This window comes from Dermacentor andersoni, chromosome 7 (assembly GCF_023375885.2).
Source record: "Dermacentor andersoni chromosome 7, qqDerAnde1_hic_scaffold, whole genome shotgun sequence".
Lineage (NCBI taxonomy): Eukaryota > Metazoa > Arthropoda > Arachnida > Ixodida > Ixodidae > Dermacentor > Dermacentor andersoni.
The window spans coordinates 101789500-101850272 of NC_092820.1; the positions used below are offsets into that span (position 1 = coordinate 101789500).

General features: G+C 44.8%; 2 protein-coding genes across 3 annotated transcripts; one reads left to right on the top strand and one right to left on the bottom strand.

Moving 5' to 3' along the window:
* Nucleotides 1–4214: 4214 nt before the first annotated feature.
* LOC126534025 (kunitz-type serine protease inhibitor 6-like) lies at nucleotides 4215–10602 on the top strand. The gene is made up of 4 exons (XM_050181237.3): nucleotides 4215–4319; nucleotides 7807–7995; nucleotides 8920–9009; nucleotides 10314–10602. Exons 1-4 carry the CDS (start codon nucleotides 4277–4279, stop codon nucleotides 10514–10516), a joined length of 525 nt encoding a protein of 174 aa, XP_050037194.1. The 5' UTR covers nucleotides 4215–4276; the 3' UTR covers nucleotides 10517–10602.
* A 5823-nt stretch (nucleotides 10603–16425) lies between these two features.
* Nucleotides 16426–52399, bottom strand: LOC126534024 (uncharacterized). Of its 2 annotated transcripts, none has more exons than XM_050181236.2 (5): nucleotides 52303–52399; nucleotides 38213–38342; nucleotides 22629–22774; nucleotides 20626–20758; nucleotides 16426–16914 (listed from the first exon to the last, which is right to left on the bottom strand). In XM_050181236.2, exons 1-5 carry the CDS (start codon nucleotides 52355–52357, stop codon nucleotides 16656–16658), a joined length of 723 nt encoding a protein of 240 aa, XP_050037193.1. In that variant the 5' UTR covers nucleotides 52358–52399; the 3' UTR covers nucleotides 16426–16655. The 2 variants fall into 2 exon arrangements, with proteins under 2 accessions (XP_050037193.1, XP_054928030.1); XM_055072055.2 differs by lacking the exon at nucleotides 52303–52399 and adding an exon at nucleotides 50807–51181.
* Between the last annotated feature and the right edge of the window lie 8374 nt (nucleotides 52400–60773).

The window sequence follows — 60773 nt, forward strand, 5'->3', positions numbered from 1 at the left end:
TGTGGGCCATTCCTGCTGATAGTGCAGAAAGGGTCCAAGCTCAATGGCAGATGCCCTTGTGGGCTCCGGAACCAGTAACGCGCCCTTCGAAATCTTCGGGATGGGCCCACGTATGGGGAGTGCTTAATGGCTGCTTCACTTCCGCCGTGGGTCGGCCCGTCATTGCACTACCGCCGGGATCGGTCAACGTATGGGGAGGGCCTAATACCATCTTCACCTCTGCCGCAGGGCGGCCCGGCATTGCACTAACTTCGCGCCGACCCGCGGCGGAGGTGAAGCTCTTTGCTTTTCGTTAGAGAGCTTTGACTGTCGTCAGCTCGTCTTCACGGAGTGGAACGGTTGTCAATTTTTTCACTCTTCTTAGATGTCGGAAGTTATCGGCATGTCCTCGGGTGTGAAACCTAATTTTCTCATTGATTCGGTGCCCGCACGATTGTTTCGGGATGAGTTCAGTTGTCTCCGTCTATTCAACCATCACGCGCATCCCTGTTGCTTCGTTAATTCGACTTTATCTGTTTAGACTGATCCAGGGACCAGGGAAAAGATTCTGTTCGTAGTCAGCTGGTCTGTATGCTCGTGGAGCGACTTGCGGCCGGAGAAAATGCCAGTTGCGTTTAACTTTTCCTTTTGTTTCATTATTCCCTCGAGTGACGGCTCGCCGCGACGGTGGCAGACCCTCGGAACCATATACCCGCGATATGGGTTAAATAAGGTGCAACATAAAGTAATGCGAAACAGCGTCCATCATCAGACCCTGCAATAATTAAACCCATAGGCAGTACGACTCTCACCCGTTACCTCGTCTGGCTTTTCCCTAATTGTACAACACTTTTCGCGAAAAATTTGCAGCTGTAAGGAAGAGTCGCAAGGAGTTGATAAATTAAGCGATCTACTAAGAGAGAGAGCCAAGGCAACAGCCAAACAGGCAGGAAAAGCGAAAATAAACAAATTTAACGGAAGTCCGTGAAAATATTTATGGATCAAGATCTTTTGATTTAAAAAGGAAATTAGAAAATGCTGCCGGAATTGAAGACCAATTACGGCGTTATTAGTCGAGCCGCCTGATGACGCTCTGAGGACTTCTCTGCTGTGCTAATGGGGGTGTTTTTCTAACCTTCCGCGGAGGGCGCAGTACGTCTAGAACAACAGCGTCCTGCGCTCTGCGCGGTTTTACGCGACTGGTGACCGCGCATCGTTACGCAACTTCCCTAACAACATCACGAGTCGGTTTTGACAGTTAACTTGCCAGAGCAGCAAACGAGGGATCCAAACGAACTGTGATTGTTCCGCAAAACCGCATATATATATATACACACACATAATATTTACATACCGCTACTAGAAATCTTTATTTTACCTTTTGACTTGCTTGCTTCTTCTTGGGAGTGTTCTTCCTGCGCTTCTGCCGTGCGCGAGTCCATTTGACGTGGTTCCTTGTTTGCCAAGTAAAGGAGAAGTGTATCTCACAGGCGTACCTGTCAGGTACACCTTATTTCATTTCTCTTTTGCGGTTTTACGAGTCTTTATTGCGAATGGTTGGCAGTATTCACATTTGTACTAGCAAAGAAACCTCCCCCCCCCTCATTTGCATAGAAAAGTTACCTTGGGTCGCCTCATCCCCCGCCAAATAATCCTGGGTACGTGCCTGGACGGCGGCAACGTATGAAGGTCAAACTACACGTAAGCTTACCGGTGCGTGGAAAGCTCGTGTCCGCGCTCCTTGCGTTTGCCGCGCCCCACGAGGAATGGTGGTTTAGACCTACAGGTGTGGCCACTTGGCTCCCATTTTCGCCTTGGTAGACATCGTTTCGTACTTTTATGAGGCAGCCAAAGCACAGATACTTGTCTGTAAAATATATCTGGGCGCGCACCGCGCTTCGACGCGTACGATCTTTCCCGCACCAATTGCGCATGCGGGAGGGGCGTGGGCCCGACCTCTCACGCGCCGGCCCGCGTGGGTGAAGCTTGGCCATAAGATGCAATGCGCTTCAGCTAGCTATCGGCCGACTACTGGGACATCCCCCCCAGAATATGAGGTGGAGTTCGCCTGAAAATTCGATGAAGAAATGTAGTTTCAACAGCATGGTGCCGCTAGAAAAAGTGCAGTCGTCGCTCGGCAAAGTGGTGTCCTCGTGCTGAAAACTGGTGTAATCGAGAAAGAGCACTCAACGCAATGTGGAACTCTACTTTCGTGGGAACTCCGCTCATAAACGTAAGCAGAGAGATGGCAATATAGCCTGTGTGTCGTCTTACGTGGTTGGGACCTCATCAGCAGGAACATAACACTCGGAAACGTAAGAGAGCAGCACTAACATCAACAAGATTTCTTCGTCACTCCAACCTCACAAGACATAACTCAGCGACACACTCAGCGAGAAGTAATGCTTTCGCATTTACACATCATAAGAATTGCTTAGGTGCACCCACAAGTTTCGTTTCAATATCACTGCATTTCTTACTCTTCAAAATGTTGGTGACATTTTACATTAGAAATGACTTCTCGATCAGTTCAAATGTTCGGAGTTCCTTAGTAACTCTGAGTTGATAACTTATGAACCCTACATGTTAGCCTTTTAGAACGCCAGAATTCTTTTTTTTTCTTTAATGCCTACAACAACATGCATGACAAGTTTTTCATTGTAAAGCTCCCGTATTAGTTTTGAGGAATACCTCGGTCAATACTTTCAGGTGCAGTTAGCAAAAAGTCGGAATTTTAGAGTTCTGATTGCTCTCTTTTCTGACTGTCCAAAACATTTGATTATTCGGCTGAAGTACTTTTACACGTAGAGGCAAATGCTGCAGGAGAGGTTGAATGATCGCACCATGCAGGGTTCTTTTAAACTTGCTATAAATGTGTTTACGTGTCGTTTATAGTGCCCCTACTATCCTAGATAATTCCTTATTAACGAGATAGCGCTTAGCGCCCGTGTCGCTTAAGGTTTGATGTTGGTGTCGGACGCCGCTTGGCGAAAAATGATTCCGACCCACAACCACGCAGGCTCTCCGCGAGGCGCAGAGGCTTTAATGAACTAATTGAGTTCCTGAAAGTAAAATACGTCCGAAAAATCGCAATGTACGACCTAAACACAACATACAGGCATGATAGCGCCGGAGTTTAATTTGGTATACCAGAAAACATAATTCTGCTACGCGGAAACTCAAACGCAGACCCTTTTCCAAGCGTCGCAGCCCGCTCGGTTCCTTGGAAGAACACCTCCGCGCATCCTCAAGAAAGCTGCGGTTCCCCAGAGGTGTGACAAGCAGTCAGGGTTCTGTGAAATCTATCGTGTTCCACTCTTAAAGGTGAAGCTTAAGCGTGCTCCAAATTTTGACTTGATGCTCAAGTTTGTAACAGGCGAAGTTGTACGGAAAACCAGCGGTTGCTCGTAAACTGAATGGACTCACTTATAACCCAAAGATTAAAATTGTCTGGAAAAGTGTTTCATGTTCTAGATACTTTACACAGTTTTAGCAGGACATTCCTTACGCTCCGCTTTGCTTAGATTTCACGCACACCAGTGAATGCACGAGCTCCATAGATTTCACTTACTTAACAATTTCGTGTCCCACAGACGCCAGCAACGCGGTATCAGCTTGGCTGATAAACGACAAAGAAAACAAGCTGGCGCACCCTTACGCGCTGCGCATTCGGCTTCGTAGCGGAACGTGGGGAGCGTTTGACGTTCTACTGCCCGTACGAACGTTGTGGTCACGTGCGTTAGTGTTCGCACTAGTTTGAAGCTGAGTCTGCAAATTAGACAGCTTTAGGAGAGCGTTTGGGGTTCACTCCGCTCCGACCGGGGTATAGCAACAATTTAGAGCGAAGCCGACCGCAAACGCTCTGCGAAAACTGCGTATTACGCAGTTGGTTTTATCTGCACAAATTTGGCGATCCGATCTCAATTGGGGACTTCGGCTTTGTTCTGCTCACCTAATTATTGCTCTACTGTGGCCTCTCATTTTATGCCGCAATAAAATAAAAGTTTGTCTAAACATGTCTAAACATGTTTGTCTTTCCCTCCATGATGAATCTAGTAACAGCGCAGGTAAACGTCCTGCTCAGAACATATGTGACGTCAGAGCACGATAAAGACTCGTCTCTTTGTCGGCAGAATCCTAGAGATGAAAGAACCCCGCCGTCAATCTACAAAACCTTCAAGTGCTCCGAAGAGTGTGCCTAGGTCACGTTATCGGTCTCTCGCCTAGCCGTCCTCTCAATGTCAATGTCTCGGTCGGGACACCCCACTAGTGTACACGTGCAGTGGATTGACAGACTATGAAGTTGACGCTCTCTTTCATGCTACTATTTGCTTCGGCTGGTAAGTAATCTAAGCAATGTTTTCATTCAATACGCGATCTGTTTTCGTCAGTACAATATTTCAAGGCGTTTCTTTTTCCTTGTAAGTGTATCACAAGTTGAAACATTTCCTGCGGTAGTGTCGCAATCCTTGACAACGTTAACGTAAAAGTTTGCATGCCACCGAGGAGCAGTTCTCAGGAGCATCTGCCTAGAAAAGTGTAACAGCAACTATTGCTTACTGCCCGGAGCCCCATTTTAATACGAGAGATGTAAAAAACTGGGCGTACTTACATGTAGTTAGCTTGCCGGCTGGCAGTAAGAAATTGTAAGTAAGCAAGCAGAAATTGTTCCAATATACCTAGTGCTTGCAATGTGCGGAAAACGGAACGTCGAGTTTGCTCCTGCAGTTGTATGGAATTCTACATTCAACAATATTACAGCTTCGCGCAGCAGTTTGCTGCAGTATCTGAAGAAACTTGTCTTTTAAGTTTGTGGTTTTTGGACATTGGTAAGTGTTTGTTGTCTCTTAAAACTGCTAATAATAAACGAAGTAACACGAAGAGAAAGATGGGGGGGGGGGGGGGAGCGCTTTAATCGATCCTGAAGAGACTTGGCTGGCTGTGTAGCATAATTCCCCACATGGATAGGTTCGAAAAAAAAACGATGTGCACAGTTCACAATGACATCAACAACAAGCAAACTCCACAAAACACTATTGTTCACTAGGATAAAACGTCTCATTCAGACCAGTGTCTTAAGCAAACACAAAAGTGCCTTCTTCACTGTGTCATAAATGCGTATAGCTACTTTCATGAAAGATTATACGTATTGAATAGCCAGTACAAGAGCATCAGGTTGATCACTCGATAAAAACATTTGCTGCCCCACACACCAGACTGGGATATACGCGCTGGGTTGTTTTTTTTCAGCCAAGACACCAAGGATACAATGCTGAAAGCATGCTAACATATAAAGCCAGCCGAGTCTGAACCACTGCAAATGCCGAAAACTTCGTAGGCGGCATCACGTGGTGTCGCTTTCTATGTCACGGAGAGATTCGAGCACATCACACTACGGTAGGTCTTCGCGGACAATAGCGGAGAACTATAACGTTGACTATAGCGTGGAAGATAGCAAACTGGTGTGCACCATCTACCGAGGCAGCTGACAGAGCACCTGCCAGCATTTCTGGAAAGCATGCCGAAAATGTAAGCCAGTGAAGCAAGCTCGTCCTTTAGATACCGTACCTGCTGCGATCATGTCAGAGGTCAGTCAAATATCAGGCCAAATTCTGATTGGAAGCATAGCGTGTCTGGCTGCCTTCTATTTCCAGGCAATCAGAATGGATGGTTTTCTTATAAATTCTATCACCGCCAGTGTCATAGCGGGCATGACAACTTCGCGGGTGGCACTGACACAGTATCGTTCTTACTATTTTCTTCTTAGTCAAAGTATTGTGTGTGAGCATTTAATCATTCATATCTTCTGAAACATCACACTATAGGCTCATAAATGCTTGCTTATTTGGGTGGCGTTCACGTAGAAGCAGCGTATACTGCGCATTATAAATGCAAAGTGTTTTCGTTTAAAGAGCACGATAAGGCGGTCAGGGATAAGAAGTTCTCTCGACATCAATTGTTTTTTACAGAACACTGAAAGATTGCCTCGGGCAGTTAGCAGAATTTTGGCCGTTTTCTTTGATTATTTTAAGAGACATATTACCTTCGCCTTCATTTTGAACTAATTTTTAATTATTAATTGGATTATTAGATTCTGAGTACTTTGGAGACGCTAAATCTGGCTTAGTTTGCGACACAAGTTGAAATTTACGGAACTTAATCTCTGTGTTCGCAGTAGGTATGTATTGTGACGAGATTTTAAGACGACACTAGTTTTCAGAAAAAGTATTCGCACAGTGTGCGAGGAATTGTACTGGCATTACAGTTATTTTAGTCTTTCATTGCATAGAACAGTGTCTTGCTAAAAAGAAATAAGTGGAACAATAGTGCATCTTACTCCGAATTCGATGGCACATATTTGAAAACATGTTTAATCCTCAGAATTTGTTACAAGTTAAAAGCCTTGCAAGATCACCGGCGACCATTAATAAATTACCATATCTGCAGCAAACAATTAGCTAATAACCTAATTATTGAACTTTTGTTATACAGTTAAATTTGTGTGTTGGATTCATCGGGCACCGATGTATGCCTCTAAGTAATTTAGCGCAGGGCTATAGAAGTCTGTTATCTGATGGAGGCGATTTTTTAAAGACTATATATTTTGAACAATTTCCTTGTATAAGAACGCACCTTCTCGTATTGGCGAGCAGAACCATTTTTCAGTGATGAAGGAATTCATGTTAGTGGTCCGCTATATCTTACAATACGTCCGTGCAACTTGTTACCGGAAGTCGAAGCTGGGTTGGCTGATTCGCGGCAAAGACATTAGACACAGGCAAACGCAAAGCATCACGCAGCCTCCCTGCAGGTAGAAATACACTCATACTAAAATGCTTAACTGAAAGCTGTAGCTTTAGGAGCTCTTATATGAATATATTAGACTAAAAAAATTGTTTTTGGGTGTAGCCCCAGCACGGAAAGTTACAGTACTAATATTTTTAAATCGTTAAAATCTAAAGCATAACGCAAATACAGGCTTAAATTAGGCCATTAAGATATCTTGAAATTATTAAATATTGCCAAAAGTCAAGTAAACGTAAGGATGACGTTTGCAACTCTGTTCGTTGACAATAAAAAAACAGTGTCGAAATTCTCTAAGCAACAACTACTGAGGCGTCTAAAGTTGATGAATCTGATGTATTTTGCACCATTCTGAAATATGCTATTAAAATGCGCCTCTATATTTTAGTGCCACTTTCGCTGAGCCTTGTCAAACATTTGTAAACGCACGTTGTACGTTCAGATAAGTTGTAAGCTCGCAAATCACATTTCGCCGCTAAAGTTGCCTACCAGATGCAGTACACAGAACTGCAGCACCAGATCATGGTATATGTTTACGGATTTATAGCGAATGTGCTTCATTTTTTCACTAACATTTTTTTTAAATTTTCTTTGAGGCATTGCATCAAAATTCTTCTGTAGTCGATAGAAATTAGCTTTCTCTCGTAAATTCAAGCGTTCAGAATCAAACCGGTTCGGCCCTTGCGTAAGGAGGGCAGTACAGCGTTTCACGTTTATTTGAATAAAAAAGAAGATGAAGTCTGCCTCCAGGCAAATCGTCCTCTTATTGCAATTTTACTTCATTTGGGCATCACTTCCGTAAGCATAACGCAGAAATCCAGAAACTGCAATAGTCACAACAAGTTCCTCATAAAGCATGCTGAAGTGCATGTAACGTGCGGCGATGATATATAAAACCTCAGGCAAAACGCTCAGAACTGACGACGCAAAGATCGACCGACACAGGCAGCGTCTTTTCTTGCAGCCATTTTTTGAGTATGTGTTACTAATTTCGCATCCACGGCTAATATTTCCCATTCGCAGCACTCGGTGACTTTGAAACCAAGTGCAAGCCGGCGGCGGATCGCGGCCCCTGCAGTGGCCGCATCCCACTGTGGGCCTTCAACGCCACAAAAAACCGATGCCAGCGCTTCTACTACGGAGGCTGCGACGGGAACGAGAACAAGCACTACACGAGGAATCAATGCGAGCTCACCTGCCTCCAACCCGATGGTAGTATTCTATTCGTTTATAAACGTGCTCCTGCTTCCATTGCATCACCCCTGGTCACCGTAGGTGGAGATGTTGCATCTGTTTTAGAAACATTTGTTCTCCCTTTATCCTCGTTCCTTTCCCTCTTCCATGTCAGCTATTATTTATGTAGAATGAACAAGGACGTTCACCTATTGTAGCAACACGCGTCGTTTGCTTTGATGCACACTTAACAATTTTTTATTGCGTTATGCCTCTATGTGAACAATGCCCATATTTTCTTGTGTCTTATGAACGTATTAATGGGACGAATTGCATCACCAGTGCCCTCTGAAATACTTCCCAACGCATAAATAATCAAATAGCTCCCAACGCACAGATAACGCGTGTTTTACATTATTGAATACAGTAAAGGTAATCTACAACAAAGTTTATTTCAAGGAAGAGGTCACGTTCATCCATTTGGTTGTTCAGATGTGGTACCTTTCCCAAGCAGTAACACTTCGCTTGCTATAAAGCATCATGCCTTAGTGCATGTTCAGAAAATATTTATATTTTGAGCAACCCGCTGTCCTTGGCGTGCTTCTCCCTATGCCTCGAAATGTCTGCCCACCCTTCAGCCCCTCGGCCGCATGTCCCTCGACTCTTCCGTCACGCTGTCGCCTTTTCGTGAAAAATGAAAAAGAAAAATATTGCACCTCGCCTGGACACGATATATTGTGCCGGTAGGGGGCGGAGGGAGCGGACGTATTCTTCAATTAGGAAAGAGGTCAGATACTCTCATGATTTTATGTCTACGATATTGTGTTTATCAGTGTGTTAATGACGGCGGTCACCAATTCGCCAAGCTTATCAAGACTTAGTAGTTGTAGATCGTAATGGCGGAAAGCTTTCTTGGCAATTATCGACGCACCTCGCCCAGCAAATACCTTGGCGTCTTTGCAGCTCCTAGAGATGGCGCAAGACCTGAGGAGCTGCGAGAATTCAGCAACGACATTTTGCCCGTGCCAGATGTGCCGAGTCTTATGTGGTCCGGTAAGTAGACGAAACCATTTATTCACTGTTCACTAAAAGTTTCTCCAAGTATCGGCACTTTTGCTGTTGAACGTCTCTGCTAGGGCACGATGGCGCGACGCAGAGAAGACATTGTGTCTTCCCAGCCCGTTGTCAATGCTCAAATTTCCGTTACGAGAATTATCGATGTTCGTGCCGCCACAATCGTTTAAACCGCACGTGTATGCAAGACAAAGCAGTGATCAATATTTTGTCAGCGCATGTTATGTGCTATATATATCTGAGAACCTTATTATATACCGATACCAGTAACTTAGACTAAAACACCGTGCGCGCAGTATTCACGTAAGAAAATTATCGTGCTCTAAGGATTGTGGCAGGAGTGAGCTCATATGTGTGCTGCTGGTGGCGCGGGTCATGGCGTTTTCACTTTGCATGTTGTGGAGTTTAATTTGGTAACATTTCGTTTCGTTTATTGCTTGTTTTCTTTTTCAGCATCACGCCCCTAATATTTCGATAAGTTGCGTTAAAGAACGTTCACTGTTGAAGCCCTGCTTCACCTCAAGCATGTTCTTTTCTTCCCAAAAGACGCACCCGGGTATTTGTAAAAGGGCACAATTTTCTAATTCTTAGAACTGCATTGATCATGGGTCAAACACTCCAGGTCACTTTGATCCCCTAAGCTCGTGCGTGTGCTGCCGGATTTCAATGGTATTCATAGACATGTTTACGTTTTCACTGCTGTAACCTCCTGTTACGGGATTTTATTTCCTTCCAGATATTTCTCGGTCCGGTCATTAGCGGAAACTTAGGTGCCACCAGTAGTACGCTAAGTGATTGAAAGCACAATCTTTTCTCTGCAGAATATTGGCCATTGAACATTTATAGGTCGTGCAACGTGACGTGCACTTCATCCTGCTGTGTCTCAGACGTTCAAAAGTCTAACGCCTATTACCTGACCAGATGGATGTTGTCGATAATTGAAGAATTGTACTCAGTGAGACGAGATGTTCTTTACAGGCTACTCGTGGCTCTTGAGGTGTAGCGGCTTAAATATTTGAAACAGACTATTCTAATTCAAATTCACCCCTGTACACCCAGGTGCGCGTAGCAAGTAAAATCTTTAACAAATTTTAGCTACGGCTTGCTTTTCTTAGTTGTTGCATTCTTTCAAACTGCCATCGTGTCAGCAGCGGTACTGCGCTCAGTTGTCGGGAACGGGTGATAACCGGCACGCATCTAAACTTCAACGCGAATTTTCTCGCCCCTCATCTCTGAAGACCGTTCTTACGATCTATTCTTCTTCTCGTTCTGCCTGGTACCAGTTCTCACAAACCCGGCCTGCCTCCTTCCACCGGACCGGGGCATGTGTTCCGGCTACCACTATCGCTTTTTCTATGAAGCCGGCCTCAGAACGTGTCAAGGATTCGTCTATGGCGGCTGCGGCGGCAATGCCAACAACTTCGCCAGCCTCGACCAGTGTTACGAAGCCTGCAGTCCGAGGCAACGCCTGCTACCACGTACATAATGCCACTGGTTGTGATGGCAGTTTCGCGGCATCCGATTTTCAAAGAGATGTTAATAGAATAATAAAGCCCCCGCCATCTGCCGCCATGATGCTGACTTATTGAGAAAGCTGCTCAGTTTAGCGAATTTCTAATCACCTAAAGACACGTCGCCGTTTTTGGCGTTTTAGTGACTTTCCAGTGACTGCTTATTGACGTGAGTAGCCAGGAAGTGGTCCGAGTAAAATTTCGGAAGTCAGGCTATGCTCAGTGGCCTGGCCCTTGCATTATCTTAAAGGGGATATATGCACCTTCATACGTCTCTGCTTCCACATGCATGACGAAAGCGTATTAGTCAGCCATCTCGGTGCATGAGAGCTCCTTTTCTATTTTATCTATTGAATACTGCGAGCTAGGAGACCCAAGCAGCGGAGGCTACAATTCAAACATACAGTAGCAGGTTTAACATTCCGCAATAAAAAAAGCGGACAAAACGACAAGCACGCAAGCAGAAAAGAAATACAATATGCTACTTAAATAAAACAGTTATGCGTTGTGTAGGCATATTACACTTTTGACATCTGACACTACTTCTGGAAGTGGAGGGTTGTTTTCAGTTTCACAATCCTAGCATTGGCTCTCCATGAACTTTTTTTTTGGGGGGGGGGGGGGGGGGCTGTAGTTTAAAAATACCGCGGAATTCATCCTGGGACGCCCAATCACAAGAAGACGAATAATTCCGAGCAAGCCATGGTTATCACGAACACTTCGCGAAGTTTTGATAAGAGCGCAATGTTTTAGTCCGCACTCTGGGGCAACATTGTAAAGAAGAACTTGTTACCCCAACTCATCCGCCCTTGTCATGCATCCTGGAAAATAGGGTAAAACATTTCCGCGTCCCACGCACTGAGAGTCGGGTTGGTTTTACTGTATGTCATAATAAGGGCCTAGTGATCCAGGATACAATTCACAGATTTTGGCATTCACACTGATGACTGCCCATCTTCGTTTGCAAGCATAGGAGCCATAAGTTGTCTGTGTTCATATTTTATATGCCAGCTGTATCGCGCGATGATGCTAATCTTATTCATAATTAGGCTCTTCAAGCAGAAATTGTCGGCTTTGGATGGCGTGTGCTTCACTTTGTAGCATAGAAAAAAAAATCACATCACACTAAAGCGCCAGAAGACTGAATGCAGTAAGGGATTACGACTACATGCAAGGTTCTGCTCGCAAGATCAAGAATGCGCACAAGGTGGTGCAAGAACAGGTAGCACAAGCATTCAATGTTGTGTACGTGAACAATTCCGTGAAGTAGCTATAGTACAGAAAAGAGTCCGAGATACTCGGGGTTAGCGCCTTGTCCTATGTTATTCTCAGTTCTCGCGTCGGCAGTAGGCGCTTTATTTACCCACGATGATCATACGCCGCAGAGGTCACCCAACATTTGGTAGACAGAGAGACGTTCATTTTTTCTGACGAATAGGCCAAGGGCTTTTGAATATGAAGGGTGTCCCAACTATTATGCACCAAGATATAAAAAAGTGCAAATGCCACGTAGCTGGATAGACCCAAGGTAATCTTGTTTGCCGTCGCTTGGAGGCACTCAGATTTTTTTGGGGATTCCGCATAATTGCATAGTTAGGCTTAAATAATTAATCAGAGGGAGAGAGAGAGATAACAAAGGGAGCAAAGGCAGGGAGGTCAATCAGACGAGCGCCCGGTTTGCAACCCTACACTGGGGGAAGGAAAAGGGGGAACAGAAACAGGAAAGCGGGACAGAGTGAACATTGTGCGTGCACGTCGCAAGTGAAATTAGGTCAGTCATCAAGCAAATCAATCAAGTAAATCAGTGAAGTTCAAGCAGTGCCCCGCCGACACACTGGGCTGCCGTCATCATTGTGCTGTCTAGAGCTGGTTTTGGTGATTCCCCATGGCTGGTGATGCATGTTGAAGTCACCTGTGAAGACCAAGGACCCAGTGGTCGTTGCAATACGTTGCAGCACGTGGCAGTATATCGTTAAAGTAAAACTCACCCTTTTTGACTTCATGCTAAGCACTGAATTGAGAGCATCCAGCACTTGCATTGCACTGCGCACTGACGGTGTGTGGAGGTTATTCAAGAGCATTCAAGAAGTATTCATCAGAGACCGGAGCATCATAACCACTTTCCGTTCTTTGGGCAATTTGGCAGGAACAGGCGCTGTGCCTTCTACAGCAGCGCGCAGCTGTATCACTCGACGTGGCTCCGGCTCCAGCTGCGGCATCGGCTGTGGCATCGGCTGTGGCATTGGCTGCGGCTTCGGTTGTGATTTCCCCTGTGGCTGTGGCTTTGGCTGTGACTTCAGTTGTGCGGGCCAACTTGTATTGGTCTCCGCCACGACCGTGTAAGATTTAGATTCGATAAATAATCAATCGCTCAAATATTATAATTAGATGAAAGGTGTCAATTAAAACATTGCAGAGCAACATGAAAAGCTCACGCTACAGCTTTCTGTCGATCAATACATGCTACATAAAAGTGTTTTTCCAAGTGTGAAAGGAACCCGCCAATACACAATATAGCCGCGCCAATGGCCGCTCGAGGCACTGCTGCCTGTATTCGCGGGCATCATTCACTCTAGAAAAAACATTTTTATGTAGCACCGCTTGAGAAAAAGAACGCTGTATCAGGCGTTTTTCATGTTGTTCTGCAATTTTCTTATTGACACTTTTCATCGAATTATAATATTTTAGAAGTTCATAAACAATTGAGACTAAGGTTCTAATTAGGTGGAATGAAAAACGTTACCTGGGTATTTACAAGCAAAGGCAAACACCAATACGATGGCTCTGTCCAGCTATGTGTCATTTGTATATCTAAATATTGGTGTATGATAGTTGGGACACCCTGCATAACCCGCAAGATAGCACGATGTACGTATATGGATAAGTAAGTACCAAGCAAGGTACGCACGTAATATACAGCTACGCTAAACACAAGCGCTCTGTGAATCGTTGGATGTCCTTTGGAAATATTTAGTTTAGCGTAAGATCGGCAGACTTAAACAGAACATAACGAGACTACGTAAGGCGTGAAGCGGCGCTTCGGGTCCTGTCCCAGCCAAGATAATCCATTCATGAACCTCCATCCGTTGCTATACATCGACACGCCTCACCAGGCTTACAGACACCGCAGACGCCAAACAACTTCATAGTCTGAGAGAACTAGCTGCTATTAACAAGGGAATCAGGCAAATTGAGAAATAGCAAGAGCATTACAATCATTAACCTGTTTTTATATCCAGCCCAGAATGCAGGCACAAGCGATCTCCAATTACCACTGCCTTGCGCTAGCTTGCTCCATCTCGCGCTTGCAATTTTCCTTAATTCATCACCCTGCATAAATTTCTGCTGTCCTGGCTGCACTGTCCAGAACGGCAGCTCCACGTTTCTATGCTAATGTCAACTAGAATACCAGCTATCACCGTTTGCTCCCTGATCTACACCACGCTGGCCTGTCTCTTAACATTACGCATAACATGTTTCATTCCACCGCCCTTTGCGCGGTCCGTAAATTATTCGATGACTTCTTTGTTTACCTCCAAGTTTCTGTCCACTTTACTTGTCAACTCTCTGCAAGGGATTACTCATTATTTATTGGCAATGAACTATAGCGAGAGCGCAGAAATTAGAACAATTAAAACTTATGCGCGAGTAACGGGTGACACCATGCATGAGAATGGTATTCGTTCGTTAAACGTGACAAATACTTATAACCATACTATACGCAAACTACAAAACCATCATAGCATACGGAACATGTGCATTGAGCACAACGTCATTTCTTCATATACGTAGCACGTTGATGTTTGGTAACGGTCGCTTTTCTGAAACCCTCTGCTACATTATGGAGCTTGTGCGTTTTACGGGCCGAAAAACGTTTGAATGAAGGCCTAACTTAACCGTATTCAAGATTAGGATCAGGTAAGCGACATTCAATAAAATGCGAAGTTTCTTTCATCATTATATTGATAAATAAGTAGCTATCAATTCCCGGTTAACATTATATATTTAAAGCGCTCGGGGACTGCAGCTTTCTTTGTAGTGACGGAAGTGCACATTTGAGCTCATCTGTTTAACACTCTCAGACAAAGTGTTTTGCACAGAAAGGTTCATAGCAGTCCCGTACAAGAAGATAGGCACTAGTATATAAATTTCATTCAATTTATAATGTTCCGCCGCAGGGCACACAATGATATAGTACAACTGAAGCAAGTTAGTATTATAAAAATTCTAATTTGATAGAACCTCTATGCATGTCACCAGTTACGAGAAGCACGCACCCAAATTGGACAGAGAAATGTAGAATTTTAACTGTAGATAAACTTACCGGCTGTGAAAAGGCTTCTAGCAAAAAAATAATGATTATAACTTGTCCAAGCGTAACATTTTCAGTGAAAAAATAGCAGTGTACACACGTGCTCTTTTGCAGTTAAATACAACTATTCTGAATTTTTTTTAAATAGCTCACCACTGCAATGGATTTACTCCTGGTTAAAAGATAGCACGCATCTGGAAATCCAAAATCAAGAAGAGGGCCGACATATGGAGTAGCACACTGTGGTATACACACACGAATAAGGTGCCTCAGAAAGGCTGGACAGCCTTTCGATAGGACCTTCAGATATGGAATTTTACGGGCCAAAACAACAATCAGGCACGCCGTAGAGGGGGCCTCCAGATTGAATTTGACCACCTAAGGTTCCTTAACGTGCGCCAAAACTTATGTACATTGGTGTTCCTGCATTTCACCCCTATCAAAATGCGACTGGCGTGGCCGGGATTTGATCCCACGACCTCGTCCTTAGCAGCGCAACACCAAAGCCACTAAGGAACCACGGTGGCTGTTTTTATAGGATCTGTCTTCGTCACAAGCATCTGTGCTTGTTAGATGTTGTAAGGCTTCGCACAGGACTGCATTTTATTCTTTTGTTGTTTCCATTTGGGCCTTGCTAAAGGAAATAAGAAAATAGCGGCAATTTTATTTCCGCTGAGCTCTTTTTTTCCGATAACAACGGCTCAGGCATGGGACAGCGCAGTCATGTTAAAGCAACATCCATGCGTTTCACACAGCACTTGGTATTGTGTCCTTGAAGATACATTCACTTACGTCGTAATGCATACTGTATGGTATAGTGCACGCTCTCAAAGTGTGCACACCCTAAAACAAAAATATTTTTCATAATTCGCTCAATTGAGGCATGTGGGGCTCCCAATTACACATCGCCTCAAGATGACGAGATCGATCCCTAATAAAGCTTGTCGACCAAGTTTGAACATTTGCCTCGCAATATCGCGATGCTGATGGCCTGACGAGGATGAATGACCTGAGTTATGGCCTGACGACACCTTAACACAGAGGATCGACGAAAACAGGAACACTCGAAAAGGCACATTCAGGCTTTTTAAAACATGTCGCATACTTGATAAAACTTGTCGCAAACTCGATAGCGCCTAAGGGGCAACCGAATAAAGCTTCATATCACCCAGGTGATGCAAAGTCAGAAATACTGCAATTCATTAGAAAATCGAGTAGGTAGTAAACGTAGTTCCCCCCCTTTTCATCTACTTTCCGAGAACCAGGCATAAAGGTCGTACCGACCCACCTAAGATATCAAGGTGGCTTGGTCAATCAAGAAGTATCGGTTCCACTGTTTAGCACTGTCCTCCCTCTGTGTGTAGCCCAGTGGCAGTTACCAGGACTACATAGAGGGCTACAAGGTTCTCTGGTTCGTTTACGTTAACATTGCAGTACTGGTTATTCCACAAGTATATTTTTGAAAGGCGTCTGTTCCTTCTTTTGCGCTTTTCGATGCTGTGATGCAATCTGTTAGTGTGCTACAGTCGCCGGTGATCACTCTAGATGGCTCAATAATCAAAGTCACTGACCTTCCAAGGCTACCAACATGGCTTTATTTATTTGTGGACTTTTGATCTAGCTTCCTTGCGATCAATTTATTCGCTTAATTAGCTATATATTATAAACACGCCGACGATCACCACGGCAGTGTCCATCCTATATAGCAACGATGACGCACTACGTTTCAAGTGCGAGTTATTTGCGTGTCGTCTGTTATCGCCAGCAGAAATGCTTGAGTGTGAAGTAGACGGAGCCACATGTTAGCTTCTTTGGCCGATGGAGTTTGCAATCTCGATGAGAAGCTCGAAGTAGCCGTCGAACTTGGGGTCTTTCGGGCCCAGCGCTGGCAGCTTAGGCAGAACCTTGCATCCCTCCGATCCCCTTCCGTAGTTTCCACACACCAGACTCAGTGTCTCACCGAACACCTGCTCCAACAGGTTGATCGTGAGCTCCTTGCCACCGACGTCCTCGCAAGGCGCCAATACTGACTCGAGGCAGTCCACCAATTCACCGTACGAGCTGCGCAGAAACGCAAAGAGGTTAGAGATTCGAACGTCCAGATGGGCCTCGGGCGAGTTAGTCGAATGCTTCAATTTCTTCAGGTGGAAGCATTGTCTAAAGACGCGCGAACGGAATACGTGTTTTGCTGGGCATTGGCTGCACTGAAGCTAATGACGCATCTTGTTTTACATTTGCAACAAAACCTCAGCTAGAATTACCACAAATATATTTTTTTATGCAGGGACATGTTTTGAAACACGTTCGTTCATAAAAAAATGAATTATTATATCCCGAAAAAAATTTACAAATCAGTACGTCACCAGCTAAAGAAGGCATGATCGTATAACCTGCATCATGTAAAGCATGAGAATTTGTCTAAAATGGCAGAATTGACGTAATCTGCACGATTCTTAATAAGAGTAGCTTAAATAGGACCTGTAATAAAACACGTGAAGGGTGCAGTGGCTAGATGTATGGTATGGACTAATACAACACACTTTGCTTCTTTAGGAATGTAGAACATATTGAAAAAAATTGAAATGAAAGTAAACAAAGGAATAATTTCTCGCCGGTGGGAGCTGTACCCACAACCTCCGCATTACGCATGCGTCGAGCTACTAATTGTGCTACGGCAACGCCTATCAATTCGTTCATTAACTTGCGTATTTACGTTTACTGGATCTAGCCTTAGCATCGTTAGCCAGCGCCACTCAGTGCCAAGGGACGCGCCCGCAGAACATCCTCTTTTGCCCGGCGATTTTCTACATTCCATTTGATCATTTTCTACATTCCAATTTTAACTACAGTTAACTTCTCCAATGCATTCCTTGGCGTCATTGTTTTCTGGCTTTAAGTCGGCATGATTACCAAAATCGAGCCCCTCTGCTCCCCTTTTGCTCTCGTTTATTCATTGCGAGGGTATTGAATTAGGCAGCCTCGATGTGATTAGGTAGCATGGGAGGGTTTATAACCCATGTGCCTGCTCTCCTAATATCACGTCTGACATGACGCCGTCGGGCAAAGAGGGATGTTCCGCATACGCCCACCTTGGCTCCGTGTGCAGCTGGCTAAAACTCCCAGTGCTAGATTTAGTAAACAGAAATACCCAAGTTAGGGGACGAATTGATAGCCTTCACTGTAGCACGACTGTAATGCGGAGGTTATGCGTAATGCGTAATGTGGAAGTTATGGGTTCGGCTTCCACCGGTGAGAAGTTATGATTTCTTGCACTCTTTTTTTCCTTTTCTTCATTACATTCAGCATTGCAATTTAAACCACACTTAACTTCCCCTGTGCTTTCGTTGGCGTAATTGTCTACTGTCTTTATGCGGTCACGATTAACAAAGCAAGCCCCTCAGTAACCCTTCATCTGTCGTTTTTTTCTGCTTTGGGCAGTCCGAAAAATATATTTTACAGAATTAGATATTTCCTTAAATTTTTGTCAAGTTGGTGCTTAATTTTATTTGGTTACAATTTTCACAAAATATTGTGAAATGTTTCACGCCACAAATAAAAATACTTGAAGTATTACCAAGTTTTACCAGTCGCCATTACGTGGAACTTATCTGGCAGAAATCGGTGTGGTGGTGCAGCTTATTTGCCCGCTTCCGATGAATTCTAATATTAAAATTCTTATCCGTAAAAGTACATCAAATGAAGGTCGTTCCCCTTCAAAACCCTAACGAAATACTGAAAAGCATCAGATTTCACTAAATAATTTACTACAATTGCTTTTGTACGCACCAATTTTTAGTCCTTTTCACGGGAAATGTCTGTGTCGTGACGTTGCCACGCATAAGGGAGGGTGGTCCCGTGGGATGAGAACAACGTGGTGTTTTGGCCCTAGCTACTACTTGTTGCTTGGCCCTATGTAGGAGCAAAACAGACGAGCAACCGGGCTCAAGCGAAGATATATATATATATATATATATATATATATATATATATATATATAGATATATATATATAGAGAGAGAGAGAGAGATATATATATAGATATATATATATATATATATATATATATAGAGAGAGAGAGAGAGAGAGAGAGAGAGAGAGAGAGATAGATAGATAGATAGATAGATAGATAGATATAGATAGATCGATAGATAGATAGATAGATAGATAGATAGATAGATAGATAGATAGATAGATAATGTTCAGGCATTTTGCGTCCCGAAGCCACCATCAGATCACAAGTCACGAAGTAGTGCTGGTGACTTCCTATTAATTTTCACCATGTGGGGTTGTTTATAGTGCAGCTAAGTCCGTGCAAAGAAACCTTCCTTTCGAAATTTCGCAATTTTGAACAACTTCTATAAAAAATGACGAGATAAGGGAGAAATTTTCGTCTTACAGTCACTAGATCGCACTTTTTCTCTCAGATATAACAAACCACCTAAAGCTTGGTGCAGTGGTTGACCAAAAACAAATGTCTCCTTTACCATGTATTTGGATATGATGCCCTGAGCGAAAGCGTCCTCTTATCAGAGCTTTTATATCGGTTCGCTATGCTAAATTTTAAACTATAGGCAACAACACTTAGTTTGGTTTCGTAGCATGCTTCTTTTATATATTTTTTTATTTTTTCCTTCTTCTTTCCGTTGTGTTTCCTCTTTTATTTATTTATTCGATTTCAGCTTTTTCGTCTTCTTTTTTCACGAGCACCGGTTTCTGCCGCTCCTTCTATCACCTCTTTCAGAGACACCAAAGCCCACAACCACCAGCTAAACAGTTAATAGAGGGTTGCTGTGCACGCCCTGGACCCGCCGGCTGACACATGGCCGTTGACGCGTGATTGACAGACGGCCGGGTCCCTGGCCTTGTGCACAGCACTTTTTTATTCTCAATTCGACACCCTCGCCGCTAACACACCTTCGCTCGTTGCCGCACCCACCTGCCTTACGCCATCTTCCCTTTAGAAGAACCTCACCCATAGCGTTTGCAAACAAACGTAAAAGCATCACTTACGCAAAAAAAGAAAAAAAAAACATTGTTCGCACTATTCACGCGGCGTACGTTATTGGGGTACTGCGGTTAACTTAGGCTACGTTAAAGTACAGTTATCTGGTGTTTTCGACGTAAGTAATGTTGCATACGCTAAAAAATAGCGCTGTTAAACATGGCGACACCCATGGCTCTGTTCATGGCTAAGCTGGCCCAATAGCTGATCGCCAGTAATTGTTGAAATCAGCTTTCAGTTCCTCTATGCTCCTCTATGCTCAGAACTAAAGTTTCATGTGAGTTTAGTTCTGAGCATAGAGCACGTCAAATCCTGGAGATCGTTCTGTGATTCCGGCGCCTAAGGAGCCTAAGCGAGATACGTCGGCACAGAAACGAAAGGATTGTTCCCAATGGATTACTTTGGCTTGGATTTGTTTGACACGAGATCAAAATGGCGCCTTGTCTTTCAGCGTCTTCTTTTACGTTTGCGTCCCGCTACGTTACGTTAGAAGTCTTGATGGAATTCGCAAAGTAATGTACCGCAAAGCTGCTTGCGTTCAAGCTACGTGAGGCGACAAGCGCTATTCTAAAACTCTTTAATGGACGTGCGCTCGCCTGCTATTCTCTCCGCGGTCCGTAACACTCTGCTCTTACTTTACATCAGAGCATGCCGTTCAATTGAGCAAATATTGTATTTTCAGAGGTACAATGCCCTTCAGTATTTGCGCTCCGTAGTAATGCACCTTTAACAGAACCTGCACCCCGTAGAATTGAATACCCCACACTCACCAGCATGCGTAGTCGATGATGTTCTTTCCGGAAGCCTTGACAACGGCCTTCTCAAGATTGCCATGTAGACCATTCAAGCAGGCGTTGATCTTCGCTCCAACGGAATTTGTGCAACCAATTGCCTTTTGGTATGCTGTGGACAGCACGACATACATGCAAAATTATGATGTGGTTCCTTTAGGGATGTGCACCTAAATAAATCTAATCAAAGTGCGACTATGGCCACTACAAAAGGGTCGGCAAAGCACTTGCATTACCTTTCTGTTTGTAGCACTCATAATGAAATTGTATTTATTTGTAGTAAAAGTAAGCGAGTGCACTGCAAGATGCTTCGCATGACCTGCAAGGCGTCGATACGGATATGCGCACACAAGTTCATGTGCTTTCTATAGCGATAGCAATTTTATGGAAACTCCAGGTGCATTTCTTTAGTCGCCATGGTGTTCCCTATAAAGTCCAAGGGTGACGATATCATCACCGCGCGTTAAATGCCGTATGTGCGACTGAAAGCGTGCGAGGGTACGCCGACGATGGTGGCTGGCGCAGTCTCGCGCGTGCAAGGGAGAAAAGCGGGGAGGAGGCGCGCCGTCTTCCGTCGCACGCAATGCACCAGGGGAAGGGGAGAAGGGGGGGGGGCATTTTACTCTGGCTGCTGCTGTTTGTGGAGCGGCATCGCGGGCCCTCACTTGAAAGCGATCTGCCATATGGAGAGAGTGCGCCGAGTGCTGATATTTACACGTGCACTGTGTTCTTGCCGCTAAGTTCGCGTTGAAGCGAGAGACAGCACGAAGGTCAATTCGCTCGCTGCTGCTGCCGTACTTTCTCACTTGAACGTTTTAACAGCGAGTGTGCGCGGTCATCGGGCGATGTAGGGTCACTTTTGTATGTGCGTGCCTGGCCCCATGCCTATTAATTAAGTTAGTGAGCGTATGTTTACAATTGTACACGGCCAAAAGAACTACAATCTTTAATTATTATAGTGGTCGAATAAGTTGCTATCGCAATCGATGCCTCGACTTCCGGGCGAACCTCCAACGTCTTTATTCGGCGTGCACATGCGCTACATAAATCCACCCTCAAGTAATTCGTATGTGCTATTTCGAAATGTGCATTTACCACACCTATTGTAATAAGTCTTGTAGACGGCCAGATTTTGTAGGTTGTCTGGCATCATTATGTATGAACCCTTCGCCTATCATCTTTGTCAGAATAGTTTTACTGTAAGTCTTGCGTGATTGTTAGCTTTGCGTCCCCACTATTTGCTAACCGGCAACTTACACACCAATACATTGGCACTAGTATAATGATATTTGTTTTCATTGGTATTTTGGAGCATATTCACATGTTCCGCGAAAGCATGTTTACAGATAATGTTTACCAATAAAAGTGAATTTTTCATTCTTCATGAGCACATGCAGAGTGTATGCACAACAGTGTAGTTTCTTTACTCTGTGTTACATATAAAATACATTAGCCAACATGCATCTTAAACGAAATGTCTCTTCTAGCGGGATCACAAGTTTTGTATAAGCAAATCGATATATCTATACAGAGGAAAACTAGCCATAATATATATATATATATATAGGTCGTGAATAGCGTGCGTAATCCCCATGAGTGCACCGCTTCAGAATACAATCTTTTATGTGCTGTACTTGCTGCAGCATAAATACGGATTGTCCCCAAAACGGGGTAACCCGTAACAATGACACGAAACACCAGTGCGCGTCATACGAGATTATCTTAAATGCGCGTGCTAAATGAAAGTCTTTTTTTTTTTTTCTATGGGGTCAGGTAAGTGACTGGTAAATGACACCAGAAAGAAGATAGCTTTAGCGCGTTATTTAGTCTCTGCTAACCTGCGTTCCGTCTAGACGTAAACTTGTGTGTCACACACACGTGACGAGACTGCTGCCATTCGGTGATGCTATGTGCGTTATTCGAAAGCTCTGGCTGGAAGCCCCACCCCATCTTTATGATAACGCATCAAAATACTTCATTACCTTCGTATGGTTTAGAACCGACAGTGCAGGTGGCGTCAACGTTGTCCTGGAATGCCTCTAGGGCCAGCAGTGCCGCAGCCCTCGGGATGCCTTCAATACACTCCCTCGCAAACTGCTTGCTGCACTCAAGCTGCCGCATGTATAGCCTCAAAGAAATAAAAAAGGAAAGAGCATAACAACAAACGAGCTTCTTGTTAGCCTTTCTGGCATGGCATGTTGCTTGAATGAGAGTGCACCATACTATTCTACCGCCTGGATAAAACACTGTCATATATTCTATATTTAACTGCATGAAGAAATGTGGAGCACAATTTTTGTTAACTTATTAAGACTTGAATACAACGCTTCAGCAGGTTTCATTCTGAGAAACGTTTTCACCATTTGGGGCTCATTTTGTCTCTAAACAATAACAATCAGCTACCTTGTTTGCCTTTCCTTTATTTTACACTCTGCGCCCGCCCCTTTTCTGCGAGGAATCGCAAGCGCGTTATCAGCGCGGCATATATTTATTGACAGGAAAGCAGCAAGCGAAGACTTTTCTAGAAAAGAAATGGAAGCAAGATGGACGACGAATATTATTTGTTGGACAAAGCACTCCGCGAAGTGCGTAAACATTTAGGGGTTCATTAGAGGCCACAAAATTGCCTTAAAATAGCGAGGTAAGAAAGAAATGGGCGTATTGTCAGTGATAAATTATTAAAGCCTCTGACTATTAGAGATGGAGTTACGATGACCGCGGAACTCTATGAAATTTAACATTTAGCTATTGTATTTTCTAATTGTCGTTTTCTAATTGCCAGCGACAGGCACCAATGTTTTACTCGTTGCTTTCACGGATAGGTTACGTTATGCGTTGCCTCAGGAAACACATTGGAATATTCTTACTCTTTGCAGCAAATTTTAAGGGTGAACATCTGGAAAGTAGTGGGTCTGAAACTGCGAGATAAACTCACTAAGCTAAAACCTAATATACTTGGCTCGCGGTCGAAGAAAAAGTGAAACCTACGATGTAATCATGCTTTTGAATTTACGCTCAGTATGCAACCGTTCACACTGTTTCAGTTTACCCTAGAAAGGGCTGGTGGCATGGAAACCGGTGCTCTTGGTTTAAGGTCAAGACTTTTCTCGCACACAAGATTAGGACCGCCTTTGCAATCGAACACTGCCGCACTCTCACCTCAGGCTGAGCAATCAAATATCTATTGAACACACTGACGTTGTAGCCAGCAATAAGGGCATACGCGGAGAACACTCCAAATGGTATGCAATATCTCGGATGCCAGTCAGCATAGATTTTTGTGTGTGGGTTTGTGCGCTTGCTGGAGAATGAATACCGCCCCAAGTTTGACTCTGTGCAGCAAAGTGTCATGGCGCCATCTTGAAAGTGGCGAAAAGCCGATCTGATTTTCAGCTCATCTGAGAAATGATCAGTCCTTCAAAATATTCTCAAATTACTCAGCACAGCCTCCAGGCGCTCCGTATCTATAACAGAAGAGAGCAGTGTTTGTACATCAAATCTGCAAAGTGCAAATGCTCACTGCGCCAACACGTTTATGCTCAAATTGTTGTGAATCCGCCCAAACATTGCCTGCCATCCCGCCGTAATTAGGAATCAATTAAAGTGTTATTGAGTGGCCCGCTAAAGTTATCTTTTCGTGTACAAGAGAACAATTTAGTTGGCGAGCTCTTCATTGCCTAGTAAGATGTACGCAGCACTTCGGAAGGAAACAAAAAACCATTCAGTGGCATGCTCTACTGCTGCATATGATTATGGATCAGTGCCGAATCTCTTATTCAGCTAGAGTTTAATATACAATGCTAGATGCAGAGAGACACAAACAAAGGAACTAATTACAGTGAATTTACAACAGCAGCGCCACCAAAGACCAAGATGGAAACCAGCTCATGCCAAATCCAGATGCCCATCTTCGTCAAGCTTTGCGTCATGTCTCTTAAGCGTTTGCTGTATCGTAATACAACCACCCCGGTGGCAAAGACGCCGTCCCGGTGCCGACAGATATCGGTGGCAAGCAGAAAGTTGTAGGGCTTGAGCCTGGCGGCGTGGACAATGTCACTGGCGTTGGGAAGAGAGGGCGTTGCGGGGCTAGCTGGAATGATTTCGTAGGTGACTTAAGTGACATGATGAGCCACGCGATATGGGTCTTTGGAACAAGAGAGGTGTTCCGGTATTGCATTTCACAAGCTATATCTTAAACGCTCTTAGATGTCTGGGACAGGAGGTGTCTCAGTCTAATCAAACGCTCCGATGTCCTTATCCAAAATAGAAAATTGGAGGAGTTGGTGTGCATTCATAGTAATCAATACATCAATGGAATTAAACGTATTCGCTCGGCCTGAGAAGATAGTATTTAAGTGCGTGCTTTTTCTTGATGTGCCATGAGCTGCGTTCGCAATCCCTGCATATGTCTGAAGCATAGTACCTGATGAGAGCTGATAATTTCTTTTCTTTATGTTATTCCTTGATAGCCTGATGTATACCTTATTGGTGGTTTGCGCAAGACAACTTAAGATGCGCACCAGCGCTTGTGATTCTGCTCTGCTGTCATCCTTGTATTTTGATTTCTGTACCTATAATCACGAAAAACTTGTTGGACTTGTGTGACTGCCGCTACATAGCATCCGTTCAAGTGCCCTCATGAACAACTTCGATGGCGTGTACGTGATTTAATAACGCGCTATTTTCATTCGGAAAAGCCGTCATCCTTGGTGGTGCGTGCTAAAGCCGGCAGCCGCTAGGTATCATCGCAGAATATTTATTGTGAGAAAAAGAGAGAATTTTTTATTTGCGATATTATTCTCTACCACGCCATCGATTCATCAAAAAATCGTTTCGGGGAAGAAAGGAAGTGTGTTTCATCTGCTTGTAATTTTGCAGCCTGCCTAAGCCATTAAGAACACCTGAGTGAACGGCAAGTGCTCGAAACTAGCTGCTTGATTCTCTTCCATTTGTTTCATTATAGAACCAAGCGGTCAGTGTTTATATATTAAGCTGACGCAGCATATGAGCATTAGATGCTATTGTACACCACCATGGTGTTATTCTCCATTGTGGCCGAGGAGACCGGCGATCCACCATTTTGTAGTTCAGACAGCAAGCAGGAATTTCTGCAGATCTATGTCCACCTTAGACTTCCTTGGCATTCGAGGTTTAAAAACTACTAGTTAAGCTTGTCAAAAGCACCTAAATCTGCTGCCAAAAGAAAACTGAAGAAGCTGCAGTAGGCAATCGTCAGGATGTCTGGCAAAAGTAAGCGTGGCACGGCCTTTCTTTTTCGCTTCAATGACTCGTGGGTTTAGGTTTTATTTTCTTAATTAGCATCCCGGACTTGTCAAATTGTTCTATTTGTGTCAAGTATAACATTTTTTTTTCTATGAATGCATGCTTTTTTCTCCCCCATCTTGTTCAAGATAATTCTTACTCCTCATCCAAAGTAAAGGTCAAGTGATTCTTTCTACGTGGCGTTTGACTTCTTGTTTTTGGCTATCAGTGCTGACAGAACGGACTGACTTCGTACTTGAATCCAAGATTTCTCGTCTCCATATTGAATTGCTAGACTAGGCTTTCCTTGCTTGAAAGCCTAGTTATTGTCAGGTACATTGAAGTGATTGCCGAGTTTCGTTGCGATGCTGTCCCTCATCGCCGTGATTGTTGTGCTACGTTTCTCGGATGTGACGGCCTAGTCATTAGCATTTGGCAGCAGTCTCGGGAGGTAAGCACCTGCTCCTGCAGTCCTCACAACGACATGGACTCGCAGTTCACATGTACTGTGGGCAAATTTTGCCCGTGGCCTTCTTCGGCCGCGATCTGGCGTCAACGGAGACCAGGGGGGCTATAACGTAACGCTATTCCAAACTTTACTATTACAATTCCGCAGTCAACCCTCCGCGATTGGTCACAAACTGTTTTGGACGACCCCTGCTTCGCCTGTCTGTCACGTGTGTCACGAGACCCGCCATAGCTCCCCATCTTATATGAGGTGAACATACTGATTATGCTTGATTGGACCGAACAAAACAAAATAGTCATTCCTGATTCGACGCCTAATCGTCATCAGACATCGGTTATGGGTCAAAAGTATTAGGGCTGCACCCACTTGACCTGTCTGCCACGCGATGTCACAAAACCACGAAAAGTCACCGCGTCAAAGTGACGTGCACGTGTTAAAGGTGCATCAATATGCCGAACAAAACTGATTTCCTTTTCTGAATGGCCGCAGGCGGCCCAATTCGGAAAGGGTTAAAAGATGGCGGCCGCCGATCGCTCAGGTAAAGGCTACATGCACCTGCCGGAGATCATGAGGATATTTGCGTACAATAAAGCATTTTGCGTGGCCGTGTGACGTTTGCGTGGCCGTGTAACTCTTCTTTGCTGAGGATCCGTTCTAGCACCGTTCTTAACCTTCCGTTGGATGCCGTCGCAATTTTCTAACAGCCACCGCAAGCTAAGTAAGGGAAAGCGGATCAATCGCAGACGCAGGCACCGCCCTCTTCATCCGGTTATTGATCTTCATTGCACTGGCTCGGCCCCATCAAATCCCTCTGCACATGAGCGTGCTCCTCGCCTCTTGTCAGCCACTTAAATAAGACAAGCCGCTCAGCGTAGGCAATGTTATTCGTTTTTAAAGCCATAAATAAATGAGCCATAAATGAGGAAGACGCTTGATTGGCCTCTTCAGACAACCCTGCGGGTCACCGCCCGATGCTTGCGTCGGTGTTTAAGCGAATTTGACGTCAGGAGATTCGAATAAATACATATTGGAATAGTTTTACGTTATAGGGCTCCCGCATACGTGCTTACATGTTCTGAAGTGTATGAAATTGATAGCCACGTGGGTGGAAAAGTCTTCAAAAGTGTTTGCCAAAGGTGATGCCCACGAAACGGACAATGCACATATTGAGACAAAGTGGGGCACAAAGTGCGAGCGACACATTAGCGTCCCCCGAAAGAAGAGAAAGAAAGGTGCATGTCAGAAAGGAGTTGAGCGCTGAAGTAACGGGTAGTCCATGTCGCTGTGTTGGCTGCGGCAGCTGCTGCCTGCGTCCGCCAATTGCTTCGCAATGCAAGTTGCTCATCTTCATCGGCAAGTGTCGGTCATAACAGGTGGGATGCTCTGTCTAATGTGTTTGCACTGCTGGTTGTCGCGTTAATGATTTCAGCGTGTCTCGACATGCAAATTTTATTTCTGTTCTCGTACGAGAAGGTGTACAGCTTGTCTTCGGGCAGTAAAACGCCCGTTCTGTTCACTCACTTGTGACATGTTTGCATGGCCAGCTTATTGGCCTCCTTGCGCACCAGCTATGCGGTAGCCAAGACATTGAGGCTTCCCGCATAGCGGGCAGGCGAAGGACGGCGCGTGCTAGCGTACACTACCGGTGAAACGCAGCTATAATGAATTTTGCTAAAAAAGAAACTGCATCTCCTGCTTTCTGGTTGAGCAACGCCATCTGGCGTCCACCTACGTAAGTTCCATGCGCTTCCGCTGGTTATTTTCATACCACTGTGAAAGGTGCAGTTTTCCTTCTCTAAAGCTGGGGCCTTTTCCGCAACGGTTCTTTTTAGAACCGGTTCTCCCTGGCTGTTACGTCACTTGGGGAAAGAGTGGAACGTGGCGGCGCGAGGGAGACCAATCAACGAGCGGCGTTCTGCCGGAAGGCGCAATGGCGTTTGCTGCACCAATAGGATCCGGTTCCGCCGGGACTGAGATTTTCTAAATCGGACTCTAAATCGCTATTATAGTTCCGTCCACACATCCCAGGACTACGGGAATCTTGCTGCGGTCAAGGAAGCCCTTCCTTAACTGTGGCTTTCGCTTAGGCCGTGGGGAAGAATCGCACCCACTTTTTTTTCTTTGCCTACAACCGTGATGGCCTCGGCGACAGCTGTAATGATGCGACTGACTGACTGCGACACCTCAATCCCTTTTTCATTCTCGCCGCACTGCTGAAAGCTCCCAGGGGCATAAAAAAAGAAAAGAAAGCTGCGCCCACAGCACCTTTGTCACCGTGTCAACGCCAGTAAATCTTTGTGGTCTGAGAGATTCTTCCTGCTCTTCGCAAAGCCATCGCGCTGTGTCTTTCGAGAGCCTGAAGTGCCTCTGAAAACTCTTCCTCGCCGATGTCGAATGCTTCGCGCCATCGTCTTTCACCGGCACTCGCCAGCAACACAACTAAGGGGGCCGCCATTTGCCCTCTCTGTCTCGTCTCGTCTCGTCAGCCGGCCCTAGACTCGCTGGCGGCCACGGTTGCCTTAGTAACCCTGGCAACCACGTTGGTGACGAGTGCACGCCACCTTTGAGCGAACCACTTCTCTGTGCTTCCTCCGCTTGTTGCAGACGACGGGATTCGGTTTGCAAACGACTGATAACCCGTGGGACGACAACAAAAATTTGTGATCACGCCCGCCGGGAATGACGACAGCCAAGCGCCGGCCAATGGCGTTCGTGAAGGTGAACCGGTTCCAAAGCGAACCGTTATAGAATGCGGCCCCTGGTTCTTTATTCTATGCTCCAGCCTCTCTCAGGCTTCGTAATGGAGCGGCCACGCATCGTTTAATCTGCCGAGGAGCAGCTGGCCTACAAGCAACAGCGCCGAGAGTAGGAGCGGGAAAGACCTCGTCGGCACGCGCCGACGCCTCGGCAGAAGATCAGGCCCGTGCTGCGGAGCGCATGGGGCAATGTCGGGCCGATCCTGCGGCTCGTGCGGCTGAGCTAGTTCGCGAAGCAGAGCAAAAGCGGCAACGTTACGCCGCCGACGCCCAGCGACTAGGCCAGCGATGACGTCGGGACGAGGATCCGGCGGTTCGGGCCCGCGAGGCAGAGCAGCAACAGCGTTGACATGAACATAAACACCGGGCCCTACATTTCAGCTTCGCTGCTTTACCTTCTGTACGAGGTGCATGGGCGGTGTTTTTCTTCTTTTCTTTTCGCCTCCCTTACTTGCTTTCGGCGCCGGGAGTTACAAGTGGCGATTTTGTGTGTTCTGCGCTGCAGACGAATGCCCGAGTATTTTGCTCTACTGGTAGAAATCTTCGCGCAGCGGGTTGCATTCATCCGATATGAAAGGACCATGCGCGCGACGTCATTGTGCTGGCTTGCGTGAGGGGTTCATTAGAGAAGATGGACGTGCGGAATTATAATTTCCATGTTCTTTCGACGGGCGATAGTTTTATACCTTAAAGACATGATCGTTATCATCTGATCCGTGTTTGTGTGTTCACCATGCCCAAATCTGGCGACGGGACAATTAACAAGATGGAGTGATCTCTGACTCGGTCGGACTTCAACGTGAGTTCAAGAGGACTGTAGGGGTGTTTATTTAAGTTCCTGCATTACGTTATGGTTGAACATACTTGTTTATTACTATTTCTATTTTCTCTGCGGTAGATTAACGCATCCACCGAGAATAGAAAATCATCGCTCCTAATTTGCTCCCACGCGCCTATTTATACTAGATGTCAAAAGTACCATGCAGCACTGCCGAAGGCACGAGCCGCGCGCATGCGATATCCTTGCACAGTGAAATATAGTTCCAGGGGGAACTGGCTGATTATTGGCGGTACTAGAGAGTTTCATTTTTCTCGCTAGATGGTACAGTACAGAGATACGTGACATGTGAGGACCTTTGCCCGGGCATCTCGTATACTGAGAATTACTGTGGCAGTTACCGCCGGCAACCGTAATAGCCACCCTAACAGTGATCACCTAGCAACATGGCAGTGCTTATAGAGTGCCAACTACCTGCTTCGATCCAAATTAGCGCTTGTAAATGGCTTACCGCCCCTGCCAGGAAGAAACAAGTGTCAAAATCCGTCATCGCAAAGTCTCATCTCAAGCTAAGGTCAAATCATTACGTATGTTTTGCAGTAATTATTAAGATCGTGTCTTCGTTTTTACGCTGCTAGGATACAGACTCGGTGCTGAGCAGTAAAAGTGGTTCGATTAGCATTAGCAATCAAGAAAAAGAAATGGGCATGGGCAGGACATGTAATGAGGAGGAAAGATAACCGATGGTCATTAAGGGTTACGGACTGGATTTCAAGGGAAGGGAAGCGTAGCAGGGGGCGGCAGAAAGTTAGGTGGGCGGATGAGATTAAGAAGTTTGCAGGGACGGCATGGCCACAATTAGTACATGACCGGGGTTGTTGGAGAAGTATGGGAGAGGCCTTTGCCCTGCAGTGGGCGTAACCAGGCTGATGATGATGATGATGAGAGCATTAGCACCGCAACGTCAACGCAGCGGTGCTCCAGTGTTCAGCAGCATTGACGCTGCGGAACGCTATAACAGCCTAATCGTTCACTGCATCATTATTTACCTACTCCTCTATAAGATGGTACGGGATGGCGGTAGCGAGCAAAGGCCAAGTAGACGCCGAGCAGATGCTGTGGAGAGGCGCAGGCGGAGAGTTATAAGGGCATTCCCTTCCCTAACAACTTGCTAAGGAGGCTGCGCAGTAACTGCAGGGAAAGCATATAGGTGAAGGGAAGCACCGCTGTCAGATGCATGCAAATACAACTTATGATTACGGCAGCAAAACCATTTTTTTTGTTTCGCGTCAATCGTCCAACCATGGAGCATGTACCGACAGGATTGCAAGCAGACGCTGAGTAGACGACGTGGCGCGGATGAGGACAACTCAAAGGTGATTTGGCCTTCCTTTTGGCTAAGAATTCGCGTACACTTCAGCCAAAAACGGAGAAACTGAGATTAACTGCAGCTTTTAGTCCTCGCGACCAAATTTAGTCCCCAGAGAGACCAACTGAAACAAGACGGCTGGCACGTTCAAACATCAGAGGACTAAGTGTTTCTTCTTCCGCTTTCTCTCCGGGTTGAAAGGGAGCAACGGTAGGATGAACAGCAACGGTAGCATGAACGGCAACGGTACGATGAACGGCAACGGTAGGATGAGCGGCAACGCGTGCTCTCGTCACGCAACTGTTGCTCTCCTGCAGGGGGCCGCTGACAAATCTGCGCGCGCCCAGGTATATTCGACGGCCAGATTTTTTTGTTGACTGGCATAGGGGTACTCCGTGCTGCAAACTGGCCAGCACATAGGTATGCTGCCCACAAATAAAAGGCACGGATGCACCAATACGCTTGCGACTGAAGCGGTATTCGTCGCGAGTGCGATGCTTTACCAATTGAGCTACCAAAAAAAAATGCGAAGGTCGTGGGTTTGGTTCCCCCCTGCGGCAAGTTGTTTTTCATCCACTTTAATTTCCATTAATTTATCGTCACTTTACTTTATTTATTAAGCACAAGTATTTTCCCCTATGTTGTCCTTGGTGTCAGTGTTTGTTGGCTTCTCATGATATGACTTATAAAAATCGGACCCCTCAGTTAAACCCCTCTCTTCTCGTTTATTACATAACAAGGGTCTCGAATCCGGCAACATTGATGCCTTCAGGTAGCGTATGTGGGTTTTTTGACCAGTTGCCTTCACCCGAAAAGATCACGTTCTCGTGACGCCTGCGGCAAAAAGGGCGTTCCACGTCCGCCGCCAAGGTCTTTGAGTGGTGGCACTGGTTAACACTCCCAGGGTTCTACTAGTACATATAAATGCCCAAGAAAGTAGAAGGGGAAACGACGCCGCGGTAGGTCAATTGGTAGAGCATCGCACGCAAAATGTGAAGGTTGTGGGTTCGGTTCCCACCTGCGGGAAGTTGTTTTTCGTCCACGTTAATTTCCATTATTCTGTCGTTACTTTACTTCATTTATTAAACACAAGTGCTTTACCCTATGTTGTCCTTAGTGTTAGAGTTTGTTGGCTTCTCATGATATGACATAAATATCGGGAACCTCGGTTAACCCCTTTCTTCTCGTTTATATATATATATATATATATATATATATATATATATATATATATATATATATATATATATATATATATATAATTTACTTGCTGTATGCACCAGCAAGTAAATTTACCTTGGCACATAGCTACGGTTTCACTGAGGAAGGGGCGCGACCGGTGTTCGTGCGTTTGCTGTTTTCATTGCCATAATAAATTCTTCCTGATTAATGGAAGTATGTTCTGTTGGCTCTTAAAAGGTCCCTTGGAAGCTTTGTTGATGTTGGTGCTACAAACAGCATCATATACGCTTAGGCATCTGTTTTGGCTAGCACAACAGAGTAACACTTGGGCCTAGATTCACAAAGTTCATGTGCAGGCCTTTATAACGGCAACTCACAAGTGGCCAGCGCTCTGGTTTCTGCACCATTTTTATGACTGGACCAGTCCCAGTTGAAAGCTCACCATTCACACTCTTACAAATTCTTACTTACAAAACCATTGTGAATCTGCTCTCTGGTTCCTTGTGTGCCTTCGTACCGTTTCGAAACACTGGTTATGCTATTACAAAGATTGGAATTATCACAATGTTTGTATTCATTGTGTTGCCTCTGTAATGGAATATGTATTCTTCGCTGCAGCTTTATAAAATTCCTGGATTCTGCTTACAGGTATTCATTAAGGGTAACTTGTATGTAACGATTTCAAACGAGCCCATAAGTTTGCATGTAATGACATGCTTCCAGACCCTTTTCGTAGTAATGACAGATACTTCTGCTAAGTATGAACAACTTCTTGCAGTCTTTGTGCCAGTAATATCAACGATGCAAGGTGTTTCGCACACAATACATCTTCTTACTTTGCAGTGGCAGATCATGGTTGCATGCAGCCTGCTATGATTTATCTGTGGTAGGTGCACAAAAAGGAAGCTGCCTATTTTCCTTAATATGCTGCCTGCCGGTTTTGTCCTCTCTGTTATTTTCTACTTATTGTGCAAGAGGGGTAAGAGTGCCCTGAATCAACTAATAGACCTGTAATAGCAGATGTGATTGTATCCAGAAATGTTTTCTTTACTGAAAGACATGTTTTTTGCCGCAATTGAACACTCACAAAAGGAAGACACATAAAGACAACAGGGCCGCTCGTGTTGTCTTTATGTGTCTTCCTTTTGTGAGTGCTCAACTGCGGCAAAAAACATGTCTTTTAGCAAGCACCAACTAGGCCAACAAGCAGTTCTGTTTCTTTACTGACTTTATTGGCCACCTGATGTATGGCTTAAGCTCGTCGTCTAGTCAATCTGGCCATGATCTGGTCCAACTCGCCCGCTTTTCAATGCTTCTGCATATTATCTGGCGTGAACAGTTTCCACTAAGCAAGTTTTTCATTTAGGTTGGAGAGCTTCACACCAGTAGGCCTGAGCCCAAATATGCATGACCAATGCACGACACATGGCAGGAATCAGCGCAACTTGACCTATCTTTTTTACACTGTTCAGCTAAAAAATATAAGCAACTCAACTTTCATACGTTGTGTGAGGCTTAACTGGAAAGGTTATGATTTGTTCCTATCCTGAAGATAAAGTTGGTGTAAGGCCACCCTTGTTTACACTACTATTGATTCGTTAATATATGTGGATGACCATGGAGCCCCGCTGCACCACTGTAAGTTCAATCTACCAAATTCTGTGTCGCGTGCTTTTCACAGTATAACAAAGGGCTGTGCAAGTGAGTTTCTCTATAATATGTCACGACTCATAGATGCAGTATTCATTGTAAAATCGCATACTAATATATGACCACGGAATAACATGGCAGCACGGAATCTAATAAGGTGGGCTCCTTTAACCCCCAATAATAAGGGGCTTCTTGTCACATGAGTTAGGTTGTCGTTCTTGGTCTAGCGATCTGAACTACAAATGCATGAGCTGTCTGCTACACCTTGGTGTGCGTTCCTGCGTGATTATTTCTCTTGCTGTTGTGTTCGACTGAATGCTCGCACCTTGTTGCTCATTGTCTTCAGTATCCAATCTATGTGTTGATTGCTTATGTCACTTTATTCTCAAGTATCTTACTGTAGTGTACCATAAAAAATATATGTTTAAGATTGGGTGACACTGAGAAGGGAAAAAAAGAGAACCATGCTCATTTTGCCCCCAATACTTGTGTCCATTATCGTGTCTTCTTGTGACATGCCCCATTACTGTTTTGAAGGTCCACAGCCAATGTGCCTGTTGAAAAATTTGTCCAGTGGCAAGGTTGAATAATGAAAAAGCTACGTGTCCTGGTACACCGTGGCATGATTGCATCATTTCACTAAAACTATTGCTTTATTGAACGTCTACGTATTGTATGGAAATGCAAATTATCTCCTCTTACTGCACAAGTGTGCAGTTGCATATTAATTGCTGCGGAAATGACGTGAAAAACTAAGGATTGTGCTTGAATGTCGCAAGCTTTAATGTAATTGCAGCTGTGCAAAGAAGTGATGCATATTGGTAAGACTTTACATGGCTACAATATACATTTCAAGCCTGGCCAATGTTAAGGTATAGGTTTATGTTAGAGGTCACAACAGTAGCATATTATAGGACAACAGGATGCACAGGTAGTATGCACGTGAGCAAAATATTTGCGTTAGTGCCTGAAGAAGTCCCGCAATACTGTTCAAACATGTTGTAGTGTTCAGCAAGCCCCAATGGTACAACGGCTGATTGCAAAATCCCTCAGCTGCATGAATAAAAGGAAAAGGTGCAATTAAACTCGCAGTGGCATGAAGTGCCACACATATGACTTACTCATTTTTGCATAGATACTGCTTAGTCTAGATGACAGAGAGCTTGTGCCACAATCCTGCTTTTTTGGCAGTAGACGTCATGTGAAGACCATCCATCACAGGAGCCGCAGAACTTTTGACACAGCTTGTCACAGAGCCTTTCTCCTCACCCATCATTCGTAGTCACATTACATATTACAGTAGAATAGATAATTCAAACTTGAAGGGACCTCAATTTTTTTTTGAATAATCAGAAATTTAAATTACCAGAGGCAAGCATAAACATGACTTCGGGCAAAAACCTGCTTATGAGGCAATGAAATATCTCGAATTTGAATTATTGTAAGTCTACTCTAATCATAGGCAGCATGTCATAATCTTCAAAACTGCAGGGAGGAACACAAAGACAGAGGAAGCATGAACAAAGAAACCAGCGCAAAAGAAGGTGCAATGACCTCAAAAACCAAAGCAAAATGCTCATATCATGACATCAGCACCGGCTTAGAGACTGATTTGAATGCCTTCCTGCTTCTCCTAAATGTATCCGAATTGCAGGGCATTGTTGAAAATCGGCCAATTTCTAACTTTTTATAATTTTTCATGTATTTTAGGATGGTTGACAGCCTTGATGTCCAAGTGGTAAACACTGCAGAATCCGCCTCTAACCTTTAAGATAAGCATGCAAAATCGTGAGCCTGTAAAGCGTTTTAAGAAACGGAACGAAGTAGTGCAATGGCCCTTGCATGACCTCTCCTGATACACACTCTAAGCCTCCTTCGCATGACATTAGCTTCTTTATTACATTCCATGCTGATTCCTTTGATGACGCTTACTGCTTGTTTACAATATTGGTGTGTACTGGATACTCTAGACCCCAACGCATGCTTTGTGACTGTCAATTGTACATGCAGCTGTCCTGAACCTCACAATTCCAGGAAAGGCTGAGCCCTTATTTGTGAGCGCACTTGCTGTAAAGGAAAATAATGAATATCTGCGCACCTGCCAGCCCGTTTGCATTGTGCCGCCTTCAAAACTGGCTCTCCTCAGTTATGGTAACATTTCTCATGCCGCGCAATACAAATAACTTTTGTGTAATGGCTACACATGTCATATTCTGGCATGGTTTAAAGCTATATTTTCAGAGGTTTGGGTTTTGCAGTGCGCTGACACAGGTAAAAACTTCCACCTTCATTTCCTTAAATGATGATTGGTGTATAAATCAATTTCTTTAATTTGTGTTTCCGTCAGCTACGGCCCAATCTTTGTTTCACCTAATGTTTGCAGCATTGCAAAAGCTGCACCCTTTGGCACTCAAAAGGGTGAACAGCCATGCCCTCGGAAGCCAGTCAGTCAGATTATATTGTTGAGAGCGTGTTTTCCAATTAGTTTTCAAGCTTGCACTTATTCTTTTATTCCTTGCCGAAGGCTGTGTCTTTCATAATGCTGTACACAGTTGGTGAAATCGGCTATGGAGTGTAATCATTTTTGCAAGCCAGCGTAACTAGTCAATGACATCGTGCTGAGTTTTACAGATTGGATATCTGTTCAATTGCCATTCACCTTTTTGCACTGTATCGAAGCGTATAAATCAGATTGAGTCCTACAAACTATCTGTAGGCTGCATGACAGAGGCCACAGAGAATGGAAAGGTTTCACTCAACTGTTTTTGCATCAGCACAGGTGGTTAAAGAATTTCAGGTGGCTTATCAAACCGGAGTCCGTCACTACCGGTTCCCTCATAATCATATCTTGGTTTTGGAATGTAAAACCCCATAATTTGTTTTCTTCTTCACAGCACCTGGATGCCTCACCTGGTGCCTACAGTAACATTCGAAGTTACTATCCTTCTGGAAGCTACAGCAATCCATGTGCTGCTTGACTTGATTGTAATCGACAAAGGTAGCAATATTTCTAGCCTGGCAACGCAGAGTTCGATGTACTGGGCATTTGAGATTTCCGCCGAAGACAAGATAACGTTTGATTTAATATGCAGCATGGTTTGTGCTCACAGCAGTGTGCGGCCAACTGCACTAGTGCTTGTGGCACACAAGTTGCTGCAGTGAAGAAAATGTGTTCCGTTGTTTCAATTTTGTCCATATATTGCATTACAATCACCCACACAGCGCTCAGCCAAGCAGCTCAGGTCGTGCGTCGAGCGTCTGGAAAACATGTCCGAGATAAATATTTACCCTCATAAGGAGTAACTACAGATGTGGAGGGTTGGACAGTTCATCCCCTGCGGAGTAACTGGAATGTAGAGTGGTTGCTCCTCGGAGAGTAACTGCAACGACCAACAGTTAGTCCTGAGAGGGCAATTCGGGAGACTAAGATTCCATCCTTCCGGGTTTAACTGGAGGTCCTGAAGGTTCATCTCCAAGAGACTAACTGCAAGGAGACCAATAGTTCATCCCCTTGCCATTGCTCCCTAAAGAGACTAATGGTCGTGGCAACGTAGTTAGTCCCTCAAAGGACTGACTAATATGCTCTCGTAAGTGCCTTTTGGCTTAGAGTGTAGCCTCCTCATTCTTGCAAGGAACTACTGGGTTTGAGTATAGACCTCTTCAATGCCGCCAGTTTCGGTTGCCACCACTGACTGCCTTCTTCAGAAAAATTAGGATTGGAACATGGTTGCCTAATACATGGGCTCTGATGGTACAGTTCGAAGAAATTTTGCTTTGGAGATGCCAGACGGGGCTATGCTGATGAAATAAGATGCTGTTACACCTCGTTTGTGCGTTTATGTTATCCTGACGCCATTCACGTCATTATATGATAACAATAATTTAGTCACAAATTGGAATAGTGCTAACTTCTGAGCCTCAGTTTATTGGTGTGGCTTCATACTTCGAATATGCATTAAAGAATGGCATGGCTAAAGATAGCACGACATGAAAACTACCCGTTATTTTACCTCTGGAATCTTGTATCGCTAACAAATATCGCGCGCTCACTGAACTATACTAACTACCGCGTGTGAGCGATTAGATACTCGCATACTCACTCGCAATTCTTCTTGAATGGTGCTCCCGAAACTTCCAAGTGAGTGCTCTTTCCGTAGGGCAAGAAGTCATCACCGCAAGCCCGCAGAGTATCCACTTTACAGCCGGGCTTTAGCTGGGCCCAGCACGTACCTGCAAAAGTAAAATGGGAAACATACACGTTTTTTGCGCTGACAGGAGTTGACTGTTCAATGTCATTTACTATGCGAAGGTCTTAGCGTTATATATTCAAATGGAGCTGGTCAACGGTGGCGAGCTAGTAGAGGCGCATGCCTCGTTCAACAGTGCATTATTAGGGAAATTGTGCTTAAAAATTACATCCGAAAGCATTATTAGGGTGACATAGCACTACACCTAGGCACTATACCTAAGCACAGGGTGGCAGCAAAGCCATTGTCGTCGTCTTCATCGGGACGTAGAGCATCTGTTAGACAGACAACCCCGACGGCGAAAGTACCATCCCGGCATGCTCACTGGCGAAGAGCAAGCAGAGGATAAGTAGGTCTCGAAACGGGAAGCTTGATCAATTGCAGTCGCCTGTCCAACAGTTGATGATGTGGGAGCCATGGAGGGCAGATACTATGCCGCATTCGTGAGTCAAAGCAAGAAAAGAGCTTTTAGCACAGGACAACACGACGACCGGGTTTTTGGAGCAGGACAAGGGATCCAGGCATGAAGTTCTCATCCACGTGTTGATGGTCCTAATTGGCCTCGTGAGTAGCACGAACACTCGATTACCGGTGGTCCTTCGCACGACGATTGCGCACGAGGGCATCACTTGTGCATTAAGTACTCGTGGCCGCGTCAGAAGGAAGCAAGATGTTGAGGGAGGACTGGCCCAAGGCCAAACCAAAGGCAAAGAGGGTAGTAGATAGCTGCGCCGTTTCGAGAAGAGTTATAGCCGAACGTAACGAAATGCAGTATTTCAGTCTCCATAAACATCACAGAAGTATATAGCACGAATTTCAATGAGGGTACGGTTCAGATAATCGGTAAGGCTGCATCATTGGTCATGATGTGCTGGCGGTAAACCGGTAGTGATGATGATAATCATGGTGATTGTTCAAGATATACGTGCTCGCGGTGGGGGATTTGCCAAGTCTCATCAAATTCACGTGCATTGGTAATATGGACATTAAATTATGGGACAAGATTATTATTCCTCAGATAATTCGAACCAGATAACGAGATGATCACACATAAAACAAATAAATTAGTATTCTCTCATCGGTTGAGGCTGGAAGGAATTGTGAAATACTGAAGAATCTCATCAAACTATACATCAAGGGACCGGCGAAATATGTTTTAGTAATAGGATTTACTTTGACTATAAAAGATGTGCAGAGATAGGGCACTATAAGTCAGAGACCCTATTAGCCATTTTACATATGTTAAGCATAAAGAAATGAATGTAGTAGCTAGTTTGTCTCGTGTTTTTAGGTGCGGTATACAAGAACTGGATTCATTTGGCTTCGCTGCTTTCGGTTTCGAGAAGGCGCCGGCGCTGTATCAAAACGAAAATAGAGATCTGACATCTCCAGTCAGTGGCATAATAACAATCAGTCGCGCAGGCAGAGTCGAACGACAAGAACAGCGCGCGGGAAGACGTCTGAAATTTCGGTTCTCCTTATTTTATTCGTTTATGGGGGAGTTAAAAGTCCGCAAGGCTGTCCATGTGTGTACACCTGCGAGAAAATGTACACGGTCCAAGGATTGCCGAATAAAGCCGATTTTTATGTCGGCCTGTGAATGCAACTTGAAATTCAGAACTGCAGTCCAAACTTGGCATTGTGAACTTTCCAGTGTACTCGACAATTTAGGTTTTTGCATGTTAGTTACACAGAAGTTTAGATTTTTTGGCGACCGTGCGGTCTCCATTCTTTTGCTCACGGATGTACACTCTAAAAACAGCTGCACCGTTTGGGATGTATATTTGCCAGGCAACAATAATCGTCATGTGCCTTGGCCGCATTTCCTTTCTTTAATGCTGCGCTCCCGGTACTTCCAAGTCACGAGCGGCATGCGCGTTATCAGCATGACAGAGCATTCTCGACAGACTCTAAAAAAATGTACACCCTTTGGGGCTTGTCCCCAATTGTCGTCTGCCTTGCTTGAGTTTCCTCTCTTGAAAACTCGGCGCTCGCTTTTTCCTGTCGAGAATGCTGTATCAAGCTGAGAACGCGCAAGCCGTTCGTGACTAGGAAGTGCAGGGCTCGCAGTTAAAGAAAGAATATGCGGGCACCGCAGATGACGATTATTGTTTGGCAACAAAATACAAACCAAACGATGTAAACTTTTTTTAGAGTGCAGGCAAATAACGACCGCGGCGTTAAACAAAGGAAACACAAGCAAGACAGATGGCGATTATTGTTGTGTGGCAAATATGCATCCCCGAGGGCACAACTGTTTCTAGAGTGCACGCGTCATGCATAAAGATGTATCAATTATATGTCCGTTTGTCTCTTCGCTGCCTTGAAGGCTGGCGGTGTTGAAGACAGGTATGCCAAAAATATACTTTAGATCGTGCGATTTTTCTAATATAATGTCACGGCCAAATATTGTGGTAAAATAACTTATTCGAGATTTCTCGTGCGCTTCTGTTTGCAGAGAGTTGAGAAGATTTTGATCGCAGTTCACAAAATTTGTTTTGCACAACCCGGGTATGAGACGAACCAGTTCACAGGTTCCTATTCCATTTAAACAGCAAATTCGTTGGAGTGACTGCTATTTAACATAGTGCGATTGCAAGGCAAACTGGAATAAGCATGGTAATAGTTTTACAGATTAAGTGTAATCTCACATAGCATCAAACACATCGTTGTATGTAAAACCTAGTGCTGAATCCCCAAAGGAGAGCAAAGCCAAAGCAGCTCAATTTCTTCCATGTTTACGAATATCTGCAACCAACTTCGGCAATCGTGCCGTTGTCGTTGACTTTGTCGTGACTCAAACACCCATCACAGTATTACTCCGTAAATCTCAATAAGTGACCAAGTCACTTGAAAAGGCTGACAAATTGCGGCAAGCCCCTAGGTTCACTGGGAAGTCCATGGTGTTTTGGGTAGCGCTTTCAGCTGCTGTGCTGACGGAACCGTCGGAGCAACTTCGGTGACTGGGCATGTCGCAACGGATATTTGCCGCTCTTCAGTGAAACCACGGAGAAAAGAAGCAAAATAGGAGAGGCCCTAACATAATGTTCTTGAAGACGGAAGTGCAGCCTTGTTGGTCTGCCATCTCCCTCTGCGCCTCCAATCAGCTTGCAGGAGCAGAGAGGCGCGAGGTTTGAACTTGCATTGCTACGAGCCCCCGGAAGTGTGTGCTGCCGAGCGCCTCAGAACAAAGCGTATAAAACTTCTGCAACAGCTTTAGTGACGCAGACGCACTCCTCTGATTTTCCGCGGCACGTTGCAGAAGACGACGAAAACACGTGATGTGAATACTGGAGTTCCTCGCTGACACTCACACTCATCTTCAAACAACTTTCAAGCTTAGACATTACACTACAAAGTGAGCTTGTCTCGTGAACATAATGTGTTACCAGAAAGACACGAGCAGAAGAATGTTATCTCACTTTTTAGAGGCCTAGAGCAGCAGTGGGAGCTTCAGAAGCGCAGTTGATATGCCAACGTTGAGGTTTGCGGTACCACGTCCCAGTGCTCCTTTGCGAAAAAAGCACGGTACTTCGCCCCACTTTTTCCAACACATCCGGGCTCGCCTGAGCTTCTCTTACGCTTTCCTTCCTCCATGAGTTAACCTTTCTGATGACAACTTGGCAACTAGCAACAATGTGCGAATGGGTATGTACCAACTGGAATGGACCTCTTAGATGTCAATTTGGGTAACTGGGTATGTGTAATACCATATGCGCTACCCTTCGATACACCTTTCCGGCGTTAGCTTGAACTTAAGTCACTGGGTATTGGCTACTGGTTATGTGTCGCTCCTCAATGAGCCTTGCTTACGCCAGCTTGAATCACTAGATACGTGCCGGTGGGTACGTGTCGGTCTTCAGCGAAAAAAAGCTTTCTTGATATTTTTGTGGTTTGGGGCACAACAGAACAATCTTCTCTGAACATATATTCACACACACACACACACACACCATACGTAGACTGCAGGGTGGTGCCACCGGATGCCACGGATACGAAGAAAAGAAAAACGAGTGAGGAGCCTCGCTGCATACACGCATGATTACGTGACGCGTTTTGGCTGTGGTTGTAAGCTATGTTGCTGAATCGCTTCAATGCGAATTCAATGATAAAAGCATTAGCATTTACATCCGTGTCACAAGGGCCTCTATAACGTAAAACTTTTACAATGTGTGTTATTCCTATCTCCTGACGTCAAATTTGCGTAACCGCCGACGCAAGCATCGGGCGGTGACCAGAGTAAAGCACAATTTTTTTCAATATCAGTGAAATCTCATTATCACTCACTGCTATTATCTGTATAGGGTTTTCATCTCGCTGGTGTACACATCTGCTTTTCTTTTTCATTTGCAGTCTATAGTTACTACATACAAATTCATTGTTGTAGCTATTACACGTACCCTGCCTTGTGTTTAATAATGAATATTTATGTATATATGATTTAATTATACTTCGTCGTATTGCCAGTATGACTGAATTTAATAATTAGCATGGATCCCAACTAGACTTGAGCTAGGGATTTAGATGTCCTGTACATTATTTCCTGTGTACTTTCCCTATTTTGAATAAGCTTCGACTTCAATATAAATTTCTTCTGAGCATCACGCTGTCTTCGCAGAAGTGCCTTTCATTTTACAGCGGAGCGTTACATGTCTAGGGTTACATAGAATGTTCATATCCACTACCAAGTTCGGCAGCATGATACAGTCGTTTAACACGTGAATGTGAAAGCCCGCTGCATACTTATTAATGCGCCGTCTCGCATCGTCGCGTCACTGCTTTCGAATTTCGGCTTCTTCGGCTCGTTTATGACGCTTCGCAGCGTTTTCGTGCGCTAGTATAGTGGAGCCAGAATCATGCCACGACGTTTCCCTTAGAAATTACGTTGCATCCTCTCAGCAGGGCATTGAAACGTATGCTGTTCTGTGTGTCCTATAGGTAATTTCAATGCATGTATGCACCGCTGGCTTCGCTTTGCTCAGCGCATGCAGCCTCAGCCTTACAGGAGTATGAGCCATTGCATTTTTGCTTGCTTACGAAGCCATGATCCATTGGATTGGCAATAGTTATTGAACCATTGGATCAGACGACGCATTTTTATCGTAGCCATCAAAGATGTGAGCCTCTTAGGGCTTTCGCTTTAAAACTATCATTATCAATTGCTCATACTCGCGTAAGCCCTAATACCTCCGTAAGCAAGCAAAAAATGCGATGCCTCATAACCCCGTAAGGCAGAGTGTACAAGCGCTCAGTAAAGTGAACAGCGCTTACATTCTTTGGAATCACGCATGCAACATGCAGAACAGCATGTCAAAAACTATCATCGGTTGCCTCTGAGAATCGTAGTTGAGTAGTGTTGAGTATGAGTAGCGGTGGTGACGCGACGCGTGATTAGGACTCCCGAAGAAAAGCTCGCTTACAAAGTGCAACGGCGCGAACTTTGACGAGAGTACGACGGCGGCGCGCGGCAAACACTGCCAAGCATTGTACCCGAGAGGCCGACCGTAAGCGGTAGGCCAGACGGGAGTCTGGCCTACCGCTTCGCGCTTCACTGCGTTTTACGCGAATCGCAAAACGCAGTGGAGACGCAAAAGTATCTTCGATGTCGCAATGATGTCGAAATGCGATGTCGAAGGGTTCATGACTACTCACTTTGCGTGGTTAGTTGCGCTTACGCTACCCATCATGTCGTTGTCGGTGATTTCAGTGCGGATGTGTCGGGACCGAAAAGGGAATGGTTTACAAGTTTCATGTTTGTGACATTTTGCTTGCGATGCAACACCGGTTCGGCCCAGCCGGCCACCCAGCGGCGTACATGCATCAATTTTACATTATCAAAGAGTGTATCTGCAGTTGCGAGTATGCCGGTAAGTTTATGTCATAGCGACTAGAAAACCGTTATGACCGTCGTTACTAAGTGGCAATGAGGGATACAATAAATTCTTTACCACAACTGTTCTTACCACGACGTTTACAGCTCCGCTGGTCCTCCACCTTCACAGGGCGGAACGGGCTCAATCCTTTTACTTCGTCTGGAAAATATTTGGAGCAAAGTATGTGCCTCCCTAAAATCTGAGGTGCTTTTATTTCGTTTACAAAATTATTTGAACCACAACAATGCTAAAAGTGTTAAAAATCTCTGGCTGCATTCTATATAACACAGAAGCACCTACACATGCTGAATCAAACAATAGTCGCGCGAGCATAGGCTTAACAAGAGTTCGCATTCTAAACAATTGTTTGTACGAAAGCAAGCGTTGTCCTTAAGCACTAACTTAAAGGAAGCTGACGAGGAGAAAAAGCAACAAATTATTAGGAGGGGGGAGATTGAAGCCGCGGCTGCCATAAGCGAACAGGCATGATGGGAGCGAGATGGATAACGTCGTCTGCGCTGGATAGTGTTTAGATTTCGGATTTCATTTTATTCGTTGATTTTGTTTTGCCTCTTGGCGAAAAAATAAGCCTAGCTTTTTACCGGCAGCGTCACAAACCTCCTGTTTGGCATAACGCAGTTAATAGCAGTGATGGGGCTCCACAGAACAAGGGCCAAAGCAGCAGCTCTGCGTGTAGTCATGTCGTCCAGCGAGCCCTTTTGTTTTGCAGTTCTTTCGGTGATAAGGGCCATGCCACTTTGCTGGAAGTCAATAGAAGGCGCTCGGCATTTTGAATATATAACTGACTGTATATTGAACAGTAAGAGGCGATTGGGAGTCCGTGGAAGAAAAGTGGGGAGACCCCAAACAACGGAAGCCTACCAAAACAAAGTTTGCAGCAATGATTCAGAAAGTTTAATGCTGGGAATTCTTTGTGTTTGTTTCTTCTAAATATAGGTATGGTATTAGGCAAAAATAATAACAAGGGCTGCGTGGCGCAACCAACCGCTCCGTTTCAAAGGGGACGCTCATAGCTGCCGTCCGTCCGTCCGTCCGTCCGTCCGTCCGTCCGTCCGTCCACCCGTCCATCCATCCATCCATCCATCCATCCATCCATCCATCCATCCATCCATCCATCCATCCATCCATCCATCCATCCATCCATCCATCCATCCATCCATCCATCCATCCGTTCCATATCATATTGCTTGAACACTACTAGTGCGACTATAGGTATAGCATAGGTCGGTTTCTCCAGATATACGCCAGTCATAAGTGCATACGGAGGACATTCATGCGGCATCCACCCAAGCACACAAATACCGTCACAGTATATTTGTAGGAGCAAAGATTCTCCTTGTGCCGCAGAAGCGTAAGTTGCCTATGATTGGGAAACTGAAGTGAAGGAACTGATCTTGCGAACGCACAATGAAATAATGAGGAAACAAATAGTTGCATTATTAGACTAATATTATCCTCGCAAGCAGCCTAAGGAAACTATGTATTCAATTGGCCAGAACGAATAACAAGCTATGGGACACTGAAAAGAACAAATAAGCGTTATCGGCCTGGCTTTACATAAACGACAAAACACGCATTGTATGCAATAAAATTGACGATTTTAGTGTGTATGCGAAAACGCATCGGCGCAACATATCTAAGTTATTTCAAATATACCACCTCGACAGGCTGGAGGGCACCACATATTTCACAAGAGAGTTTGAAAATACGTTGGATATGAAAAACAACACCTCAGGTCAAAGAAGTGATTCAGCGTCATACGCTATTTTATTGAGGGGTCCCTGTGAGTTGGAGATATCCATTGGCAGACGTTGTATATGCAAGTTTTATGTGGTAGTTAGCTATTTAATTACCTGTCACAGAGTTGTGCTTCCTCGCACTACGCAATCAGTCAAATTTTGCTAATACTCAGACGATCGCACGAAGAAACTAAATGATCAAGCCTGTGTTCATGCTTCACAATAAAGTATCAATTTCGTTCAGCCAGCGCCAACCTATTGGGCTAATAAACAGAGTATTACAAAGCAGGAGCTAGTGGCCGCTGAATCAGCAATGAAATAAAATGACACAAGTAACGTTTACTGAAACGAAACATCATCGTGGATTGTAGCGCGAAGTGACGCAGACACAGACTAGAAGCAGACAGGACGAGCGCTCTCACTCAAATTATTATTAACACGAAGAACATATATATATATATATATATATATATATATATATATATATATATATATATATAAGCGATTGCAAGAACCTGACGAGGTAAAAAACATCAGTTAAACATAAGAGGTATGGAAGTCAAAAAGAACACAACGAAAAAACTACTTCAGATTAATACGCGTATTGTGAAGATACTGAAATTCGCATTCTAACAGAGACAAAGATGCATAGCTAACGCAAGTGTCTCCTAATCTTTTTATGTGGAATGGCTCGATTATTTTCCGTGTAGTTTTGCACTTGTGTCTGGAAATAATTTTTGTGTCTTCAAAGAAAAGTTTACAACCACAATTGAAACAATGTGACGCAAGATCAGATGCATTAGGGTTGTTTAGTGAATGTTTGTGTTCTTTTAGTCTAATATTATTGCACCTGCCGCTCTGTCCAATGTAAATTTTCCCGCACTTGAGTGGAATCTGATAAACTATACCAGTGTTACAAGGCACCAAGGGGGACACATTTCTAACGCCGCAATCATCTTTTATTTTTTTGCCACCCTGTTCAAGTTTTCTATTTATCATAAGGCACATGTTAGGCAACTTCCGGGGGCCCGAGAAAACTGTATTGACGTCATATATATTGGCCACGTTACGTAAACCATGCGATAATCTATGTACATAGGGTACCACAGCAAACTTTTTTTTTTTCCTTTTTCTGTTTTCCTTGTTTCTTACCGGGGCTTTTTACCCATTTTAAAAGTTTTTCGAAGGGTAGTGATAATAAATTTTCAGGATAACTAGCATTTCCAAACCTTTCTATCTGTTGTGAAAAACTTTGTTGCATATTGTGTGGACATGACTTAGTAATGGCAGACCTGAGAGTTGAATTAGCTGTCCCCTGTTTAACAAGTTTGGAATTACAAGAAGAAAATTCAAGCAGCGGTTTCTTAGCCCTAGGCGAATAATGCCAACAGACGTGCCCCTCCTGGAACTTTAAGCCCACATCTAAAAACTGTAATTTGTTGCTCTGGATAAGCTCAAGCGTGAAAACTAGACTCCCACCACATTCCCTAAAAACTTTTAAAATATCCGTAGCTTTCTTGGTGCAGTTATCGCGAGAACAAAACACCAGGTAGTCATCTACGTATCTAAACGCATGCACCGCCAATTCCTTAGATTGTTTTGCAGTTTTTTATTGGCGCGACTTAGATAACTATCACTAAAAACTGGCGCAACTTTTGAACCAATGCAAACTCTCGATTTTTATACATACATAGAACTGCCCCATTTTACAACAGTATTCTCTATGTAAAACAACAAAAGTTCTAAAAAAGATTCCACAGGCATCCCACAGCCCTGAGTAAATCGGAACTCATCGTTGTAGAGCGTCACTGCTTCTTTAACACTCTACAATGATTAGTTCCAGTTTACTCAGGACTATGGCATTCCTGTAGAATCATTTCAAATCATTAATGTTAATTCTAGCTTTAATGGAGGCCCCCGCTAATGCTATTGCTAATTCCTCTACAACTTCGGGGTTGTCTGTTTCCACGGTTCCACTCGCTAAGGGTTCTCCGTCCGTGCCTACCGCTACCACGGCCAACTCTTTGCGTTCTCTATATTCCGCTGCGTATCCGTGGGCCACGCCCTGTACATCATGGTATTTGCGCTCAATGTGGTGCACCCTTACCTCTCGTCGCTCCTTGTGTTGCTCCGGGTGCATGCTCTTTGCCAGTGGAGGAATGTAAAGTTATTCCTCGTCTCTAATGGAATGCCGAGTTTCATGCCATGTGGTGCTATGCAGGGAATATTTAGTTTCCCTAGTATGTGTCGCCGCGTGGGAATCATCTGTGCGGGTCTTTCGCGTTGGGCGTTTGAGAGCGCCTCTATTAGTTCGTGAAGCATGTTACGCAGCCCCAATTCTAAGAGGTTTTCGTTGGGTGTTGTGACTGGAATGCCAATTGCAAGTTTGAACGCTCGTCTGATGATTCGTTCCATTAGGATTTTTTTTCTGGCATTCTAAATGTTAGGCACGGTGCCACATAGACGACACGGCTGATGACGAAGGCCTGCAATAAACAAATTAGGCCGACCTCCCTCAGGCCGTACTGTCTACTGGCAATCCGTTTCATTAGTCTTAGTGTTTGCTGTGCGCTGTTGTCTAGCCTGTTGATGGTATCCAGGTTTATGCCTTCCGCATGCAACCGGAGTCCTAAGACTTAGATCTGATTTACGATAGGCATCGGGCCCCTGTTAACGTTGGCGCTTTTGTTCTGTATTCCTCCGTATTGTTTTCTGGACGTAGGGTATAGATAAAAATCCCCTAAGAGCAAGACGGTCGTTAACAATGAAAAAAAAAAGAGAGGAAAGCATCACTTGGTATCTTCATTTTGCTTATGAATCAAACTACGCCGAATATATGAGCAGTCTTTACTTGATTGCTGGTTTTTCATATGATATTTTACGCGTGTTGATTGTTATGACCTTGTAATGCTTCGCGCGCTGCATTTCTTGCACATATCTCTGTCCGTCCTTATCTCTGTCAGGTGGTAAGTCGAGTTCGAATCTACAATATTTTTATTGCAATGTCAAATTGAAACGTGTCAAGAGCATTATTATGAAATAACTACTATGCTTCACGACCCACGCACACACACAAAAGGTGGCTCACGAGCACCACTGCCATTAAAGCTTGTGCCTCTAAGGCAAGTCTACGTGGTGGTGATAACCACTGAGCCGTCACTCAAATTTGCCCCTCCGACAATCTTACGAGCTACGCAGCAAAATACTAGGTGTAATAAATCAAGGTGTGGAAACTCTTTATTGCTCCCTTGAGACACTCGGTCCCATGCCGATACGCGGCGGCAGCGCCGTTTCCCCCTCTGGCGGTTGCCGGATATCCAACTGGAAGTAATTCACAAATAAACAACGCCCCCATGACGTCGCAGATGAGGTCAGAAGTTACACGGCAAGCCGCTGGGAAGTGAGGCTTGCGGCGAGGTCCTCCTTTCCCTCTTCGCACGCAAGCAGGCTGCGTTCGTGCTCTCTTGCAGGTCCGTTGGCCGCGTGGCGACATTGGCCATATCGCGGAGCAGAACCTGCTGAAGAGTGCCGTGTTTTCGAAACGCTTTTTTTCTGCCGCGTTTACCTTTGAAGCTTCTATTCATATTGTAAAGCACTGGGACAGAACTCGTACACACCAGTGCCTCTCAATTATAATGAACAATATTTATATAGCAAACCGTCGTTAACTACCAATATTCGCAGATAATATATTACATTTCCTCAGGTCGTAAAAGTAGCCGCTTTGGAATTACTAACTTGTGGTTAGGTTTAGGGCTACAGTTCAACTAGTCCACAGATATAGTGGGGGATAGTATAAAGAAGACTTCCTACCCCATCAATCGTTAATTTTGTTGTTGTGTAGTGAAGTCCATCAACTAACGCTGGCCGATTTCTCAGTCAGCCGAAACTCAACACAAGTAAATGTTGAACGTCTTTGTTTTTATTCGCACATTCCGTACTGGAAAAGAAGACTGACCTCTACACAGTGCGAAAGTGTCAGTCTGCAGAATCAACGTTCATTCACAACCGAAATTTGTAACTAATGAGCGAACATAGATTTCTGAAGATACAAACTTATGCGGAAATTAACCATCACAGGCTGGTCACACAGAACTTGGCTATCACGTCTGTCAGGACGACGACAGATTTTGGGGTTTAAAGAAAGAATGTAGTGTACAGTACATGTATTTTATTGACAGTATGAGAAGTAAGGGCCCGCAGAATTTTAAACTGGCCACATGCATCTGCATGAACATCAAGTAGCCTATAATTTTGTCATTATCTAAACTGCATGTGGAATGAGGGAGCATATTTCTGTAGCGCTTGCAAGTACACATAATCTGCCTGTCGTCATATGTTGCGTCATCTTCATATATAGAGAGAAGCACTGCGAGTATTCGGACACTTTTTTGACATAACAGCAACGCAAGGAACCAACCATTCATTAAAAATAAAGCTTGGGAGCACTATTCATCCAAGGGCGATTACCAGTTCGTACTTAATTATCACTGCATATTCTATACTTGTATTACTGCTCTAATTAAATACATTTCCGAGCAAAACAAGTAACTTTGCGCCTCGTCTACGATACAGGTGCTCAAAACTTACGCACACCGACGCTGGGCCTAATGTAAGTGAACTGAGCAATAAAAACGAACACGCACTCAAGCCCTTCGGTACAAGTATTTCACCGATAGCAGATGCGCTGCCGTCATGACGAATGGGTAGAGCGACACTGCTCCTATGTCAGTTCACTCAGGCATGCACAGAACTCGTTGAATCATGCAAAATGAATATCTGTTCAGAAAATAAAGTGACATGCTTGTGCTTACCTGCTGTCATTAGGAAACCTGAATAATGTGGCACAACTGGAATTCCCGGTGTTAGAACAGCACAGAGCCGGGCAACACATGCGATTCCCCTTTTTAGACATGTCTTCGTCTAATGCTTGATTGACGTGGTTTCCTCCGTCTTGCGTGCGTTGAACGCTTGATTAAGCTTCTCTGTCTTTCCAATCTTCATACTTGGGACGACAACCGAAGCACATGACCAATCGGAATCCAACTTATGATATTGCTGATCAAATTGACAAGGGTGAGCGGAGATGAGCTCGAAGGACGCACGAAGACGACCACTTCCCGTGCTTCGCCCGATTTAAAATTCACAAAGGGAGAAATAAAAGAAACATAACTAAGGATGTCCGGCAACCGTTTGGAGCACGCATGTTCCTTGGAACCAAAACTAGCACTCGCCTTCCGCGGATGCAGCAGCGCCATCGCGCAAATCAACCGTGCCGCCCAGCAACGCATAGCTGAGGTACCAGATGCAACGAAGGTATGACTAAGGATAATGACACGACTACACGACGATAAAAACGACGGTCGCCCTAAAGTTGGTTCTACTAGCATTTCGCGTTCCCGAATTCTACGTGAACCGCAATACACCGATATCTGCGCTAACGACCACCATGACGGAGATAACGGCAGCGCCACAACTCTGATGGTAACAACAAGTACTAGAGATATTTTTTTAGCAGGGTTTTCACCCACCGCGTTTTCACATGCAAGGCAGGGACTGTATCAGGGTTAGTTGCGAAAAGGATAGCGACAACGAAGCTGTACGAAGATAAAGACGGCTGCACTATCAATGCGCAACGACAATGATAGCGACTTCGTTGAAGATAATGGGATTGAAATATCACAAGCTCGAAAATATTTACATTTTCGAGCCAGGTCGTACGCCACCCGATTGTATCCTGGCGCCACGCGCGTGACATGAATATGTTGCGTGGCTACAGCTAGTTTAGCGTAGGCGCCGCAGAACAGCAGCCGTCAGGCAAGTAAACAGACATCAAATGTTTCAGTCCATTTCCACCTTCCTGCAGTCATGCGACCAACATAAGGCAAGGCGACAGTGGCACTTAGTATACAGTAAAACTTGAATTGCTTCTGGAATTTTGCGTGCCAAAACCACGATTTGGTTATGAGGGACGCTGTAGTAGAGGACTCCGGATCAAATTTGAACACCTGGGTATCTTTAACGTGCCCCCAATGAACGGGAAACGGGCGTTTTTGCATGTCGGCCGCATCGAAATGCGGCCGAGGCGGCCGAGATTCGATCCCTTGTCCTCGTGCTTAGCAGCACGACGCCTAAGCCGCTAAGCTACCATGGTGGGTATAGTAACACTTGCACCTGCGGCCGTTGCGGTCGACAATTCTGATTTGCCAGTGTTTCAAGAAATCCTGTATGATACAACCGGTACGCATATGAACCTTATGAATATAGAATGCGTACCCTGCCAGCGGAATGTAGTAAAAACAAGGCTTACTCATAAGTGACGCGGCCAGCAGCGCAAGACCAGCGGCAGCGCGTTTCAGCAGCATCTTCGCAACTCTTACTGACGGCGCCACCCAGATACAACTGATTTCCAGTCTGAGACATCGTGGCAGCCCAATGTAACGCTTGTTATTTCTGCGGAGGCGCAGAATATAAGGAAACGCTCATTCATAATACTAAAAAGAAATGGCACCGTAATTGCTATTCCATGCGCGTACACACCTTACTCTTGAACAAAAAAGAATGCGAACGGCAGACGCTGGCTAATCATTTGTGCAGAAGCGGCAAATCGACAGCCTCCTTAAGACTTTATTGCTTGGAACTTGGCCGGACTTCAAAACCCTCCTGCAAGGAAAGTTGTGCAGTAACACTCTAATGCAGTAGTCTCTACACAGCAGACGCCTCGGCTCGCGGCTGTGAAGTTCGCAGGTTGAATCTGCCAGAATTATTAATCAAGCCTTCCGGACAGGTGGTCTCCACCTTTCACGATTTTTCTCTGCTCTTTATTTCTATATACGTCGCTGACTAACAGGCCAGAATAGGTAACCGCAAGCCTACGCTTCCATCAGCGGTAAAATTAATTTCTTCTCCCTTCACTACTTCCCCTTTCTCCTGAACATTTATCTTGCACATCAGTAGGCGCGGGTCTAGTTTGTAACAGCCCAAATTGTAACTGTCCGCCTTAATTATGACTACCCAAATTTGAGCACTTCTTCTGGAATCTTCGGTCAGATTGCACGCTGCTTGGTTGGACTGCGCATTTATTTTAATGCGAACATTATATAGGAAGTCCTCCACGAGGTCACGCAAGGCCATTTGGAAATTATGGCTCATATTAGAAAATCAATTTTCCGCTGACTAATCCGGTAATGTATTGGTGAAATCCTAAACTATACCTGTCAACATTTATACTCAGGACCACATGAGGATATATGCAGTATGTATTTATTAAACTCAAAATAAAACTGTGTTAAGTGTTAAAGTGTTACGTGATAAGCTATGTCAGAAGTTTGAAAATCACAAATCTGCATTATCCATGTAGTATTGATCTACATAGGATGAGTCACGTTACACTACCATAATTTGAGGGTCCTGGATCCTCTAGGCACGAAGGCTACACGATCCAAAATTCCGCCCGCTACACGTGCTGGTGGCGCTGTTAACGGGCAACTGATTTCCACCAAACGCGGATGCACGCGTTCGTTGGTGCAAGGTTTTTGCCACCGGGCGCCACGAGACACTCCACAGCGGCTTCTGCTCTCGCGAGGATTACAGAGCATGCCTCGACCAAAGAAGGCGAGTGTCGCTTCTACGTCATGCACTCCGACAGCCAGACATAGGCAGTGCTATAACCCAATCTGACGGGATAGAAGCAAGGACATGTTGCTCGCCAACGCCCAAATAAGCAGCCATTATATATTGCTTCGGACAACGGTATTTCTCCCTAAAGGACTTTCGGCCGTGTTTTCTCATTCATGCTTCTTTTTCTTTTTTCGCTCACAGATAGGCATCGCTGTTGATTTGATCAACGTAGAAAATATGGGCCCCAACCCTCATGGCAATCAGAAATGAAGTAAAAATGCAGGGTTTTTGTTTTTTGTTCGGTATAGAATAAATCACTATCGCTAGCGGTCTTCTAAATATGATCTTGCACAAATCACGTAAAACGGACGACTAGGCAATATAATTAATTATATCAGTGTTTGCCGGCCCGCGCTCGGGCTTGGAATGAGTCCAACGTTAAATAACGCCGTGTCGCCTTAGCTCTGTCTGTGGATGTTGGCGCGCGCCGTGGTCGAGCGGTATTTATCGAGTCCTCGATCAGACAGCGCTTGCGGGAAAGTCGTTGCGCAAAAGTCAAACCAGCTTCAGACGGAAAATCTTTCTGCGAGGAAGATGCTACAAAAATCACATAAAGCGCATGCCCGTCGTCGAAGAAGCATGATATCTTGATACGTTTGGATTCTTTTAATCACCCTGGAACAGCCGCGAAATATTCTAATTGGACAAGACGATCGACCCTCTGCATATTTAGTCGCCCAAGAACGAATGTGTGAATGCAATTGGATGATGTCCCAATCGCTGTCTTTAGTCTCAATTGGTTCGACATCACATTTCACACACAATAAAATTTGCCTCACTCTTACGGGAGAGAATGCCAAGCGGAAAAAAAAAAGTCGACATAAAGAAAGAACTCATCTCATAAATAAAGTTGCACTGAATACAGCTTTGATGAAGGATACGTTAATAAGCACTCTGATATCTTACGTGATGTTCCACCATACGTGAGGATGAACGCCGATGGGCGAACAAGACTAGGGAATTACTGGGGGGAAAGTGTTGCTTAACAGGGAACGCTACAAAAGAAAGAGGAATACCACATGCTAAATGCTGAAAGAGTACGAAGATCTATTAATGACAACCGCAACACTAACTACACGTGCTAATGCTATTACGGCAAATGACTCCGGATGACTCATGGGAAGTCAAAATCTGCAACGGCAAAAACAGTGGCTTTAGCGAACAGTTTCTGAATGCATCCTTCTGAGATGAAATCATCGCGCAAGTTTCCGTAAGTAGGAGATTATTGTGGTGTTTACCAGGAAAACTTCAATTTGCTTTACAGCAAGCGAGGGTGAGCGGGGGGGGGGGGGGGGAAGGATAAACTAGAGCGCAATAGTAGTAACTACAAGAGTGCTAATTTTACTGTCGTATACAGTAGACAAATAATTTCAGACTGAAAGTGAGAGAATGAAGGACGAAAAATATTGAACGCGTTAGCCCTCAGAAAGCCGTTAGGCTGAAAGAGCCACGACGGATAGCTAACCCAGGGAAATAAAAGAAAAGGAACACTACAAGGCGAACTATTGATGTTGCCAGAGATCAAAGTGTAAGTCCGCTAATAAAAAAGATGATGTGATCCAGGAACGCGCCTCCGTTTTGCTGCCACACCGACCGCCCACAGCGTGAACGACACTGAACGTTGGGCTACACCACGAACAATTTTGACAGCCCGAAGTGGCACTGAGCAAACAGACTTACGTAACGCCCGCCAAGTCATGCATGCTGCGAGTCGCGCTGTAGTAGTGAAAATACCGTCTTCTTAAATGAAAGCCAAGTTTTAAATGCGAATGCAATGGTCAGCATCGAGAGTCGAGATGAAGTTGAAACACTCGTGTCAGTAATATATGCGCGTGCAGGATCGTGATTCATATGTAAATATCCTTTCATGCATGCAAGCGTGAATGACATAAAAGACGGCCCTGCGGATTTTCGCATCGCTCTATATCAAAAATACAAAACAGTTATGTGTTACCAATATTTGGACAATAAAAAATAAACACGAATTTTTCGCGAGATTATTGTCATTTAATACCGCTCCTCTTTCCAATGCAAGGAATCGACTCTGTGAATAACCGTAGTGTAAGTCCCTAGAAATATTATGCTTCGCTGTGGTCCTTTAAGAAGCACCTCAATTTAAGTTCACCAGCTTTTCTGAATTCGGCCCGCATGGTTATGCGGTCTTTACTATTGGGAATCAAACAGTGGTTACTATTGCAGTGCACGTTAATTACATAGATATCTGGGACAGGAGAGTCACATGACCTTTGGTGGCAATAACCGCGCATGGGTAGGCTAAAAACTTTCGGTTAGCGTGATCGTACACTCTTTAACTGTATAATTAGAATAAAGCTAACGTCCAAATGCGTATGCAAAAGAGACAGTGGTTCGACCACAACTTCTGTTCTGTTTCTGTCTTTCTGTCTTTTTGACAAGAGTTGTCATTACCATTGGTCAGAGGGGGTCGCTTCCTGAAACTGCGTGAAACGAAAGCGTGGTTTAGTATTCCCTTATACCTTTGCAGCCGTGCCACCCGCCTGCCTTACATTGGTAGTATGCTGTACAGAAAAAGAAAATAAGCGTTATTCCATCATGCAAATGCGAAGTGCACAGACGGCGCTGTTGTCGCGTCACGCATTACGCAATCGGAGCTACACCCGCCGTGGTTGCTCAGTGGCTATGGTGTTAGGCTGCTGAGCACGAGGTCGCGGGATCGAATCGCGGCCACGGCGGCAGGATTTCGATGGGGGCGAAATGCGAAAACAACCGTGTACGTTAAAGAACCTAAGGTGGTCGAAATTTCCGGAGTACACCACTACGGCCGTGCCTCATAATGAGAAAGTGGTTTTGGTGCGTGAAACCCCAAAATTTAATTTTTTAATCCGGGCTAAGATTCAGGCTCTCGGTCGGCGCTCTGAGAGGCGCAGCCAGGCACCACGTTTGTCGAATCGAGCGGAAGTGATCGTGTTTGAGAAAACTTAGTAATAAAAGGTATATTCCATTCAGCTAAAACCTGTTCTCATCAGGAATGTAAGGTTTACGACTGTGGAACTTGTTGTAGAAATCTTACGCTTGCTCGGTTATGAAGCCCCCGCTTTCCACAAGCAGGTTCCACAAGTGGCGTGAAAATACTCGGGCAGCAAGACAGCCGTATGCCTATTCGCGCCCACCATATTTGACAACGACGGGCCCACTGTAAATGGGGACGATTGTGCGAGTATTCCACGAGACCCGCACTAGCTGTATCATAAGTTAAGCACGTAAGCTTTCCATTGCGTGAGTATACGCTCTGCGCTACTACTTTGGTATCGCTGCGTAGAAGAAGCGAGGCTTTACTCGATTTTGCATGTGTAGTGCGCGCACAATGCGCCATTATTGTGCCACGCATGACGCAATCGGAGCTCAATTTAGCTTCGCACATGGCGCTCAGACAGTCATAGCTCGGCAGTACGTTTTGCCAACCCAGCAGGAAGTGTCGCGTTTGGGAGAGCTCAATATGGCAAAGCAGGCATGATCCGTGAAACTCCAACAGGCGCTCATCAGAAGTTGTAATGCCTATTGAATCGTCGTAACCGTAGCAAAGTTATTGTCAACTTACGGTTCAAACTGACTCATAATCTGCATCCAGGGTTACTCGGGGTGTCAGTAAATATATCTGTCTCACCGTGAGAACACATAAACACGCGTTCATACGAGTGGCTGGTGAAATATCTCCATCAAGTCGATTCGACATGCAGAGACCAAGAGATATGCTGGCTAGCATCCTTATCTATGGATTGTTGCTGGAGGTTTTATTTCCAATCGTTTACTTTCAGAAAGCTCCAAGAGAAATTCAAGATGAAGAAACCTATTCCCCTTTTTTTCTGACAATGAACTCTTCGTTGTATATTGTTACTCCAGATGTACTAGATGGATCGGTTTTGGGCCCATTACTATTTCTCATTTATAGCAATGACCTACGTGTCAATATTAACTCTACCAATAAACTCTTTGCTTATGATTGCGTGCTTGATTGCGTAATCAAAAACCCACAAGGCATTTCTATTTTGCAATCCGACATTGGCGCTATTTGTAATGGATAAACAAGTGGCTTATGAAGCTAAACATTTCAGAATATAAGGTCACGAGAGGAATGCATCTCAATAAAGCTAATCATAAGATTTCTTATACCCTTAATAACTTCGCTTTCCCCGCCGTTACTAGTTAGCGCTATCTTGGCGTAAATGTTACCCACAGCCTTTTAAACAATGTACACGCTGAACATGTAGTTAACAACGCTAATCGCATGCTTGGATTTCTACGCCGAAAATTTTCACCCGTTCCTACCGATTTAGAGATGAAATTGTACGCATGTCTACTTACGTCAAAATTAGAATATGCTTCCTCTATTTGGGACCCATCTAGCTCTGCATTATTCACCGCCCTCGAATCCGTTGAGAACCGTGCTGCCCGATATGTGCTCTCTAGCTACTCTCGCTACGCCAGCGTTTCTTCAGTTAAAGCTAATTTTGGTCTACGGTGACTTCGGTCACGCCACAAGTGCTTCTGCTTAAACCTCTATCACAATATTTCCTGCACTAACCCAACACCTAAGAACTATGGTTTCCTCGCTCCACATTACGTGTCCTCACGGATCCGTCATAACCTCAAGGTTCAAATTACGTTATGCCGCACTAACACTTGCCACGCCGCTTCTATGGCGCAGAAAAGCTGTGACTGGAACCACCTTGCCACCTCCGTCGCTGGAATCGAAGACCCTGTCGACCTTAAAGTTGCGATTAACAATTTATTCTTGAAACACTCCTCTCTGTAATACCCTCGGGTCCTGAGAGTAGGAAAATAAATTTAAAAAAAACAGTGACGGTGAAGAAAGCAGCAGAACTGTAAATGAGGAAACCAGCGCTTTATTGGGCCAACCTGTGCCCTCAAAACAGGCTACAAATAACAACGATAGCGGTGGACACAGTCGGCGATCGTCAAAAATGTGGTCTGCCGGCCGAGCGCGTCGGCTTTTATACATGAATCATCGAAATCTCCAGAGTGCTGGTGCCCGCGTGTCTTCCAGAAAATACAACTCAGTTCGTGTCGCCATTAGAATTAGATTGCACAAGCATCGGTGACAACAGACAACGCCTAGAACAATCTATAAATATTCCAGTAGGCTCCAATCGTGCAGGCGCGTCTTGCGCTGAGCGACGTGGTTAAGTTGTCAGTAGGTGAAATGCATTCCTCGACAAAACCATAAGTACACCTGTCAATATAACCTCAGCCCACCAATCAAACGGGCGCTGATGTATTCATACTTAACTTTTGTCACACAAGGTCTCGCCAGTAGTGCCCAATGGTTCGCAGATATAATGAACCTATGGAATTTGCGACATTTCTAGTAACCTGAAGGAAAAGAGTCGAACGAAATAAATCTACTAAAGCTTCTATGAATGACAGAGCGGTGCACATTTAAATCTCTTTCGGAAGACGAATACGTGAAGGTTTCTTGTTCACACTGGGAAGCTGCATTTCTAAGGGCAAGCAGGACGGATTACACGCATGTAAACCGATAGAAAGCTACTATGCGAATTTAAAAGCGGACTTACAGCACCATCGAGCAATCCACCAGTGAGAGGAGCGAAGCTACAGATGCTCACAAAATCTGTTTACAATCTCAGAGAGACCCACTGCACTAAAAAAAAAGGCTGCGGCTTAGCTCAGCTAATCCTGGATATGCAAAGCGAAAGCTTGGCTTAGTCTGCTTAAGTCCTGCTTTCCCTTGGTTAGCATTTGATTTAGCTGTAATTATTATACTTAGGTATACAATCATCTGTAAGCTATGTATATCGGCTGTGCCTAAGCGTTCCGGGTGCTCTCCAGTGAAGCAGCTCGTCGGGCTACATCCACGGGGTGATCAGACACCGCTTGCGGACGACGGCTCAAAGCGGTCCCTCCCGTCGCTCCCGTGCAAAGATCAGGCTTTTGTATACACGCATCCTTCGACGGTGCGACGCCTGTTTTGCCACAGGGAAAGCTCAACTGCTAGACATGCAAAGAGACGCCGCGAACATGCGCAGCGTCGAAGCACAAACAGACAGGGCGCGAACGCGATCGCTACATTGATCTCGACGCCGCATGCTTGTTGCATTCTGGACCCTCTCCAGTGAAGCAGCTCGCCGGCCGAGATCCGCGGGGTGGTCAGACGCCGCCTCTCAACGACGGCTCAAAGCCCCTCGCTCTCATCCATGGCGAAGTTCGCACTGACTAGGCGAGCGTGGCGCTCCTGTTAGCCAGGCGCGCGATGAATCACGTGGTAATGCTGCTACCCAGCTGCGAAGAGCGCATGCGACAAGCCGGCGGCGGCGGTAGAGCTCGGCGCGGCGAGTCACGTGATGCATTTATTCGATATTTATAACTGGTTTTCCCTTTTCAGGCGTCCTAACTATGCGTGGCTTGCTTTGGGCAGGAACCACTGCGTCGTACCTAGCCTGAGCACGAAGCTGTGGTGCCTCTTGACGTTGCAACCCGTCATCGCTCATCTTGTTGACCCTGCTCTTCGGGACTACCAACTATGCATTGCTTTTCCATGGCGCTATCAGAACACCAATGAAATCAGTTGCTAGGAGAATTCACCCTTTGCATATGACAGTGTAGTGACGTCAATCCCTGCTTTGTATTCTACAATTTCCGCTCGCCGGCAGCTCCAGCTTATGCAACCGTAATCTTTATCGGGGAACGCATGCGGCGAATGCTATGTGCTTTGCATTATTCGAACACGCCTTATCATCTATCATATGGTTTTGAGGCTTGTTTAGCGCTTTATTTATTTAACGGAATACTGGAGTGTGTCTTGCATACCTAAATCCAAAGGAGATAAACAATTTTATTTTCCATTGAAGAAATGGTTTTCTCTCGGCTGTTGTGTCGATGGAGAAGAAGAAATCACGGGATCCGAATCATATACAGCTTCGCTGTGAAATAACAAATCAGTCAAATACTTAGGTGCCCTCCTGTCAGAGGATGGCTCTCGGTCAGAATAGGCTAATGCCTCGTTAGAAGTGCAGGTTGTGCCCTCGGCTTCCTTAAACGAAGTTTAACACATGTAAGCATTATCGTGAAAGAAGCAGCGATAAA

Excerpts from the sequence above, each read along its gene's own strand:
- LOC126534024 (XM_050181236.2), bottom strand. The coding sequence starts at position 52,357 with ATGCTGCTGAAACGCGCTGCCGCTGGTCTTGCGCTGCTGGCCGCGTCA. Across the intron at positions 38,343-52,302 it reads GCTGGCCGCGTCACTTATGA|GTACGTGCTGGGCCCAGCTA; the intron begins GTAAGCCTTGTT and ends TTACTTTTGCAG. Across the intron at positions 20,759-22,628 it reads CGGTTCTAAACCATACGAAG|CATACCAAAAGGCAATTGGT; the intron begins GTAATGAAGTAT and ends TGCTGTCCACAG.
- LOC126534025 (XM_050181237.3), top strand. The coding sequence starts at position 4,277 with ATGAAGTTGACGCTCTCTTTCATGCTACTATTTGCTTCGGCTG. Across the intron at positions 4,320-7,806 it reads GCTACTATTTGCTTCGGCTG|CACTCGGTGACTTTGAAACC; the intron begins GTAAGTAATCTA and ends TCCCATTCGCAG. Across the intron at positions 9,010-10,313 it reads GCCGAGTCTTATGTGGTCCG|TTCTCACAAACCCGGCCTGC; the intron begins GTAAGTAGACGA and ends GCCTGGTACCAG.